Source organism: Hibiscus syriacus, unplaced genomic scaffold (assembly GCF_006381635.1).
Source record: "Hibiscus syriacus cultivar Baekdansim isolate YM2019G1 unplaced genomic scaffold, ASM638163v2 tig00110346_pilon, whole genome shotgun sequence".
NCBI lineage: Eukaryota > Viridiplantae > Streptophyta > Magnoliopsida > Malvales > Malvaceae > Hibiscus > Hibiscus syriacus.
This window is the reverse complement of record NW_024062697.1, coordinates 455,495-527,583: the sequence shown is the minus strand read 5'-3', so window position 1 is coordinate 527,583 and position 72,089 is coordinate 455,495. Positions and strand designations below refer to the sequence as shown.

Here is a 72,089-nt window from a genome sequence, read left to right as displayed (position 1 = left end):
GGGATGACTCTACCTGACTAGCTCAGGGGTGGAAGGTATGATCCCTTTCACCTAGAGTGTGGGATGATAGAGTGATGGGCTGACTCCCCCATAGCAAAATTAATGAAAGAAAAGAAAACAAGGTGGGAGTAAAAATTTGTAAATGTCATGGCAATTTAAGAAGGCTTGCTTAGAAAATTTTTAGGTTTGTTAAGCATGGACTGGATACAAACACGCACGCACCTACACAAATAATCTTGCTCTAGGGGTTACTTGAATTCTCAAACTAGTCAAGCATGTTGAAGCCAAATGCTGAGGGCTAAAATTTTATCCCATACAACTATTCTGTTGTCTGAACTTGTCATGGTATTTTAATTTTGCTTATTACTATCCATTGCTTGAGGACAAGCAATAGCTTAAGTTTGGGGACAAGCAATAGCTTAAGTTTGGGGGTGTGATAACTCTGTAAAAAGTTCACATTTTGGGACATTTTCACTTAAGTTATTGAATGTCTAAGAGCTCATTTAGGACCATGTAGATGCATTTAGAAGCATGTAGTTGCATGTGGTGGAATTTGGTTTGCCGCGTCATTTATTTTTAAAGCGGTGTTGCCTTATGAGAAAGGTGCTTATCTGATGATGTGCAGGAAGTGAGAGCAAGGAAAAGAAGAAAGGAAATGCCGTGATATTAGGAGACTGCTGAGCAAAATGAAAATGCCAAGATGGACTGGCATTTCGAGAGCGAACAAAGTGAAAGAAGATATTTTTGAAGCCAGCTGTCCCCTATTTTCTAAGATCTCTACCCGAGAAATCAGTCTTGAAGATCCGCCAAGAGGGATCGGTGCTTCTATAGCCAATCCTGCTGACCACACCGCCTGCTTTGCAGATCTTGTCTATCCTTGGGTCTCTGCAGCGGGATCATGCCGGGTACTCAGCCAGCAACACGGGCTGGATCATAGCCAGCTCTGCTTGATCCCTAAGTAAATTAACCATGGTTTGGGGATATCCTAGGAAAGTCAACACCAAGTCCTAGGGTTAATTTTCCCCTATAAATAGAGGATGAAGCCACAATGAAGAAGACTTTAGTTTCATGCTGATTTGAGCTTAAAAAGTTAGAGAGAGAAGGTCTCACTTTTCTCCGTCAATCCTACTTGCCGTGGTATTTCTCCATGACAAGCTAGAGGAGTTCTTTGTGGCCAAGGAAAGCTCCGACAGTGCACGTCAAAGGCTTTTTCTCCTCCCCTTAGTTCTTTGTTTTCATAATTTGTTATTGGGTTGTAAGGAATGAATGAAACATGCTTTATGCTTGTTTATTTCGAACCCCACCATGAACTAATCCTATTTGGTGAGAGTTCACTTGGATGTTTAAGTTTTATTTCAATGAATGGTTGCTTTTTATATGATATAATATGTTTTGTTTATGAAACTTAATGCCTTAAGGTTGTAGGAGCTACGAGAGTAGAATTTTGTAGGAGATTCTTAGGGTTCGAGAGAATACCTAGGTAAAATATCTTTAGTATTTGAGAGAAACTAGGGAGAAACCACATAAGCAAGGGGTTCTAGATAGTAAGTAGGCCTAATCCACCTTAGAGATAAGGCTAGGATTTCATTTGACTGAAAGGAGTTGTGCTTAAACGATAGGTTATATGTTAATGATGACGTAAAAAGGTATTGCTGAGATATATCCTGTTATCTGGACCAATAGGATCACTGCAGGGGTTTACGCCAACCGGTTCTGCCAGGGCATCTTCAATCTGTCGAGTCCCTTACTAGAGATAGCATAGGACACTTTAGGAGACTCTGTCGGGCACAAGAGGCATAGAGATTAGACCATTCGGAGAAATAGACTTAGATTATCCTAGTGACTCCTATCACTCATTCCCGTAGCAGCTTGTCGTGTGAGAAAGCTAAGTTCCTATACATTAAATCCAGTATTTATATTTTATTTTACCTTGATATTTCCATTTGTTTGCACTTATCATAATTGAATTTGCCACGACATTTCCATCCACCTTGCCACGACATATTCAATTACGACCACACTACCACTATTTCATTTCCACATCAGTCATTCCATTTTGCCACAGCATTATCATTTGTATATACCATCACTAACTTTACTTAGGTGATAGAGTAAAGTGCCTTGACAAACTTGTTTGATTTCCTCCAATCCCTGTGGAGACAATACTCAACTTATCATTGTATTACTTATTCGATTATGTATACTTGCACATATATCTGTTCCCATTTCTAGTATTCACAAATAGCTGACACTCGACCTCGCCTACAACCAGGTTGATGACCTTGTCAAGTGCTCATCTCGAAGGTTCTAAATGTTCACTACATAAGATGAAACCTAGGTTTAGAATTGACACTTGAAGTCTCGTACATAATAAAACTTGTAAAAGCTTGGTGATATGACCTTCAGAATTTGTTTTGTAAGACATTTCAAAATTAGATTTGTTTCTTGAACTCATCCACAGTCCGAGGGTTAAAAAATCAAAAGCTTTGATACCAACTAAATTGTAACCCTTAGACCCAGCCTATGCGTTATGACCTAATCTAATAGATTTCAATAAATCCAAAAATAATTTACATACTTTAAAAACATGGTTATAATGATAAAACCCAAATTGAGTAATAAATAACCTAAAATATCGCAAATTAATTTAAAATACCAGTAAGTAGTGTCAATATAATCCATACCTCAGAAGTGATATGAATTCGTCACTAACCATATATCATTGGAAAATATGTCATAAAACCAATATATCAAAATATAGGCACATGGCACCAAAAGATTGAAACATTACAGTAAAAGAATATTGTAAGGAATGTGCCAATCCTCCAAGTGTGTGATATGGGTGCCTAACCAAAATATCTGAAAAGGGAAACAAATGGGCAATGAGCTAGGGAGGTTAGTGTGTTCCAATAAGTGCAATATAAAACATATAGAAGAGTTCGAAAAAAAAGTTCAGTAAAGTATTATAAAAGTATCAGTGTGAATTATTTAGAACAAATAACTACCTTCCACCCGCACACTAAAATAAAGTTCCACAAAAAAGAACAAAACGAATTTAACAGCTAGTTGAACCTCAGAGTCGGCAAACACCTACCCATATAGTACCCCAATAAAATAGTTTCAGACAAGGCTGATAAAATTAGGAGATCTAAATCAGATATTTTACAGTAACAATAATCGAGAGAGCATTTACCAGACAATAAAAATTTTAGAACTCAAGAAAATCAGAAAATAGAATCATGCTTTCAAAAATAAATTAAATCATATAAATATAGCACACAAGGAACACATCTCGTGAAACTGATCGATATGTGAGATCTACTGAGAACCGGTCTCACTATGATCAAAAGTAGTCACGATCCTAAATCATATCAAAACATGGTTACTATCGAAGTAATATACTTAACAGAGTATTTAACAGAGTTATAGAATCACACGAGAAATCACGGCTCAAGAGGCCGAAAGAAATTGAGAAGTGCTACGTCGAGCAGTCTTACAGTTGGGAGAATCACAGATACCTATCATAACCAAGGTCATAAATCAATCCTTATCATTCTTTTTTGTTTTCTTAACCAATTTAATTAAAATAATTGTGCAAGCTTGGGTTCAAGTGTCAACTTAGAGGCTTTTGGGTTAGAATTTTGCGAAGCAAACTTCGTATTTGAACTCAAGATATCAAAAAATATATAATAAGACTTTTTCAAAAAAAAAAGTTGATTTTTTTCAAAGTCAACGGTCAACACGGTCAATGTCAAAGTCAACGGGTCTGGTCAAAGGTCAATGTCCAATTCACGAGTTGGATCAGTTCATTCGAAGTTAACTCGGTTGACTAGGTTCGAGTTGACTTAGTTTCTAGAAAACTTGAAGGGAACGAAGCATATGAGTGACAGAGGCGCGTGGCAGCGAGTTCGACAGTGACAAAGACGGGAGACGATGGTGGATCACTCCCAGAGGTCCAATCACTAAAACCAACCCAAAATAGTTTAGATTATAACACAAAACATGATGAAATAACAAGAAAAGAAATTAGAGGCTTACCTCACCAGCGGTCAGAGGAAATAACAGTCGGAGAGGACGCAACGAACGTGTTTTGGTCAAAACAAAGTGGGGAACAAGATAACGGTGGTGGTGAGGCAAGTAGACGTTCGATTCGCTCGAAAAACACTGAAACAACGTCGTGATTTGGAGTTCTATTCTTCCAGGTAATCGATAGGGTCAATCAATACAAGAAAGGTCGAGTTTTGTTATGCATGGGATGGCGCTCCATGGCGACAACAATGCGACTAAAGGACACCTACAGTGACTGGAATCGATGAAGAAACAATAATAGGGTTTTTAGGCTTCGATGAACCTTTACGGGGCTCTCCACGTCGATTGACGATGGTTTATGGTGAATAAACAAATGGGTTTTGATCGAGAGATGGTGGGAAACATTGCGGTGATGGCAGTGTACACCACTGATGTCTGAAGATGGGTGAATGACGGGCGTCGACGAGCTAGGGAAATGGATGGGTTTGAAAAGTATGGAATTTTCTAATTTCCCACGGGTAGTTGTTTTGAAACCAAAACTTTAATTATGAAAGCATTGTTTTAAGTTAGAAACAAAGGAAAATTTTTAATAAATCCCACCAGCTACATAATTATAGCTTATATGGTAAAATCGGGAAGCTTCAAGAAGACTTGGAATTAAAACCCCAAGACTATAAATTTTATTTTATTTCAAAGATAAAGGAAAAGAGAAAATCTCACTTCAAGTCCTCGAACTAACAATAAGCTCACGAAAAAGTTAACAAATTTCAAATTCTTACAAATTAATCCCTCGAAAAGACAATTTAAAATTACTAGAATTATTCCAAAAATTTAGGGGTGTGAAAGGAGTTCTTTATTTCTACCAAAGTCATTATTTCTTCTATGCACGTGTATATGGTTCATAACTGGGACATCTCCAAAAGTAATTAAATAATCTCAAAAAATAAATTGTCAACCATGAATTGAAGTTTTTCGGTTCAATAATCATGAAACAATTAACAATGTAATTGACTTAAATAATCGAACTCAATTAAGGGTGTGTGTTTTTCGTGTAATTAGTTTTTCGAAAAATGTTTTCCTCATTTTCAAGTGTTTGATTGGTGGAAAACAGATGATCAATGTAATTTATTTTTCTGGTCTACTGAATTTCCTTTATATTTTATGGAAAATGACTTATGTTCTGATTTTTCGTAAGTCATTTTACAAACTTTTCACTTCAAAACATAAACACTCAAAATATTATTATTTTATATATTTAATATTAATATATAATTTTAGTATCATTTTAATAAAAAATATGAATTATTAAATTATATTTATTGATACTTTTCATAATATAATATAATATTTTATTTTTATTTTTATAAGTAAACAATATTATTTAATTATTTAATATTTAAAATATACTCTTAAAATTTAATATAATGTTTTTATTTATAAATTTTAATTTTTTAATAATTTTTTATTTTAATAAGTAATTAATATAATTAATAATATATTATACTGATTTTAATAAATAATTAATAAAATTTATAATAATTTAAATATTATAATTGTAATATTTTATTTATAAAATTATAGATACAATATTTTAGTAATAATATTGACATAAATAATATTAAATAAATTATTCTAATATTTTTTAAAAATATTAATAGTTGGTTAATAATATTATTTATTGTATTTGATGTTTATCATAAAGAATTTTTTAAAAATTTACCAATTAGTGGAAAATGAATTACATAACATCATCCAAACACCGTAAAATGATTACCAGAAAATATTTTTCAGGAAATGTAATTCATTTTACAGAATGCATTTTTCAAAATCTGTTTTCCGTAAAACAAACGGACCCTAATTAAATAACTTGAACTTAATTTTGAATAATTTTGAACATAGTAAGGACATGTTGGGGCATGGCCTCCAAAGATTTAAATAATTTAATTTTAGACCTTTAATTATAAAAAATCAATTTGGTCCTCATAAAAATTTTAAAAATTCATTTAAGCTTTAAAATTTTTTATTGGTCTTAATTAAAATTTGGAGTATTTTCCCGGAAATAAAATTCACTTCTATTTCTTAGGTATATAACAATTCTTGTTGGTTTGAATGAAAATATCCGTAAAATTAAAATAATTATTACAAACATATATTTTCCTTTGTTCTTTACATTGTATGTTAATGGCTATCTTACTTTCTCCTTCAATTATTGATTTAGGTTCATATTGAAAGAAAAGTCAATTCTTTGTTTCGATTCTCCTCATGGATAAATTTTCTCCTCGCTTCTTCTTCTTTTATTTTGATTAATAACACTTTGTTTCTAATTTTTTTATTTTTTGTAAAATATTTTTTTTATTTTTCTCTCCACCATTTGATTTCTAATTTAATTTCCTTTTAGAAATAAAATGTTTTCATCCTCAAGAATTACTGAATTTAGTTCTTCGATTGATCTAAACTGGTGAAAACTGTTGGAAATGAATACTGCAAAATCACATTGTTAGCACTGACATGACAAATTAAAAATATAATCAGCAAGTGAACAATTGAAACCATGTTGTGGTTAAAACCACTACTTTAGAAACAAATTCGCCCCGATGTATGCAATCGTAATGATATGTAGATCGTCCCCCAAGGTTAACACGGTCACTCCAAGAATTTGTACACCCGAAAACCGGAGTGAATTGCCAGTGGTACTGAACTTCTGATAGCAGCAGAGAAAAGATGCTTAGAAAGATTTTTATTGAGAGGATTTTGTGGCTATTAAGTGAGTTGAGAAGCTAGCAGTTCTTCTTTAATTATAGGCTATGTTCAGGGATAAAAACATCCAAGTGAAAATCAGATATAAATTTGATTTAATTTTCAAATTTAATCTCTGTTGAAATTGTTGTCATAAACAAATTAACATGGGGCCAAAGCAGTCAAGATTCGCGATTTAATTTACATTCGTTTGTAACTCTTGTAATTACTCTTGTAACTGACACAATAAACATGTCATTAGATGCAGTCAACATTCACAGATAAAATTTTAGAAACTAAATGTTACGTTATTAATTTTAATAAAATCAAATGATAGCTAATTAATCAGTTGTTACCCTATGAAAATTTAAATCAAACATATCAATATGCAGCCTATAAATATCAGGAGTGAAATTCTTTCGCATTCTTTATTTGCTCAGAAAAGTTTTACGAATTTTCTCTGAAAGATAGTATATGTGAGGACGTGTCGTAGGCACGTATTGCCACTAGCCATGATCCTCGACCACGACCACAAGCACGAGATGGAAGGACGGACGACGAAAGTAACGGCATGTGATGGGTCTCTTGTTCTCTATCACTTAACAAGGGATGGAAGAACGAACACTTTAAATAACTATGTCAATGGTATTTTCCACTCATTGTGGGATAGTGTCTAAACATTACCAACTTTCACCACTAACGTGAAAGAATTATTCTGAAACTCGAAATATAACCTTTTCAGAAAAGAAATAACGAAATTAGTTGCTTAAGAACTAGTGAATGTATATAGAACTAGTATCTAGTGATGACGAGCAATCCTTTTCTTATATAAGTGAAACTAGTCTTGAACTTTCAAAGATATGGGTAAACTCATAACACTCTTCATCCACTGAAGTCCTCGATGAGTCAGATATATATACACAAGTGTATATTTGGCCATCTTACCTCATGACTTTAGTAAATGTACTAGAAAAATAGCCCAACGTTTTTCATAGAAGGTGGCTAATCCTTCTCACTTACGTAGGTTATTTTGTCAGGCTTATCTCAACATAGACCACCCTAAAATCGGGCTATGAAACAATTAAAAGCCTTTTACAATAGCTCAACCTCTCAAATGTTATGGTATTTTCTTCAAGTTCATTATAAATGAACCACCCAAACTCTAGGATAAGAAATCATTAAGAATAAATATCCAACCTCATTAATCGATGAATTTGATATGTCCTTCTCACTAGGACCATCCAAACTTTTTGATTTGAATTCATTAAGAGTTCTCATAAAACTTAACCTTTCTAGTGGTAAGTTCATCTTGTCCGTCTCAATTAGGACTACCCACTCAACTCTAGGTTATAAGCTTATTAAGAATATATATTCAACCAAAGTTGGTAAATTCATCAAGTTTTTCTCACTAAGACCACCCAAAGTCTGGACTACGAATTTATTAAGAGCAATCAAGCTCATCTTGTACATGTAATTATTGTCATAGGGATAGGCATATAAAAATGTACACTATGAGTCTTTTCATGGTCTCGTTTGACCATATTGAACTTAGATAACTAAGTTGGGTATCCACCATGAATTCTTCAACCAATGGGCTTTAAACCCATCCCCCTCGATGATTATAGGTTTAGTTTCCTGCTTAACCCTTTGGTAAGTGGATATGCTAAGTTCCTTTTTGACTTACCATTTTTTAAAGAGAGCACTTCATTCCTTATTAAGTATCTAACAGATTCATGTCTTATACAAATGTGTATTTCCTTACCATTGTAAGCTTGGTTATTAGCCACACAAATTGTAGTTTGTGAATCACACAGTAAGGAGATTGGAGGAGTTGGTCTTCTCCATAACAAAATTTCTATTAATAAATTTATGAGCCGCTTAGCTTCTTGCCTAGCTAAATCAAGAGCTATAAACTCAGACTCCATGGTAAAACAAGCAATACATGTTTGCTTCACAGATTTCCACGAGATCGATGCTCCACCTAAAGTAAAAACATACCCACTCATATAGCTTACTTCACATTATAATAAATCCAGTTAATTTCACAATATCCTTTTAAAACCATAGGCTAGCCAACAAACTCAATTTTCCAATCCATCGTACCCTTAAGATACTTGAGCAAGCGTCAAAGAGAAACACAATGTTCACCACTTGGGTTATAAATATATCTATTAAGTCTACTCATAGCGTAGGCAATATCATGTTGAGTATAGTTCATTAAGAACTTTATTCTTCCAATTATTTTAACATATTCAGTTTGGGAAACGCTACTCACTTTATTTTTAAAGAGATTTATGCTAGGGTCATAAAGAGTTAGAACATGGATGACATCCAAACTGCCAAATTTCTTTAACACTTTCTCAATATAATGTGTTTGATTTAAATAAATTCCTTTTCATTTTTGGTAGCTTTGACTCCTAAGATTACATCGATTTATCCAAAAGTAGTCATATCAAATTTAGTAGACAATAAATATTTTGCTTTGTTAATGAGCTCAATGTTCGTACTGAAAATCAACATGTCATCAACATATAAACTTATGATGATGAAATCAGCACTAAACTGTAACAATCCAAATTTCAAGGTAATAGTTTCGTGCTAGTAGTTTCTATGCATAAATTATGGAAAAATAGTTGAGGACCTATAGTGCAAATTTTCCATTTTAAAAAGGTAGAGGCTTTATATTTCTTTTCATCTTCTTATTTTCTTCATTTTCTTCATTTTCTTCTTTTATTCTCATTTTCCTCTCTTCTTATTCTCCAAGTTCCATAAGTCAAAGGTAATTCCATTAAGCCATTTCCTACTTCTTTTAAGCTTCAATTTCGTTCCTAACCCCTCCAACAACATCGTTTTAGTGCTTTAAAGCTTTGGGTTGTTTGGTTGTAAGAGATTTGGGGGGTTTTATCATCCAAAACTTAGAAGAGGGTTTTTACTAGCTAAAGGATCTTTATTTTGAGATTCAAAGTGTATTTCTAATCCCTTGCGGTGTAATGATTTCCATAAACCACAATGCTTGTTGAAGATTTGAGTATTTGGGTATATTAGGGTTTATCTTTGATTATTGCCATATATGATGTTTTTGTTAAAAAAAACCTAGTGTTTTACAGTGCTAGATAACCCTAAATAATATTCATAAGCTATATTAAACATTTGGGGACCTGAGGAGAGTTTTTAGAGTGGTTTAGAGAGCTTTATAGTAAGAAAAAGTGTAATATACAACATAGGTTTCAAAACCCCTTGAGCTGGTTTCAAAATCCCTTATCCACAATAAATAATTGCACTGAGGTTTAAAAACCCCCTAAAGTGGTTTTGAAACCCCTACCTAAAAATGCCTAAAATGTTACCTGAAAGGCCTTAAGCCCATGGTATGATAATAAAGAGGATCGAATATGTATAAAATTATAGAATAAGTGCATAAGAAGGGGTCTAAAGGTGTGTTTCAATGGATGCAACCATATTAAGCGTAATATATTGATGTATCTTCACTCGAGCACGTATATTGATAGTTGAGAACAAGGATCCTTATAAGGGAATATACCGACCAACAATACAATGAGAAAGTTAGAGTCAGTGAGCCTAGGAGGTGTAAATCGTCATTTCAATTCGAGGGATTTTGATAAGAAGATCAATGAGGATGATCTGATTGTCGCTACTCAGTAATGATCCTGAGTCAGATATCGGGCTAGCTAGTGCTACATACAATGAATAGTAAATCCAGAAATCATCGTAGAATCACGAACACATAGAAACTTCTCAGGAGTCAGAGTAACTAATATGCCCCTAAGTTTTGAACGACCAGAATAGAGTCACTTAATAACTAACATCAATAACAAAATAATAAACCCAATATAATGTTCTAGATGAGACAGTGTTAAAGATAGCAGATAATGAGGGGCTGACCTCACTTTAGTGTGTCCAGCCATACTAGGGTATAGCCAGGTTACTTTAGTTGCCCTAGTGGGGCATTGTCAGTGCACGACGTTTTAACACTTGTGAGTAGTGGGTTAGTGGTGTTAGCGTTGTGTGACCATTGGGCCTTAGTTATGCATGTATAGTTGCATCAGTCTAGTACCTCAGTTATCAGAAAAGTTTGGCTTGATACTATGTGTTACCAAGCCAACGCTTTTATTGAGTGAGAATATCTAATGTTGTGTGACACTGGGATTCCTTCTCGATGGTATACCTAATGCTATGTGATACTAGGAGATCATCCAGCAGCTTAGAGGGTCCTTACCGATGTTATGTGATACCAGTACCCCCTCTCAGTAGACTAGTTTATAATGTTGTGTAATACCAGATACTAGCATAGCAGATCCAGTGTTGCATTCAGATAATGCACACTACAGTCAATTTCGCATTTAGTTAATACATAGCAGTTACAGTCTTACGGTTAGAGACCCCTTTAGAGGTGTACTCATGGCGAGGCCCTCAGTAGAGGACTATAGGAAGCGTGAGACTCCTACTTTAGTATTATAACAATAAAGACTTAAGTAGGTAGCATCTAATCTAGATCAGGTATGTACATATCGCTTAGTACCCAGTCTTCTGCATGCTTGTGTTTATGAATTCTTATGTTTCTCTAGATTAACGATTCTACTGTTGGGCTTTGTAAGCTCAGTCATCGGATGTTTTTCGTTGGTAGGTCAATAGCTTTAACAGTTTGTGGAACACCATTGCAGCAGGACTTCCAGTATCTCAAACTGATTATTATACTGTAGCTTTAGTGGGAATGTGTATTCATAGAACCTTATTAATGTATTTAGTTTATTAAACTCGGAGTTTATATTATTTTGATTTTAAATTATATGTCATGGAGCTCCAGTTTGTAAAATATTTTTATAATTATTAATTATGTTTTAATTATGATGTCATTTTTAGTATGTATGAAAAGAAATGATCAGGTTTTAAAAATCAGGGGTTGCCTCAGTATCCAAGTGTGACACTTTTGGCCTAATCAGGTTTAGGGTACTACATTTAGTGGTATAAGAGCTTCAAGTTAAGTTAGTATTAGGACCCAGTGGTCAGTGAAGAGTTCCTGCCTAGGGTAGAGAATGAGGAGGTTCCGTTAGGAACAGGAGTAGCATAGGCGACCTTTTTCAGAGGTTTGACCTCCAATCTCAAGGAGATATTGGAAATCAATACTAGGGTATAGATTGCTAAGCCATCCAACCAAAATGTGTTAGTGCCAACAGATACCCTAGTGGAGAGACAGAGGAGGTATACGACAGTTTACTTCTACGCTTTATGCGCTGATGATTCGATTTCAACTGATCAGTGGTTGAGGGAGACCATGAGGACTTTGAAACAGCTTCTCCTTACCCCATACGATAATTTAAAGTGCATCACTGCTTTGCTCAAGGGTGATGTTATCGATTGGTGGGAGATTGTAGGGATGGCTCTACAGCCAAAGGTGCCTATGTGGGATCAGTTCTTGAGTTAGCTGAAAGGCAAGTTTATTGGTAAAGCACACATATATGTGTTGAGGAGGCAATTCTCTCAACTAGTCCAAGGAGATCATTCAGTGTTCGAGTACAAGAGAGATTTTCTCCGATTGAGCCGTTATACTCTAGAGTTGGTTGCAATTGAATCCTTAATGTACAAGAGATTCCTATAGGGGCTTTATCTCGACATCCTTAAGCAGTTGGCGAAAAACCCACCTAGAGTGTTTGAGTGAATTAGGCAATTCAGTTATGAGGACTTGTGTGTCAGTGGATATGTCTCGGTCGGTGACCAAGAGAGCCAAAGATTCATGTGAGCATATGAGTGTGATGTCAGTTTTGTAACTCTAACTGAGTCAGAGTTTAGATGTAAGGTCTCATAGGATACCATCAGATTCACAGTTCGTACCGAGTGTTGAGAACTTCAATAGAGTTTGGGAGCATTTAGAGTGCGAGCATTATGAAAAGAAACATTGAGGAAGGTGCTTTATATTCTTTAGGAAGTGTTATAGATGCGAATATTTGGAGCATGTGGTGAGAGATTATCCTAGTTCAGATGAGATGCCAGGTATGTTTCCAGCTACCACAATTTTTAATGTTGCTTCTGTAAGTGTAAGAGCATACATTCTTTTACTATGTTAATGGATCTAGTAGGAAGTGTTTTTGGGTGGAGAATTCGTGAGTGAGGATCTAAGTGGCTAGTATGTAGACTATAATAGGTAAACCTTAGATATTCTTCGAAGACATGATGTAGGCTTAGTAGTTGATCAAAAGAAAGTTGTCACCAAAAATGTTTCTTGAGTTTCAGAGTGTGAGCTCAGAGACTATGGTGACCTTATGGGTACGAGTAGTTGTTCCTTGTTGAGTTGAAAGAAAACCCTAAGAAATATATAGCTACAAATTTTCCGCCCTTGCGTGTTCTCTAGGGAAGTATCATTGCTTATGGTCATGTCAGTTACGAGACTATAAGGACGTCTTCGTATTATCAGCAGAGGGTTCTTGTGATTGACCCACAGAGAATTAGTAATCCCAGGTCTATTCATGGATGCAGAGATCCCTATGAGAGTGTTATTAGTACTCACCCTTATCGGTATAGCGATCACCCTATTGTAAAAATCTCAAAATATGTCTCAACAAGTGTCAAGGCATTTCAGTTGCTAACTGGACACAGATGCCCCAAGTACTCATGAGGAGTAAGTTAGCCAGGTGTATATTCTAATGCAACTGTTCCAGAATTTCACCCTAGATTCAAAAGGTACTATAGGTGTTATAGTGAGTTGTGAGTCTTGAGGTATAGTAAACCCTATAATGTCACTAGGATGTCTTCATGTTGATATATGAGCACGAGATATATACAACACATAGTAGTAGTCAATGTTATGCATTATGGGAGAATTTAGTGCTTCAGGCTAAATGAGATCAAGTGCATTAAACTATGCATTACTAGTATTAGTTGTCATCAAATAGCTTAGTGTGGTAAGAGATAGTGAGTGTCAGACGTATAATATCAGGATCCTTAGTCTGAATGCGGTAGTGAGAGATATCCGCTTTAGAAGGCGTGTTATCTGGGAGAGCTAGTTGTTGTTAGTTTTGCTTGGTAAGTGGTCGGTTTCCAGTTGTGAACAACTTAGATTCTCGAACAGATGATTGGAGTGTATGTAAGTCACAAGGTAAATGAGAAACAGTTAGGTATTGTGGGTGAATATTAAATTAGAGTTGCACAACAAAAGTGTAGAGCCTGAAGTGAGTCGAGAACTATCATCATATCTTTAGTAGTCGATATCAAGATAGTATTGGCAAGTGTCATAAGATCTTATTGTAATACCCCAAATAATAGTCCAATGATTAATTTGAAAGGAATTAAAAATTTGGAGGACTAAATTGAGTAATTGGTAAAGTGTGAGAAATTACTTATGTAAGACCAAATTGTAAGAGATAGTTTATTGAATGGATATTTTGGTCTTTTAGGTGAAATGAATTTAAAACCCATTTAATTTAGGGATTTAAGAAAAAGAAGAAAGTGGAAAAACTTATTTTTCTTCTTCTTCTTCTTCTTCCCGTGGGTGAGAGTGTCTCTCCGTAGCTTAAGGTAAGCTTCATTTAGCTCATGTTTTTTTGTTGATTTTGGTTGGTTCTTGTAACCTTAAGTAATAGGTAAGCTTAAGGAAAGGTCATATGAGATTAAAACTATGAAATAGAGGAAATATTGGAGATTTTAGAAAATGGGTTTTGAAATGATATGTTAGTATATTAGTGTTTATTGATGTTTACTGGTAGATTTGACTTGTCAAAGTAGTAAATTAAAGATTAGAAGCATTAGATGAGTTTAAAAACAAGTTAGAAAATGTGGTGTGATTCTTAGAATCAAATGATATTGAAGGATGCTAGATGTTTTAAGCTGTTAAATGGAGGAAAGTTAGTATGCATAAGTAGAGAAGACTTACATAGTATTGTTAAGGGTAAACCTGAGGAAAATTGACCAAATTTAGGTATATCTCGGGTTGAAAATAGAAATTCTAGGCAGAGTATCGGTACTGATAGAACAATACCGATATTCTATGTTAAAATGAGATGAATTTTCTGGGTAGTATCGCTACAGATTCAATCAGTATCGATACTAAAGGTAATGTATCGATACCATTCAGAACAGAATGCAAAAATGGTATTGATACCATAACATAGTATCGGTACCATAGAATGGTAGTATCGATACCATGGTATGGGTATCGATATTAAGGGACCAGAAATTGTAAGATGTCGGATTCTACGAATTCAAGAAGAGTGACTGGTCGAGAGAGTAAAGACGAATCGGGTAGTGAATTCTATGAAGAGAATAGCAAACATCCGTTTCATCTGAGATTGCCAGCGCACCGGTACCTCAGGGTATGCCTGTTCAGGAGTATAGAGCTTTCATGCAAGCTCTCAACGCTATGTTGACAAGTTTCCAACCTCTACTGCCTCTCCATGCTCCTCTAGTACCATGAATGCTAATTCCGAAGGAGTTAAGAAGTTTGGGAGCTCCTGAGTTCAGGGGAGAAGAAGGTTAATATCCTATAGACGCATGATGATAATGTTGGAAAGTCTGCAGTGCTCTGATCATGAAGAACTGGGCGAAGCTGTATCGTTACTCAAAGGATCGGCTCAAGTTTGGTGGATAAACACGACAATGTATACGTCGCCCGAGCAAGTGAACTGGCAGTTCTTCAAAGAGGAGTTCAAGAACAAGTATATTGGGGAGTAGTTCATGAGATCAATGTTGTTGAAGTTTCTTAGCTTGAAACAATGTGATCGAGTGGTGCATGAGTATGAGGCTGAATATAATAAGCTCAGTTGTTATGCTACAGAGGTTGTTCATAATGATAAAGCTCGTCGAGATTGGTTCATTGAGGGTATGAGGCCTAAGCTAAAAGATATGATGTTGGCATTAAATTTGTCTTGTTTGAAAGAAGTTATAAATAGAGCGAAAGCGATTGAAATTGCTCAAGAGGAGACACTAGCTGTGGAGCAGAGTATACAGATGGGAAAAAGGATTGGGATGTCTTCATCTACACATTATGCTAAGAGAGTCAAGGGATCAGGTTCCCGATATACTGATAGAACAGATGTTGATGTAGCTATACAGAAGTCTAAGCAATCTCATTCTTTTGCTATGAGCTCAGGTAGAGCTTTTGGAGAGAAAGGTAACCCACGTCAGACATATGGTAAATTTCACCTGGGAGTATGTAGAGTACTCTTTGGCGCTTGCTTTCTTTGTGGAGAAATGGGTCATTATGCTAGGAGTTGTCCATATAGATCAGGGGATAGATCAGTACAATCTGATAGATCGGTAGCAGCACCTTGTAGGAGCAGAGGAAGAGAAAGATCAGGTAGTCAAACAGAGGCTAACCAAAGACAAGAGACTCAGGGAGTGGCTCGAATTTATAATATAAAGACCATTGAGGATCGGGAGGATCCAGAGATCATAACAGGTACATTTCACCTTTTCGACGAGCCTATTTTTGTTCTAGTTGATCTTGGTTCTATGCACTCGTATATTAGTACAAAGTTGGTTAGAACTAGAGAAATTTCTTTATAACCCATTGTTAGCGAAATGATATCCGTTAACCCTATGGGTGATAGTGCAAGGGTAACTCGGGTATGTAGAAAATTTCCGATTACGATACAATGAGTTATGTTCTCGACAAACTTGATGGAGTTTCCCTTTGAATAATTTGAAATTATCCTGGGTATGGATTGGTTGTCTTCACATTATGGATGGGTCGATTGTCGTAAGAAACAATTGTTTCTAAAGGATGTCGAAGGTTCCAAAATTGTAGTGATCGGTGAAAAAGCAAAATCACCCTTCAACGTGATATCAGCCATGACAACAAAGAAAATGATGTCAAAAGGATGCGTAGCTTTTCTAGCTATTGTGATAGACACTCAAGTTTCAGAAGTGAGACTGAAAGATATTCCAACAGTTAAGGAGTTTCTCGAGTTTTTTCCGGAAGAGTTACCAGGTTTGCCTCTAAATCATGAGGTAGAATTCAAAATTGAGGTTTACCCGGGTACTGAACCTGTTTCGATGGCTCCGTATAGAATCGCTCCAATGAAGTTGCAGGAATTAAAAGTATAGTTGCAAGAGCTGCTTGATAAGGAATTCATTAGACCCAGTGTTTCTCCTTGGGGTGCACATGTACTATTTGTGAAAAACAAAGACGGGTCTATGCGGTTATGTATTGACTATAGTCAGTTGAATAAAGTAATGATAAAGAACAAGTATCCTCTTCCAAGGATAAATGAAATGTTTGATCAATTTAAAGTTGTAGCAATGTTCTCTTAGATAAATCTGAGGTCGGGGTACCATCAACTAAAGATCGAAAAGGAAGATATTTCCAAAATGACTTTTTGGACTCAGTATGGACACTATGAATTTGTGGTAATGCCGTTTGGATTAACAAATACCCCTGTAGTATTTATGGATTTAATGAATAGAGTGTTCCAACCATATTTGGATCAGTTTGTGGTAGTGTTTATAGAAGATGTCTTGGTATATTCCAAGTCAAGGGAGGAACATGATGCTCATCTTCGAGTGGTTCTTCAGACACTATGTGATAAGAAGTTGTATGCAAAATTGTCCAAATATGAATTTTGGTTAGCTGAGATTGCTTTCCTTGGTCATATAATCTCGATAAAAGGCATAAGAGTAGATCCCAAAAAGATTCAAGCTATAGTGGATTGAAAACCCCAAAGAATGTTTCTAAAGTTTAAAGTTTCTTGGGGCTCACTAGTTATTATAGGCGATTTGTGAATAAATTTTCAATGATAGCTCTGCCGCTAACTAGATTGTTACGGAATGACGTGCTTTTTGTTTGGACAGAAAGATGCCAGTAAAGCTTTGAAATGGTAAAGAGAATAGTAACAGAGGCTTCAGATCTTGTGTAACATGATTCAGGTAAGGATTATGTCATTTTCAGTGATGCATCCCATAATAGATTGGAATGTGTGCTGATGCAAGAGGGGAAAGTGGTGGCTTATGCCTCCAGACAGCTGAAGAATCATGAAAGGAATTATCCAACACATGATTTGGAATTGGCAGCCGTGGTGTTTGCTTTAAAATTTTTGTGCCATTATTTGTACGGTGAGCGTTGCCATGTTTACACGGATTACAAAAGTCTAAAATATTTGCTGACTTAGAAAGAGCTAAATTTGAGGCAGAGAAGATGGATTGAACTCTTAAAAGACTATGACTTGGTTATTGACTATCATCCGGAAAGGGATAATGTGGAAGCATATACGCTCATTTGAAAGAATTTTACGGCTTTAAGGGATTTAGATGCATGTATGTCTTTAGAAGAAGATGGGGCTTTGATTGCTGAATTAAGGTTAAATTCAATGTTGTTAGATCGGGTACAAGAGCTGCAAGGTTGAGACAAGAATGTTTGATGAGATTGGCGCAAGTCGAAAAAGAAGAAGCCAAATATTTTGAAATGAGTGATAACGGATGTTTATAATATCGTAAAAGACTTTGCATTCCCGGTGATGATGAATTCAAGAATGATATTCTTTTCGAAACACATTATAGCCCTTTGAGGATGCATCCAGAAGGGAATAAGATGTATCATGACTTGAAGAGTCGTTATTGGTGGCCTGGTATGAAAAGAGTTGTAACAGAGTCTGTTGCAAAAATGTTTAACATGTCAGCAAGTAAAAGCTGAACATCAAGTGCCTTCAGGATTGTTGTAGCCAATATCCATTCATGAATGGAAATGTGAGCGAGTTACAATGGATTTTGTTTCTGGGCTACCTTTGTCATCGGGTAAAAAGGACTCGATATGGGTAATAGTAGACAGATTGACCAAGACGGCTCATTTTATTCCGGTTCGAGTAGATTACTCGATGAATAATTTTACGGAGTTGTATATAAAAGATATAGTTAGACTACATGGAGTACTGATATCGATAGTGACCGATCGAGATCCAAGGTTTACTTCAAGATTCTGGAAGTCTTTACATGAGTCATTGGGTACTCGATTGAACTTTAGTACAACGTTTCATCCGTAAATAGATGGGCAATCAGAGAGAACTATTCAGATTTTATAGGATATGCTAAGGGCATGTGTGATTGAGTTTAAGGGATCATGGAAAAGGTATTTACCTTTAGCGGAAATCGATTATAATAACAGTTATCAATCCAATATTAATATGGCCCTGTATGAAGCTCTATATGGAGGAAAATGCAGGACACCATTAAATTGGTTTGCATTGAAAGATCAGGATTTGGTTGGCCCAGATTTGATGAAAGATATGGAGGATAAAGTGAAGATTATCCAGAGTAATCTAAATATAGCCTCAGATCAACAGAAGTCCTACGCCGATTTGAAAAGAAAATAAATATAATACCAAGAAGGGGATAAAGTATTTTTGAAAGTATCACCTTAGAAGAAGGTATTACGTTTTGGGTGAAAAGGAAAACTGAGTCTGAGGTTCATTGGACCATATGAGATATTAAAAAGGGTTAGACCCGTAGCTTATCAGTTAGCTTTGCCTCCGAATATGGACAAGATTCAAAATGTTTTCCAAGTATCAATGCTTAGAAGGTACAGATCGGATCTATCTCATATTATCACCCCTGAAGAAATAGAGATCTGACTAGATTTAACTTACGATAAGGAACCAGTGCAGATCTTGGCTAAGGAAACCAAAGAATTATGTAACAGAAGGGTTTCGTTGGTTAAATTGCTTTGGCATAATCATAAGGATGGGGAAGCTACATGGGAACGAGAGAAGGATATGAGAAAATAGTTTCCACACCTCTTCGTTTTAGGTACTTCTTTTAAATTCGATGACGAATTTTTTTAAAGGGAGAGAATTGTAATACCCCAAATAATAGGTCAGTGATTAATTTGAAAGGAATTAAAAAATTCAAAGACTAAATCTAGTAATTGGTAAAGTATATGAAATGACTTATGTAAGACCAAATTGTAAGAGATAGTTTATTGAATGGGCATTTTGGTCTTTTAGGTGAAATGAATTTAAAACCCATTTGATTTAGGGATTTAAGAAAAATAAGAAAGTGGAAAAACTTATTTTTCTTCTTCTTCTTCTTCCCGTGGGTGAGAGTGTCTCTCCATAGCTTAAGGTAAGCTTCATTTAGCTCATTTTTTTTTGTTGATTTTGGTTGGTTCTTGTAACCTTAAGTAATAGGTAAGCTTAAGGAAAGGTTATATGAGATTAAAACTATGAAATAGAGGAAATATTGGAGATTTTAGAAAATGAGTTTTGAAATGATATGTTAGTATATTAGTGTTTATTGATGTTTACTGGTAGATTTGACTTGTCAAAGTAGTAAATGAAAAATAAGAAGCATTAGATGAGTTTAAAAGCAAGTTAGAAATTATGGTGTGATTCTTAGAATCAAATGATATTGAATGATGCTAGATGTTTTAAGTAGCTAAATGAAGGAAAGTTAGTATGGATAAGTAGAGAAGAGTTACATAGTATTGTTGGGGGTAAACCTGAGGGAAATTGACCAAATTTAGTTATATCTCGGGTTGAAAAATGGAAATTATGGGCACGAGAATCGGTACTAATAGAATAGTATCAATACTATAGACTAAAATGAGATAAATTTTTTGGATAGTATCATATTGATTCAACCAGTATCGATACCAAAGGGGGAGTATCGATACCATTCAGAACAGAATGCAAAACTGGTATCGATACCATAACATAGTATCGGTACTATAGAACTGTAGTATCGATACCATGGTATGGGTATCGATACTATGGGACCAGAAATTGTAAGATTGGCTGATAATGTTGAAGAAAAGTTAATAATAGGTTCTTTTGAATATTGTTTAAGTATAATTGTTAGGAAATATACTAACAATTGATATTGTACATGTATTGAATGGATGCTTGAATAGATCGAAATCAAACTCCTGAAACAAGCAAAACAAAGGGAAATAGCAAAGTACCGGAGTAAGCAGCTTTGCATTTTGGATACTGTAGCGATGATAGTCAGGTGAGTGCATTTAATTGTGTAACTATAGGTTGTAAAAATCATATATGTATGAATGTTTAATATGTATGTGGGGATTACCAGTTAGGCACTAAGTGTGCATTTCACAGAATTCATCCTATGTGGATGAATAACCATTTTGGCACCAAGTTTACATTTCACAGAATTCATCCTATGTGGATGAATAACCGTTTCAGCACCAAGTGTGCATTTCACGGAATTCATCCTATGTGGATGAATAACCGTTTTGGCGCTAAGTGTGCAAAGCACGAAATTCATCATATGTTGATGAATAACCATTTCGGCTCTATGTGTGTAACCCACGGAATTCATAATAAGTTTATGAATGACCGAATAGGCACTACGGGTGCATCGTAACGAAATGATATTAACTTGGAAATAATTAATTGGTGTTTAATCAATATGAAATAATGAAATGATGATTTCATCATTCTATTAGTCCTTCTTCACTAAGTAAATACTTAATGTGTGTTTATTCAACGCGTAGGTCGTAATAAAATATGAGTAAGAAGATCGTCGCACATCAAAGTAAGGATCACCTCATCAGTAACAGTATGACATACATGTCTACTTTTTGATGTATGTAGTTGACATGTAAAATATTTAGTAAAAATGCTCTAAAAACATTTGATTTATCATTTTGTAAAATGATGAAACATTTGAATGATACTTTTTGTTATGTAATTAAGTTTAATGAATGTTATATTAATCTTAATTAAAATTTTTATAAAAAGAAACAAATTTTTTTGGGTTTTTAAAAGAGTAATTATTTTAAAAGTGACGTGACATCTATATCTCGTGTACGGAAAGGTATACGAGAGATGGGTGATACATTTAGTGGTATTAGAGCTACAGGTTTAGCCGATTCTCGGTCGAATCAATTGTAATTTTAATGTAAATAGGGTTTATATACCACTAAGATGTCAGGGTTACTGATAGAGTATAGAAAGAATATGACATATCTCTCTCCTTACTAACTTAAGTATTTAAGAAAATGGGTATAGAAAATTTGGGTACGAGTATCGGTACTGATAGAATAGTACTTATACTATTGGCTTAAAATGGAAAGAAATAGATAAGCAGTATTGATACTGATGCAAGCAGTATCGATACCGAAAAGGGGTACGATACTGTCAGAAATGTATCGATACCATTGATAAAAGAATGTGAAAATGGTATCGATATTGTATTAGAGTATCGGTACCATAGTATAGTAGTATCGATACTATGGTAAGGGTATCGATACTATTGAGCCATAAATGTTAAAATAGGCTGAGATTGTTATAGAAAGTTAATAATTTGTACTTTTGAGTATTGTTTAAGTATAATTGTTAGAAAATATACTAACAATTGGCATTGTATATGTCTTTAATGGATGCTTGAGTAGATCAAAATCAAGCTCTTCAAGACAAGCAAACCGAAGGGCAAAGGTAAAGTACCTGAATAATCAGCTTTGTATTTTGGATACAGTAGCGAGGAAAGCTAGGTGAGTGCATTTAATTTTGTAACTATATGTTGTGTAATTATATGTTATACTAGTCATATATGTATGATTGTTTAATATGTGTGTGGTGATTACCAAATAGGAACTAAGGGTGCAAAGTATGAAATTCATCATACGTTAATGAATAACCGTTTCGGCACTAAGTGTGCAATTCACGAAAGTCATCATATGTTGATGAATAATTGTTTCGGAACTAAGTGTGCAATTCACGGAATTCATCATATGTTAATGAATAACCATTTCGGAAATAAGTGTGCAAAGTACGAAATTCATCATATGTTGATGAATAACCGATTCAGCACTAAGTGTGCAATTCACGGAATTCATCATATATTGATGAATAATCGATTCGGCACTAAGTGTGCAAAGTATGGAATTCATCATATGTTGATGAATAACCATTTCGACACTAAGTGTGCGCGGAATTCATCATATGTTGATGAATAACTGTTTCGACACTAAGGGTGCAATTCACGGAATTCATCATATGTTGATGAATAATCGTTTTAGCACTAAGTGTGCAAAGCACGGAATTCATCATATGTTGATCATGTTAGAGTATGCCCAAAGACCAATCATATGATGATTGTAATAATACTTTTATTTACCGATTTTATTAAATAAAAGCATAGCCGCTATTATTTTCATTTATATATATGTGTTTAACATAAACTGGAAGATAATAAATTCCATATAATAACATAATTGTTATTATTAAAAGATCCCTAGTCAAGTATTATTATGGGCATGGATAATAATAATACACTTAAGACTAACAAGTTATTGATTGATGACAATGAGTTGTCATTGACATAGAGATGTCATAATTGATTCATGATTATATTGTTAGAGAACAATGTATTGGATTGACCGACCATGAGCATATGTCTTGGATTATTATCTGACAGTCATAACATTGCTCATGGTGATGACTATATGTATGATCCTCAAACTTGAGATCAATATTATCCCAACATATATTGTTGTATGTTTTGATGCAGCTAAACAAGCTCCGTAATTGGTTGCTATATAAAGACTGTTATTGAATATATCTCAATATATGTAGTGGGTGTGTATGATTAAGATAGGATTTTTCCTTCCTACATAATAGGAAATATATCATAGGCCACTTGATTGAGTAAGAATATAAACGCATGGCCATTCTTGAATAAGTTGATATGAGATATCATAAATTATTCGTTAATTAAAGTCTACTCTAGATATCAAGAAACAATAGATGGGCTATACAAGTGTGACTATTCCAAGACTTGTGCCTATTCTAGATATAAAGGACATAAGGATGTAATACATAAAAGAGTAATCACCAAGATGATATGTCGAATCATATTTTCTTGTAACTTAGGTGACAATGATATATTGCTAGATGTCACTCATTGTATGTAATATTAGAATTGTTCTAATAATTACTGCTAACGTTACAAGAACCTACAAGGTCACACCCTAGGATTGAAATGAGCAAAGATGTACAATTTGTTGTACGTTACTATAATATATATCTAGAGTTAATTAAATATATATGTTTTAATAATCCCGAATATTTAATTTCAATTAATTAAATATAGATTTAATTAATTTGAAATAATAAAATCCCTAATATGATTATGGTAACTTGGATATAAGAGGATTATTAAATTCCAATTAATTAAATATAGATTTAATTAATTTGAAATAATAAAACCCTAATATGATTAGGGTAACTTGGCTATAAAAGGGTGTGTTAGGTCTAGCAGCCATTTTTACACAACACACACACTTAAATCCTTCAGTCGTTTTCTCTCAAAAGAGTTTTGGGGAAAACAAAGATTGCTCTCAATCGGGTGAACTGAGTAGAGGCTGAGACGTGATTTCGTGGAGGCTTAAGACTCGAACCGATCTACACAACCAGTATTCACTGTTGTCCTTGTTGTTTTTCAAGGAACCCACTGTAAGTATTTGCATCTCTTCCTCCCGATTTCAGTTTTTCGTACTTGGATCGCTGGTGAGACCGTCGAGTTTTGTTTCTGCTGTGCCAGGGGGTGCGGCGACGATCCTAACAGTGGCATCAGAGCCACTTGTACGATCTGATTTTGGGTTAAATTTTTGGTTGATGCGATATGTATGAGATGCGTGTTCTAGTTTTATCGATTTCGGTAAATATGTTGATATTATTGTTCGAATCGATACCCGCAATGATTAATATGTTAATTTGTTAATATGTTTTTCAATCTATTTGTTGCTGGATGATCTATGGGAGTGCGATAGCAGATCGCGTTTAGCAGTGGAACAATGGTTATTTCGATGCAGAAAACCTTTGGGATTGAAAATCCCCTTGACCCCTTATCAGCAGTACAAATTGAAGGCCCATATTAATATTTTAACAAAGTCGTAACAACGTGTATATATATATGATATGTTTTTTTACACGGTGTTTGATAAGCATGGTTATAGCCCTTGTTCAATTCACAATGGTTTATTTTGAAATACGGTCTACGAGCCGTGCCTTTCTATATCTCTGTTGTATTTCTCTTCTCATCTTACTCCCTCGTATGTAAAACGAGTTTCTGTTAAAATTGTAAATCTATGAGGATTCACAAGGAGCAGAAGAATGGCGAGAAGATGCCTAGAGAGTAGTCTTAGGCTTTAGGGTTCTTGGTTCTCCCATTAGCTTGGGATGAGCCACCTTAGTCATTGGTTTGGGCTATAACCATTGCATCTTATTTATTGCTATATTTGTTATGTATTCAATGCATCAAATGATATAATAAGAATAAATATTGATGAGATCAATAATGGCCTAATATTAAAATGAACAATGATGAGAAAATTACGCAAATCCCTCTTTATTATCTAAGTTAACTTAACCGTCCAATATTTACCCTCGTTAAGGCTTTGATCGATATTGTGTGGGCTTTGCCAAAGCATTGGCACATAAATCTATCTTGGTTAAACGCGAAGAATAAGCAAGTAATATTCACCAGTTGAAATATTGGTAATAACTAAGCTAGGTTATTCTAATAGAATTAGAAACCTAGAGGTTAAATATTTGGATAAGTCATGAGATGACTTGAACAAAAGTTGTTCATCAAAAATGAGGAGTTACATGAGATGTAACTAGTCAAGTGTTACTTACCTAAATAATCACTATCCTAAAAGAAAAGCCAAAGATGATTTAGGAAATTGATGTATTATGGATCCTCACCTACTAGAAAAATTTTCGTTGAATTTTTCCAAAATTAAAACAAAGAGGGTTTTTAATTTTGAATAAAATAGTGGGAGTAATTTGTAAATAAAGTCCTATTTATAAATTTTAATTACTGTGATCACTCCTTGAGAAGGATAAACTTAATGGCATAAACTTCCTTGACTGGTTTCGTAATTTGAGAATTGTTCTCAAACAGGAAAGGAAGGAATATGTCATTGAGGAACCTGTTCCTGATGAATCGGTAGCTAATGCTTCAAAAGCTGACAAATATAAATTCAAGAAACATATGGATGATATGTTAGATGTTGGATGTCTAATGCTTTCCACCATGACTCCTGAGCTTCAGAAGCAACATGAGGACATGGTTGCATATGAGATGATTCAAAATCTCAAAGAAATATATGAAGAGCAAGCACGTCAAGAGAGATATGAGACCTCTAAAGCTCTATTACAATGCAAAATGGCAGAAGGAACTCCTATAGGAGCTCATGTCATCAAGATGATGGGCTACATCCAAACATTGGAAAAGCTGGGATTTCCTCTCAAAGATGAATTGGCTACCGATGTTATCCTGCAATCGTTGCCAGATAGCTTTAGCCAATTTGTCATTAATTTCAACATGAATGAAATTAACTAAACTTTGCCACAGTTACTTGGCATGTTATGAACTGCTGAAAGTAACATGAAAAAGGTTGGACCTAAGCCCATTCTGATGGTCCACAATGACAAAGGAAAGGGAAAGAAAAAGGTAGTGGCAAAGTCTAAGGTAAATGTGAAGACCAAACCAAAAGGGAAAAATGCATTGAAACCCAAAGGGGGAGTTAGCAAAGAAGGAAAATGTTTCCATTGTGATAAGACTTGACACTGGAAGAGAAACTGCCCTGTTTACCTTGAAGAGGTCAAGAAGGCAAAAGCAAACGGAACGTTTGTTTCAGGTATTTATGTTATTGATGTTAATTTGTCAACATCTAATTCTTGGGTATTAGATATCGGTTGTGGCTCTCATATTTGCACTTTTGTACAGGGACTGCAAAAGAGAACGAATTTGGCTAAAGGAGACATGGACCTACGAGTGGGAAATGGAGCAAGAGTTGTTGCATTATCTATAGGGACATATGTTTTATCTTTGTCTAGTGGACTTGATTTAAATTTAGAGGATTGTTATTATGTGCCTAGTTTGACTAAGAACATTATTTCTATTTCTTATTTGGACAAGATTGGCTTTGAGATTATTATTAAGAATAATTGTTGTTCTTTTTATCTTGATAATGTTTTTTATGGTTCGGCACAATTGGTTAATGGTCTCTATATTTTGGATCAAGATAACACCATTTATAGCATAAATACTAAGAGATCAAAAACAAATGACTCAAATCAAACTTATCTTTGGCATTGTCGTTTAGGCCATATAAGTGAGAAACGCATATCAAAACTTCATAAAGATGGATTCTTAGATTCATTTGTTTTCAAACAATATGATGTATGTGAATCTTGCTTGTTGGGAAAAATGACTAAAGCTCCTTTTAATAGTAAAGGTGAGCGAGCAAGTGATTTATTGGGGTTAATACATAGTGATGTATGTGGACCAATGAATACACAAGCCAGAGGTGGATTCCATTACTTCATTACTTTTACCGATGACTTCAGTCGGTATGGGTATATTTATCTTATGCGCCATAAATCTGAAGCCCTTGAAAAGTTTAAGGAATTTAAAAATGAAGTACAAAATCAACTAGGAAAGAGTATTAAAGTACTTCTATCAGATCGAGGTGGAGAATACTTGAGCATAGAGTTTGATGAACTCCTAAAAGAATGTGGGATTGTCTCACAACTTACACCACCTGGTACACCACAGTGGAATGGAGTTTCTAAAAGAAGGAATCGAACACTGTTAGACATGGTTCTATCAATAATGAGTCATAGTGATATTCTGACTTTTTTTTGGGGACATGCACTTGAAACAGCCGCTTTCACACTAAATCGTGTTCCATCTAAATCGGTTCAAAAGACACCATACGAGATATGGACTGGGAAACGTCCCAGTATGTTTTTTATGAAGATTTGGGGTTATGAAGCTTATATAAAACATTAGATGTCTACAAAGATCGAACCTAAATCTCATAAGTGTATATTTATTGGATATCCTAAAGAAACTAAGGGATATTATTTCTTCAACCCTAACGAGAACAAAGTATTTATTGCTCGAACAGGAGTTTTTCTCGAAAGAGAATTTCTCTCAAAGAAAGGGAAGGGTAGAAATATTGAACTTGGAGAAGTTCAAGAAAAACAAATAAATGAACCTGAAATTGAGCATGTTTCACAAGTTGTTGAGGAGCATTCAATAGATTTTGAAACATAATCACTGCGTAGATCCACAAGAGAACATCGTGCACCTGAGATATTTGGATTTCTCGTTACGACACATGGAGATGTTCTTCTTATGGATCAATATGAGCCCAGGACTTATCAAGAGGTAGTGTCTAGCCCAAACTCTGAGAAATGGCTTGAAGCAATGAGATCTGAGATGGATTCCATGTCAGTAAACCAAGTATGGACTTTGGTTGAACCACCTGAAGGGGTCAAACCTATAGGGTGCAAATGGGTTTTCAAGAAGAAAACTTACATAGATGGTAATGTACAAACATACAAGGGGTGATTAGTCGCTAAAGGTTTTCGACAAGTTCATGGTGTAGACTATGACGAAACATTCTCCCCTGTAGCTATGTTTAAGTCCATCCAGATCCTGCTCGCAATAGTTGCATTCCATGATTATGAAATCTGGCAAATGGACGTCAAAACTGCATTCCTTAATGGAAAACTTAAAGAGGATATGTATATGACACAACCAAAAGGTTTTGTCTTTCCAGGAAATACTGGAAAGGTTTATAAGCTACTGAGGTCTATTTATGGACTAAAACAAGCTTCTCGAAGCTGGAATCTTCGTTTCAATGATGCAATCAAAGAGTTTGGTTTTATCAGAGAATGAATATGAGCCTTGTGTTTATAAGAAGGCTAGTGGGAGCATTGTTTCTTTCCTAATCTTGTATGTAGACGACATACTCATCATAGGAAATGATATACCTACTTCACAGTCTGTTAAGACTTGGTTAACTAGTTGTTTTTCTATGAAAGATTTGGGTGAGGCAGTGTATATCTTAGGAGTTAATATCTATAAAGATAGATCAAGACGACTTCTAGGTCTGAGTCAAAGTACATATATAGACAAAGTGCTGAAAAGGTTCAGTATGGAAGAATCCAAGAAAGGATTTTTGCCTATAAGACATGGCATTTCTCTTTCTAAGGAAATTTGTCCTTCAATTCCACTAGAAAGAGAACGAATGAATAAGATTCCATATGCTTCGGCTATTGGTTCTATAATGTATGTCATGATATGTACTCGACCAGATGTATCGTATGCTCTAAGCATGACGAGTCGGTATCAAGCAAACCCTGGTAAAAATCACTGGGCTGCGGTTAAAAATATCCTTAAGTACTTAAGAAGAACTAAGGATAAATTTCTTGTCTATGGAGGGGAGGAAGAGCTTAGTATAAAAGGTTATACTGATGCCAGCTTCCAAACTGACAAGGATGACTCACGATCACAATTGGGTTGTGTTTTGTCTTAATGGAGGTGTTGTGAGCTGGAAAAGTTCGAAGCAAGACACAGTAGCTGATTCTACAACAGAGGCTGAATACATTGTAGCCAGTGAAGTAGCAAAAGAGGTTGTTTGGATCAAGAAGTTTATATCAGAATTAGGGGTTGTTCCCAGCATATCAGATGCTGTAGAACTCCATTGTGACAATAATGGAGCAATTGCACAAGCAAAGAACCAAGATCTCATCAACGATCCAAACATATTCTTAGGCGTTTTCATCTCATTCAAGAGATTATTGATCGAGGAGATGTGGAAATATGTAGAGTACACACGGATGACAACATTGATGATCCCTTGACGAAGCCTCTTACACAGCAGAGGCATGATCGTCACACTAAATCACTCGGTATTAGATATGTGAGTGATTGGTCTTAGTGCTAGTGGGAGATTGTTAGAGTATGCCCAAAAACCAATCATATAATGATTGTAATAATACTTTTATTTACCGATTTTATTGAATAAAGGCATTGCCGTTATTATTTTCATTTATATATATATGCTTAACATAAACTAGAAGATAATAAATTCCATATAATGACATAATTGTTATTATTAAAAGATCCCTAGTCAAGTATTATTATGGGCGTGGATAATAATAATACGCTTAAGACTACATGTTATTGATTGATGACAATGAGTTTTCATTGACATAGAGATGTCAGAATTGATACATGATTATATTGTTAGAGAATAATGTATTGGATTGACCGACCATGAGCATATGTCTTGGATTATTATGTGATAGTCATAACATTGCTCATGGTGATGACTATATGTATGATCCTCAGACTTGAGATCAATACTATCCCAACATATATTGTTGTATGTTTTGATACAGCTAAACAAGCTCCGTAATTGGTTGCTCTATAAAGACTGTTATTGAATATATCTCAATATATGTAGTGGGTGTGTATGATTAAGATAGGATTTGTCATTCCTACATAATAGGAAATATATCATAGGCCACTTTATTGAGTAAGACTATAAACACATGGCCATGCTCGAATAAGTTGATATGAGATATCATAAACTATTCGTTAATTAAAGTCTACTCTAGATATCAAGAAACAATAGATGGGCTATACAAGTGTGACTATTCCAAGACTTGTGCCTATTCTAGATATAAAGGACATAAGGATGTAATACATAAAAGAGTAATCACCAAGATGATATGTCGAATCATATTTTCTTGTAACTTAGGTGACAATGATATATTGCTAGATGTCACTCATTGTATGTAATATTAGAATTGTTCTAATAATTACTGCTAACGTTACAAGAACCTACAAGGTCACACCCTAGGATTGAAATGAGCAAAGATGTACAATTTGTTGTACGTTACTAAAATATATATCTAGAGTTAATTAAATATATGTTTTAATAATCCCGAATATTTAATTTCAATTAATTAAATATATATTTAATTAATTTGAAATAATAAAATCCCTAATATGATTAGGGTAACTTGGATATAAGAGGATTATTAAATTCCAATTAATTAAATATATATTTAATTAATTTGAAATAATAAAACCCTAATATGATTAGGGTAACTTGGCTATAAAAGGGTGGGTTAGGTCTAGCAGCCGTTTTTACACAACACACACTCAAATCCTTCAGTTGTTTTCTCTCAAAAAGAGTTTTGGGGAAAACGAAGTTTGCTCTCAATCGGGTGAAATGAGTAGAGGCTGAGACGTGATTTCGTGGAGGCTTAAGATTCAAATCGATCTACACAACCAGTATTCACTGTTGTCCTTACTGTTTTTCAAGGAACCCACTGTAAGTATTCGCATATCTTCCTCCCGATTTCAATTTTTCGTACTTGGATCGCTGGTGAGACCGTCGAGTTTTGTTTCCGTTGCGTCAAGGGGTGCGCCGATGGTCCCAACATATGAACAATCATTTCGGCACTATGTGTGTAACCCAAGAAATTCATAATGAGTTTATGAATGGCCGAATAGGCACTACGGGTGCATCGTAACAAAATGAGATTAACTTGGAAATAATTAATTGGTATTTGATCAATATAAAATAATGAAATGATCATCTCATAGTACTATTAGTCTTGCCTCACTAAGTAAATACTTAACGTGTGTTTATTCCACACGTAGGTCGTAATACATTAGGAGTAAGGAGATTATCAGACATTGAAACAAGGATCACCTTTTCAGTAATAATATGACATACATGTCTACTTTTTGATGTATTTAGATGGCATGTAAAATATTTAGTAAAAACACTCTGAAAAACATTTGATTTATCATTTTGTAAAATGATGAAACATTTGAATGATACTTTTTGTTATGTAATTAAGTTTAATGAATGTTATATTAATCTTAATTAAAATATTTTATAAAAAGAAACAAATTTTTACGGGTTTTTAAAAAGAATTGTTTTAAAAGTGATGTGACATCTATATCTCGTGTACAGAAAGGTATATGGTAGATGGGTGTTACATGGCAGATTTCCAGCTGTAATCACCTTAGGTGCTCGACCCGACGAGTGGTGTGTATGTAAATTTCAAGGAAAATGAGAAACAATCAAATAGCATGGATGAGTATTAATCATATTTACACAGTAGAATCTTTGAGGTCGATGTTAGGAAACTGAGAATTTCCTTTATATCTTCTATAGTTGGTATCGGGACAGTGTTGACAAGTGCCATGAGATCTCATAGTGTAGCACGATGAACTACATATGTTCAATAGGTAAAAGGGGTTATCAATTTATGAAGTGAATTAACTCAATTAAATCAAGTTAGCCAGAGTAAGACTCAATGTTTTAGCGCTCCTCAAAGGTTGTTGCTTAAAGAGCGATGTTGTTAGCACCCTATAGAGGAAAGGGAGTCATAGATCAGTTGTAAGTTTTCCAGTTGCAAGTCAAGTTGTGAGGATTTCTTCTCCTGGGATCAATTTAATATAAGTTTAAGTACTTTGACATAAGATTTGCCTTTGTATGATGCTCGGAAACAACTAGGACACCCGAGTTACTCTAGCATTATGATGTTTTTCTTCTATGTTATGCTATGATATGATATCCGGATATCTTTTGTTGCGTACGCATCTAATTCATGTAAATTTTGGGTCGTACTGATACAAATTTTGATGCACGTAAATTCTGGAATCGTACCTTATGCTCGAGAGCCTATATCTGTTGGATCGGGATTAGAGCTTCCGATGCACATAAATTTCGGACCTCACCCAGACTTCTCGAGGATCCGTGGTAGCCTAAAGGCTATAAGTTTCGATGCACGTAAATTATGTTTCTTACCCTAAAGTTATCACATTTGAAATAGGCTAGTGTGATGTCCGAGATGCACGTAAATTACTTCGACCACATCGCTAGCCTATCTCATGTTTGTTGATATGTTTCTGTTTAGTCATGAGATACAAATAAGCTAGGGATATTGTCATGAGATGCATGTAAATTCCTCCAGCCACATCACTATACTTACCACAACATGTTTTTTAGTGTATTTGTATGCACATGATTTCATTTGTTAGCATGATCATTTAATGAATGCATGTAGTATAGTAGGAGTATTGTGTTGCGCAGGGCTTGCGAGCTCATCGTTTGAAATGTTTCAAGTTTCGTGGAGTGCAATGGGACATCAATAACATCGGAGGAGTCTCAGCGAAGTACCAGAGTATAGTGATGACAACCTAGTGGGCATGTAGAGGTCATGATTTAAAAAGAGTCAGCTCGTAATATTTTAATTATTTATTTTATTTACTGAGTTTATTAGGGGCCTATTTTTGTAAATTGTTATGATTTTATACCTTGTATAAATATTTTTTAAGTGAGTATGGTTTCAAGAAAAAGATTTTCATTGACCATTTTGGTGGTTTTTGTGTGGCACTCGAATCCATGGGATTTGGGTGTTACACTAGCATTCCTTCTCTATTTATAGGTTGTGTTCAGGGGCAAAAAGGTCCAAGTGAAAATCATATATAAATTGGATTTATTTTCTGAATTTAATCTATGTTGGAATTGTTGTCATAAACCAATGAACCTGACCCTAAAGCACTCCAGATTCATGATTTAATTTCCAATCGTTTCTAACTCTTGTAATTACTCACTCGTTATTTACTTTGAACAGAGTTGTAATATTTTCCAGATACATTCAACGTTCACAGATAAAATTTCATAAACTAATTGTTATGTTTTTAATTTTACTTAAAACAAATGATAGCTAATTAATCAACTGTTACCTTCTAAAAATTTGAATTGAACATATCACTATGCAGCCTACCTATAAATATCATAGTGAAATTCTTTTACATTCTTTATTTGCTCATAAAATTTCTACGAATTTTCTCCAAAAAGATAGTATCTGTGCATACGTGTCGAAGACACATATTGCCACGATCCAAGAGCCAAGATAAACGGACAGTGTCGGTGGCACACAAGATGATCCCTTGCTCTCTATCACTCAACAAGAAGGGGAAGAACGAACACTATAAATACCCATGTCAGTGGTGTTTTCCACTCAATGTGGGATAGTGTCTAAGCATTACCAATAAAAACTTTGATGAGGAATAATCTTGGCAGTTTTTGTTTTGAACCCTGCATATTTCTATTGTTGTTTTTTGGTGATCGTTCTATTTGACTGAATGGAACATGTTGTTTGATATTGGATGATTTAATATTGTTCGTGAGCACTATTTTTATTGATGTAGATTATTCATTTAACAAACCTAGGATATGGTGATAACGCCATAACTTATTCTGAATAAAAAATCAAATGAAATGCATATAGTTTTAAAACTTTAACTACAAAAATAATGAATCGTGTAAGTTTGGGTTTTGTTAATAGAATGATTTATGCAGTTTAAAGTCTTGATGGTTCGGTAATATAGAAAGGAGACATATTTGTTGCTTGAATTTTTCCCTTTTTTGCCTTTGAGTGTATACATTTTATTATTGTACAGGTTGATGTAGGTTTGTAGAGGCATTCTTGTATTGGATTTCTTTCGAATTTTAGTTGAAACATTATCATATACTCATCTAAAAAATAATGAATTTGAAAGAATTATAGATTTTTTATGTTTAATTTGTTTTTATTAATTTAGATGTATAATGATACAAATGATGATTAGGAAAATGTCATTTAAGTGTAAACTTAAATCAATTTATGGTTCATCATCTTTTTTTATTGTTATATATATTATCATATAAATATATATTGTTTGACTAAGCCAAATGTATGATAAATAATTATTCTTGTTTAGAATTATTGTTTCATAATATTAAAATATTTGGTAAATTGTGCCATTAGTCCCTTATGTTTTCGGTCTGATCGACTTTGGTCAATGATTCTCTAATTGAGGGCGCTTGGTCCCTAACGTTATTGGTCAGTCCGGTCCTCGGACGTTAACTTCCATTAACACATTAACGATAGGATTATGTGGCAATTTTAAATAATAAAAAATCTACTCTTATCATATTTAAGTGACATGGCAATTTAAAAATAAAAAAAATCCACCCACATCTTCTTTTTCCTCTCCTCTCACTTCTTCTCCTTCATCCATTCTTTCTTTTTCTTCCTTCTATTCTTCTTCTTCCGTCTCCTCTGCACATGTTGTTTCTTCTTCTTCTTCTTCTTCTTCTTCTTCTTCTTCTCCTCCTCCTCCTCCTTCTTCTTCTTCTTCTTCTTCTTCTTCTTCTTCTCTTCTTCTCTCTTCTTCTCCTTCTTCTCCTTCTTCTCCTTCTTCTCCTTCTTCTCCTTCTTCTCCTTCTTCTCCTTCTTCTCCTTCTTCTCCTTTTCTTCTTCTTCTTCTTCTTCTTCTTTTCTTCTTCTTCTTCTTCTTTTTCTTTCTTCTTCTTCTCTTCTTCTTCTTCTTCTTCTTCTTCTTCTTCTTCTTCTTCTTCTTCTTCTTCTTCTTCTTCTTCTTCTTCTTCTTCTTCTTCTTTTCTTCTTCTTTGAAAGCTTCATAAATGCAATCTATTTTTTTCATTTAAACCAAACATAACTGAATCCTAAATAAACCCCACCAGCACTTTATATCTCTTTTCCATTTCACCCTTCATAAAAGCCGAAGCAAAGCCAACTCAAAACGCTATCATTTTCTCTTTTTTTCTCTCTCTAATCCATGGCTGTTGAAGCTAGGCATCTCACTCTTTTCCCCTCTCAATTCTTAGGAAACATGTTCATTTTAAAACCAACCCAAATGCTCTAAGCGACGAAATATTTTCATTTGCCTTTTGAATCATCTCTGGAAATCATTTTTTGTTTACAGGGACATGATGAATCACATTGAAGCAAAAATCTGTATCCAAAAGAGATGGGATACGAGTTTCCAACGACGGCGGAATGATTTCTTTCTTTGTATAACTCTTTTGTTAATGATCAAAAAGTTGCAGCGGCAGTAGTGGTGACGATGAAATCGGAGAGTAGTTTGACATGTAACAATGTTCCTCCAATACCCAGAAAGCGTCTGAGGGATTTCATTATTCCAATTCCTTTTTTTCCTTCACTGCCTCAACAACAACAACAACCGTATGACGGTAACAATAATAAAGCTTACTCTCCATTCTCGTTTCTGGGTCATAATATTTTGTTTCATATAGAGCAACAACAGTTGGATATTGATCATCTCATCTCCCAACACCTGAGTTTTTTTTTATGATATTGATGGTTTTTTTTCTTTATAATGTTTTGATATTGATGGAGTTTTGGGTAAGGATGAAAATTGACAAAAGGAAGAGGCAAGCGAGGAAGATAATGGAGGCAATCGAATAAACTAAACTGAGCACTCAAAGAAAGAGTGAAATCTATGTGCATAGAGAACCAAATATGGTGCGACTTGGCTCAAACCAACGAGGCAACCACCAACACACTACGAACCAACCTCGAACAAGTCGTCGCAATCGCCCAGCTCAAGACGAACTTATGGCGTGGACAAGGATGCTACCATAGAAGCAGCGGAAGATGACATGGATGATACGCAGTCTTGTTGCGGCTGTAGTTGAGAGGTGGAGAAGCAACGCATGTTAGCAACGACCAGGAAGAAGAAGAAGAAGTGATAATGGGAAGATGAGACTTTGTATTTATAATGAAAAGGAAAGAAGAAGAATGAAAAGAGAAGGATGATAAGAAGAACGTGCAGAGGAAGAAGAAGAAGAAGAAATAATAGAGAAGGAGATGAAGAAGAAGAGGTGGGTGTATATTTTTTATTATTTTAAAATAACCACGTCACTTAAAGTTGATAAATGTAGATTTTTTGTTATTTAAAATTGCCAATTAATCCTCCCGCTAATAGATTAATGGAAGTTAATATTTAAGGGACTTGAACGGGCCGATAGATAACGTTAGAAACCAAACACATTCAATTAGAGAATCGATGACCAAGGTCAATCAGACCGAAAATATAAATGACTAATGGCATAGTTTACCTTAAAATATTTTGTTTATAAAAACAGTTATAACTCGTTTATTAATGAAAAAATGTATATCGTCATAATTTTCATGTTACAACTGCAGATTGTGGAAATTATGAGTGTTAAAACGATTTTTTTTTTTTTTTGAAAAATGTGTCACACAAGGTTTAATTTTTAAAATTTTTAATTAAAGAGTGGTTTTAAAAATTCTCTCGTTTTGAAAAATTTTGGGATTCTTTTTTCTAAAAGTAAAAAAAGTATGGTTCGAGGAGTCGCCACCAATCTTTGATTAGGGTGTGATTGGACACCCAAAAACGTTTTCTCATTTTGATAAGATTTAATTTTTAAAAAAAATATTAAAACAACATTTTAAAGTCTGTGTACCATAAAATTGAGTTTGAGAGTTGGTTTCGCGTGGGGAAATACTAGTACCCCCATATCGCCCTAAATTACCTAGTCGAATAATTAATTATCTATGCAATGAAATCTGCAAGTTTGAATTTAATTTAGTTTAAGATCCCTTCAAACAATATTCTTTGAATTTCAAAATGAAACATAATAATATTTTATTATTTCCCATCGAGAAGAAACCACCTCTCATACCTTGAGGCAATCGATTCATACTTCAATCGAAATAAAGAAATATTAAAATTTCTTTCTAAGACTCCTTATTAGCTTAAATGCATGAAATATGATGGAATAAAGCAGACAAATTAAATTAAAAATTACCAATCCTATTAAAAATAATAAGGATATTTGGTTATTTAAAGACGTCGAGATCATACCTTTTATAAGTTTTAACGATCTTTTCTCGAAGAATTTAAATAGACGAACATTTCTCATTTTTGTGTTCCCAAATTTTAGGTGTGGTCAATTTTTAGGGTTTTCACTTGATAAGACACACTTTCATTTTTAAATTGTCAGAAATGACTTTCTCATACGTTAAGACAATCATTCCACGACAACCTTAAAATGAAGAGCGGTTACCCTTAGTCCAATTATTTGGTCAAATCAAATGATGCTTATGAACATTAAATAAATAAACGATTCAAAACCTAGATCTATATGAACATGCGAGTACATACATAATATTTTGGGACATACTTATAAATATCTTAATATAAAATTAGTGGATATTTTTCATATTAGCAGATTAATTAATTTGTTATGCGAAACTAAATGTAAGGGAGCTAAGGAGTATTTGCAAAATTAACACATACTGCACATCGAAACATCATACAACGATGACCTAATTTGAAGGATCAACATATTTAAAATTATAATAATTGATTTAACCAATAAATATTGAATCATGAAGCACAAAGGTTTATCATTTCAGACACTAGAGTCACAATAATCCTTAAACAGGCGCTAGACCAAAACGAAAATCATGAAAACATTACGGAAAATGCGTAAACAATGATAAATACATACAAGATTAAAATAAAACACGCAAGACTTAGAGATCATATGTATAAAGCAACATAAATTGAAATAAACTGGTGTAGGACTAAATTGAAAGGAGGATGAAACATGGAGACAAAAACAGAAGCATAAAGAGCATAGATATTAGGACCACAATGTAACGCATATAAACTAATAGGATCCCTCATGTTATTTACCCCTCTCACCAGACGCGGGTTACCCTAACCCTTAAACGTTGCCATTTTGGCGGCGGTATATATATATATATGTTATTTTGGGTAAAAAAATTACCCTAGCCCTCATTTGCATCATCCCCTTTTTCTTTCTTAACTCTCTTCTCTTTATCGCTCTCTCCTTTACTCTTTCTTCTCTCACCCTTTCTTTGTTTTCTTTCTCTGAAACCCGAATGGCCACCGCGGCCGCGACCGTCTAGGGCTCCGATGAGGAGCCAAATAGACAGAAATCTCACCCTGAAAACAAACCCCAGATGAACTCCCCCAAAAGAAATTAAACCCTAAATACCCAAGATCTAACCCTCTCAAACCGGATAGCCACCGCGACCACCACTACCTAACAACCCCGATGAGGGGAAAAAGCTCCTTAACCATCCTTCTCTTTTCTCCTTTTCGCAACTCGTACCTCAACCAAACCCAAACCCGATGAGACACCTCTTAAATCCCAAAACAAAATATCGATCTAAGGTCGAGAGGAGTTACCTTGGGTGATTCAAGGTCGTTTTAATTTCGGGTGACGACAGTGAGCTTCTCCCGATAGGGAAGGTAAGGTTTTTTCGTTTGGTCACTCTTCTCCCTATTTTTTGGTTTCTCGGTTCGCTCATAAAATAAAGGGAATACTCTCGTTGTCCTTTTGATTTCGGGTTGCTCTTACGTTGTATCTATGATTTCTCTCTTGGTTTTTTTGTTCGATCCTAGAATGAATCCTCTAGGGCCTCACTTTTTGTTGGTCTTTTGCTTATATTATTGTTCTCCCTGTCCGATTTTACTAATACTTGCCTTGTGTATGGCTCTCTATTTGTTTTTTATATGTTGTTGTTGCATGCGAGGGATTTGGAGCGTTGTGTCGAGGAGGCTCAACCCCTCTGCCACTGTCACAACAGAGGGATGTAGCAGGCAGGACGGGTCGTTGTTGTAGGCGTTCGGGTACGACAAGGGCAGTGGGTACCCGCTGTGAGCGTCGGGGTGCTCGAGGATCGCACGTGCATCAGATGCGACAGATTTGACAAATGATCTTCCTTGGAGCAGCGACGACAACTAGGGTTTGAAGACCCTAAAAGTTGTTCAGGATCTGGACTGTTAGATGGGTCCAGATCTGACGGTTCTCGTGAGAGACGACACTGAAGGGTTACATAAAACCCTAAATTTGCCTGTACATGGACCGTTATATCACAAAGATGGATCTAACAGCTATGATGATTCTTTCTTCTGGTGGCGGCAGCAGTTGGTATTAGGGTAAACAAACACTAGATCGCGCCTAATCAGGACCATTGATCTCACAAGAGATCCAACGGTGTACGTTGGGCAGCGCTGGGAATGACTAGAAACCCTATCTGCATTGGGCTACTGCTTAAGGCTTCCCACTGATTAGGTTGCTATGGTTCGAGCCTCTGTTTGGGTCATGTGATGAGTTGTTTGTAATTACTTTGGGCCTATAACAGAAAAAATAATAAAATTAAGTGCATTTTAAATTAATGTTATCTATATATATATATATATATTCGTCTTAATTACTTATTATATATATTTATACGTATATAATCATAATCGTGTATACCCTAATAATATATATATCCACACGTACGATTAACTATAGTAATTAACCCATGTAATATGAACATGTATAAATAACTAATCATATATAACTTGTATAACTAATCATAATCAGGCTATTGAAAACATAGTTGTTGATTTTGATGGTAATAGATCTTGTATAACTTGTAATTTTTTACCATGTAAAATAACTTTTTGTTTCTATTTTGCACTACTTATAAACTTTGAACTGTGTACTTGATGTTACTAAAATTACTTATATTGAGTTAATATGAATAAATAAATATTTATAAAGTTATTTGTGATATTTTATTATATTCGTTGTTAAAAAAATCATTGTGCATCATAACGTATATTTTACTGTTTATGGAAGAGTATAACATTCAACATATATATTATGATGAACTTTTTTCGACAAGTAGCTCTAAGTGTGTAACTCTCTTTGTGCTTGTTCATGTTGATATATGAAGCTCGTATAAGGTATCTAAACATAATGGTTTTAGATATATTTTTTCATGAAAAAGGTTTGCTCATTGCTCAAAATTGTATCAATTCAATAAGGAGAAAAGTAAACACATATAAATAATTTTGTCAAATAATTTGATATGATATTTCGTTTTACGATTCATACATATAGCATGAACAAAATAAAAAAAAATAGTAATTAATACATACTTACACCGATGTAAGTATGTACATAATTTTGTCAAAGCATGTACATCTCAAAATTATACTGATTCAGTAATGAGAAAAGTTAACACATACTTACACTGGTGTAAGTATGTACATAATTTTGTCCAACAATTTGATATGGTATTTTGTTGTACAACACATACATGTAGCATGAATAAAATAAAATAAAATAAAACTAACAATAACACATACTTACACCAATGTAAGTATGTACATCTCTCAAAATCTCAAACGACTATTATATCTTAGTCAGAAGATTAACGTCTAGTTCAAACTACCATAATTTTTCAACGAAAAAGGATGAGTTTGGAACATATGTATAGACATGTGATCATTTTGTAATTTTTAATAGTTGAGGACTCAACAAAGCAATGTCCTATGGTCGGAGGACCATTTTATAACTTTTAATAGTCGAAGATTCAACAAAACAACACCTTATAGTTGTAAACCATTTTGTTTACTTTCCCCTAATTTTAGTTTCAATAATGGAATAATGATATGTTACTATAGCAACATAATTATATGTATTTTTTGTATTTTTGAAGAAATAAAAATAAAAAAAATAAATATATATATATATATATATATATATAATTATTTGTATAAAATTTTATTAAAAATATATAAATTAAAAATAATAGAAAAGTATATTTTCTATGAACTCTTATATAAATATTTTGATTTTAATATTAAAAATTAAATTTGTTAAAAAATATATTTCAAATATAATTTGGTAAATCGTGCATTTTTATTATTTTATGTTCCTTCGATCAGATATTATAATCTTATGTCAAACAAACCAAATAATATAACACAACATTTTTAATAATGTGTTAAGTAATAAAACATTTTGAAAGTATTATTCTCAATGATAATCTTACATTCTGTGAACCAAATTATTCCTAAAAACTTTTTTTCTCATTAATCATCCGCGACTGAGCAAATCTTTTTTCAAGATATACATGTCTCTATTTCGAAATCCTAAAATTTGAAATTTAATTAGTGCATACTCATAAAAGAAATCTAATTATTAATATGTACGTTCTCACATTAAAAAAATATTTATAGATGTAAATCACACAATATCTTCACCACTGTTCAGCCTTACATCTCTTGGACCACCAATGCCTCCCTTCTTACAAACTAACAATTTTTATTATAAAATGAGTACACAATCATGATTAAAATTATGAGATGGAGAAGCAGATAAACACAAGGGAAACCTTCTCCCGTTTGATACAAACTGATTCATAACCTTGCAAGAAGAGTTTAAGAAAATCCAGGTCTTTTCTTTTAATTACTTTGACAATCACCCCTGTTAAAGGTTGGTTTAATCTTGCTCATAAACAATGGCGGATCCAAAAAGAATTTTAAGAATGGATACATATATATTAATAATATAATTTTTTTCATATATGATAGGAATAAATAAATTTTTAAGTCAGTAAAATAAACCATTAATATAAAGATATTTTGATTTCAAGATGAACACATAACTATCTAAAGCCTACATCCGCCACTCTGCTCACAAAGCCAAGTCAATGAATCCAGGTCGGTAATCTTTTTGGTCTGCATCAAGAAAACAAAAGAGAATGGCCATTAAAGCCGATACCAGAAATTTCCAGACTTTAATACCTTCATTCAATGTTTGAAAAGTAGAATCGTAGCCCTTGATATAGCAGACTATCACATCATTGAGTCACTACTTGGTAATAGAAGCAAGCAGCAAGCTTAACCACTAAGCACAACACTTTTTAATTCAAAGAGTGCTGCAATTTTTAAAGCAAAAGCCAATTCCCTTCTTTAAATGCTTTTCCCAATCTCAATAACAATATACTATGCCACATTGGTCCCTCCATCCACTCATAATATCAAAAGTTTCTTTTGCTTTCCTTAATCAAGTTTTCTTTTCTAACAAATTTCTGTTTCCATGCTATTTTTATATTATAACTAGATTGATTAGTTTTGATTCAAATATAAAGACTCAATTCAATTTATATTAATTTCAATTCTAATGTATTAATAATTTTTTTAATTTAATTATAAAATAATATTTATTTAAAATAATATCAACTGTTTGACAATAAGTATTTAAAATATTCTTACAAACATCACTTTTAAATCTAGAATCTTTAAAAATAATAATCATTTCCTTAACAACTTAAATCGCTTACTATTGGGTTGTCTTTTACCTTTGTCCACTAAATGCTCTATTTATTTAAGGGAAAATAAGACATTCAGACTTTAAAAACTTTGTACGTACTCTCTTTTATTTTCATTAACGAAGTATCCATTAGCATTTGTTGAAACCATGCTTTCCCCTCTACCTCCACCGCCACCGCCACTCTCTCCGCCTCCACCGTCAACAAAGCCGGCCACGCCGGTCTCTCTATCCCAAATCGTAATATCAAAGCCAGTCATAAACCAACTATCACAAAACCCATCATCAGGCAAAACAAATCCCGACACCGACATCAACTCAAGGGAAGTAAGAAAGTCAATCCTCCTACCACCTCACCCTCGACGAACCAATCCATTGATATGGTGTTGCGCCGTCATATGCTTGATATTCAGCGTCGTCCTCATCTTATTCGGCGTGGCAACGTTAATCATCTTCCTCTCGATGAAACCGAAAACCCCATTGTTCGACACTCCCAACGCAAGGCTCAACGGCATATACTTCGACTCGCCGGAGTATTTCAATGGAGATTTCGTTTTCCTGGCAAACTTCTCCAACCCCAACGACAGAATCGACGTGCGGTTCGAGTATCTGGTGGTGGAGCTTTACTTCCATGACAGGCTCATTTCGGCTCAGGCTGTTCAACCGTTCTCGCAGAGGAGAAGGGAAGCTAGAGTGGAAGCGATTCATTTTATATCGAGTTTGGTTTATTTGCCGCAGAATCTCGGTGTGGAGTTGCAGAAACAGGTTTTGAGCAATAGGGTTAAGTACTTCATAAGAGGGGCATTCAAAGTGAGGGCGCATCTGGGTTTGATCCATTTTTCATATTGGTTGCATGCTAGATGTGAGTTGCTCATGTCTAGTCCACCTACTGGTGTTTTGGTTTCACATAGTTGCAAAACTAAAAAATGAAAATTTAACCCTTCTTTATCACCTTAATCCCATTTCCTGGGTTCTTGTCAGTGTAAACAAAATGGGTAAACTACATATTTTATTCATCCAATTATCACTTTGTATTTATTCGATTATTATTTAGTACCGTAGCTTGCAGCCAACGATGTACGTATATTTCACAGTTTTTGCAGCATCATTTTCATTACACATTTCTCAAATGACTTTGTACAAAACTTGTACTCAAGTTCCAATATTATGTAATAATACCCTATGCACCAAGCCCTACACAATAGGTTAAAAGCACCCTATAATTTATAATCTATTGACCGACTAATCCAGATAGAGTACTGCAGAGGGATACTATAGAGGCGAGGACGACCCTTCCAACCCAGTTTGTTCTATTCGTAAACACCAGAGTTTGAACTCCTGAACTTGCTTAAGGAATCTAGTGCCTCATTCCACTAGACCGACTACTTGTTGGTAAGATGTGTGTATGTTATTAATAATTAAAAAAAATCATGAATAATTATTATCTTATAACCACCACATGCTATTAAAAAAACAACAAATATTACCCACAAACTTATTACACCCTAAATTTTTTTCTACTAAACTAATGTCGTTTCGGGCCCAATTTGATGAGTTGGGTTTAGACCCATCAAAATTAGGCTCTCTTTATACAGTGGGTCTTGATTTATGTATTAATATTATAAATATTCTCCTTTTAATAAAACTAGGGGCTATATTTACATAAAAAAAAAAAAGGTAGGTATAATATAAGCGTGAAATATTTTTCTTGAAGGTTTAGTTTAACGGTGACTATAAAGTTGGATAACTTTAACATATTTGGTTCAAGTCCCTATCATATATAAGTTTATTTATATATTTATTTTAATTATGATTTTAATAATTAATTCAAAATTCATTGTAATAATTGATTATAATTGTAATTATTCAAGCATGACATATGGTTACTTATATTAAGAGGTTTCTAAAATTATTATTTGTAAAGATTTAAAAAGTACAAAAAATAAAATCATTCAAACTGAAGAACTCAACCCAAAATGAATGGAATGACCACACCCATAGACAAGTCTGGCTCCCCCAAGAGAGTAGCCAAAATCGGATGGGTGTGACGTACAAGTAAAGTTATATACCCGACATTGAATATGTTCATTTTCTAAAGATTGCCATGCCTCTAAAAGATCATGTCCTCAACAAAAGTCCCAATATGCATTGGAAAATGACAAGCCACGTTGCAGTAGACTAGGGAGAGCAAATCCATGTTCACAAAAGAATGGAAGCTACGAGTATACAAGGCAAAAACAAGGTGCAAAGTGGCCATGTCACCTGCCGAAACAGCTAGTTACTAAAGACGTAAGAGCCGATTGAGAAATTTCAAACCGACAGATCCACCAGGGAAGTAAGAAACAGCATAGTATGCAAGTGCAAGGACCTACGAGTTCCATGGAAACAGAAAGAAAATTGATATCAAAACTGGATGATCATGCAGGCACTTAATATCTCAGCTGATAGTTCAATTAACCTTACAAGTTTAAGATAGAATAATCGAACAAAAATGACAGGTGTAGTATACCTGTAACACAGAAAACATAACAGAAAGGATGTAGCTGTGAAGCACCATGGAAACATAGATGGTACCCACCATACACCCAATGAATATCAGAGTAAAAGGAAGTCTCTGCAGCAATGGTGTGAAAAGAAAAGAAAAGAGAAGAAAAGAAAAGAAAATATTAGATGCACAAAATCAAACTAGATGATCGTTAACTTTTCTAGCACTTGGATTGCAAACAAATACAGTAGGGGAAAAAATAAAAAAATATAGCCAAAATATCTCTTTTGATGACATGTGGGCTAACTGATTCTTTGGGCCTCTTAGAGCAAAGAATGATCCAATGATAAAGCCACATCCAAGAGTAAAGCAGATTGCAAATTTCTGTGGCATGATCACCATGACAGGAAGAAACATGGTAAAAGCGATGAAAATGGAAAAGACCCCAGTCTCCGGAGTGTGGCAGATTGGAAGTTCCCGGGAATCTCTCTCACCCCTTGCGAAACACTGGAGCACCAAGAACCAAACCAAAAATGAATTAACAGGATAAAATTATGATCTTATGACGTTTACCTGTCCCTTTTTATTAAAATTTTAATGACAGAAAAACAACTTTGCATGAGCTTTTGATCAAAGATCCCAAAGCAATTGCTCTTCCACCACTATAGGGTTTAGGGTATTTCAATATGTATTAGTGGTATAATTGGGTAGTTAAAAAGAGGAGACAAAGACGAGTACCAAGTATAGGTAGCTAATTGGAAGGGCAAGAGAACAGATTCTAATAAACCCTGATTCAACTAGGAAACCTGACCAAACATAATTCACCAATGGTTAGATAATTGATCATAGAGAAATTATGGTTGACATGGTCACTTCACTCGCGTATCCTGAATTGAAACATTAGATACCATGGTTCATTAAATTAAGGCATCACATAATTGGAGTTCTCCCCTGAACTAAGACATAGATGTAATGTCTGCAGGCTTACACAAAATGAAGTTAAATCCCAACCTGAAAATGAAGCAAATATTTTCTTCCTTGTTGATTATGCAGTTCAATAAAGACACATAAAGACCACTCCTTAGCCGGTGCATCACGACACGACTCTAAACAGCATGATCCGAATAACCAAGATACCACACTTGGTTTCATGGTTGAACCAAGTTACAAATCCTCTTCCATTGTTAGTCACATCATTTCCGACCAATAAATGGAAAAAATATACTAGCTGTAAAGAAATCAGTTTTTACATCTGTATCAAACCAAGCTTTTACCATAAGAAAGATCTAAAAATACCAAATTATTTCTTCTTAACCGATGTGATTTTAAGTCCTCTACCTCTCTTCAGTCCTTCTATGCCTAAATCAAATTGATTTTTTTTCAGCAGAGCATCTCAGATACCGTAATGTATACTAAATGTGTGTGTGTGTGTGCATATTATAAGATAAAAATTCATTTACACGCATCTATCAAGCAAAGAAGCGACTATTACAAAATCAAAGTCTTAACTCACCCAAATTTTGAATGACACCCATTTAGTAAATCCTAAAATTGACAATAAATCAAAAAATAGCCATTCAACAATAGCAATGCAGGTTTATTACTAAATCAACATGCTTGAAAATCCGAAAATCTAAATGCCCTAATTCCCATTAAACCAAAGACCCAAAACCCATCATCCGAATCGAATTCACCTAGTAATCAAATACTCAACCCTAAAAACACGTTAAAAATCGAAGCTCTATTCAAATTTCCCAGATCAACAAGAAGAGTGAGAAAACGGCTTACACATTGAAGGTACCACTGTCGGTATCATTGGCAGACCTCATAGCAGACTCAAGGTCGAACCCAAACGCATTGCCCTCATCTGATTCTTTTGAAGCTGCATATGAATTCCAATCCGCTAAAAGAGATTATCCTTCTTTTCCCTGCCCCTCACCCACACTACTGCTATGTTGCACTGATACGGATACAGGGACAAAAAACGACAATTTTTGAAATTACAGAGTACGTGAACGACAAGGGTATGTCATATAAAATAATTTTAAAATTATAAATAGATGTAAAAAATTATAAATAAAGTTAAATATCAAGACTCAAATCACAATATTAAGTTTAGAATAAAAAATTCATAAACAAATCACAATATTAAAATATCAAATCTCAAGATTCAAACCACAATATTAGTTCTAGAATAATAAAATTTATAATCAAACATTCATAAATTTCAAGTGGTCCATAACTCTAAAAAGAAAATGATATAAAACATTCATATTCATATAAAATTCTTTTCGGGTCAAGTTTTGGTGTCCATAAATTTCACGTTTAAGAAAACATATTTTTCCTTTTAATTTTATATTCAACCAAGTATCAACCGTCTGATTAAACAAATCATTAAAACAAAAACACTGACGTGGCTAATATGTTAACAATATCTTCATCGATCAACCTACACCAATAACTTTTATATATATAAAAAAAAATTGTCACAATCTGTGCTAATATGTTATTATTTTATTTTAATTTATTAAATATTATTAATTAAAATAAATTCTAGTGCATATATAAAAATATTCTCTCCTATTTGTCCATATATGTAAATTACATATATCTCCACTACACCTGTAATTCCATTACATACATAAATAACATTATCTCTCAAGGAAAGAGCTCCCACCCAAGCCAAGAACAATTCCGACCATGGCAGAAGAATTTCATGCAGGGATTTGTGGAAGTAAAAGCATGGAACCTTGTAGGAAGGTACTAAAGATCCTGGAAGCAAACGCAACCAGTTTTCATGGATACTTCCGGTGTGTATCCTGGAAGCTCGTCTGCATGGGACCTTGTAGGAAGGTACTAAAGATCCTGGAAGCAAACGCAACCAGTTTTCATGGATACTTCCGGTGTGTATCCTGGAAGCTCGTCTGCCCATCAACTTGTCATCTTCTTCCTCTTTATATGCCACTCTCTTTCTTTTCCACTCAATTCATCAATGGCTTCTCACGAAGAAACATACGCCTTGGAACTCATCAGGCAACACCTCCTCGCTGATTTTGCTTCCATGGAACCCCAAAAACTGTCATCTTCTCTGAGCCAACGCCGTCCTTCTATCAACGTCACCATCCCACCACAGCCCAAACAGCTTACCGTCTATGTTGCACGGGGACGGCAGAGGAAGGGGTTTCAAGTACCCGAAACATCCCCAACGAGCACAGAAACGTCCCCTGTATCATTCGGTCGTACCCTGCCACCGTGGCACGTCCTCGGTACGTACCCCGGCCGTCCCCGTGCCAGGGACGTTTCGGGTACTTGAAACGCCCTTCCTCTACCGTCCCCGTGCAACATAGCACTACTGCTCCCTGAGAACCAAACTTGCATCTTTTTCGCTTTTTTTATTTTTATTTTTGGTTTCTTCGAAAGAAGCAGCTCTAAAGATTCACACTGTTTCTTGGGGTTTGTTTCTTTTTCGTTGGATTATTTAAGGCTTGACCACTGGTGAGGTTGCTGTATGAATGAATAACTGTCCAGGAGCGGTTAAATCCACGAGATAATGTGTTGTGATTATTTATTTCACGAGATAATGCTATCTCCATATTATTTGCTGAGATAGGGTGAAATCCACAGTGCTACCGTAGGTCGCCATGCCGTCCCCACGAGCTGTTGAAGGTCGCCGTGCATGCATTGGAGGTCGCCATGCAATCCAACCAAGCAAGGTCGCCATGTGATTGCTGCGACCAAGCTGGTAAGAAAGAAAATAATGAGAGTTGTGTGGGGCTGCAAGATCACGACATGTGTTTCAAAATTTGAAATAAAAATAAAAAAAAAATAAAAATTCAACTTTCACTTGCCAAAAGGAAAAGAAAACAAACGGTAGGTGAAACCAACTTTACAACACTTGGGCCACACAACTCTCATTATTTCTTTCTTACCAGCTTGGTCGCAGCAATCACATCTTGGTTAGATTGCATGGCGACCTCCAACCATGCATGCATGGCGACCTTCAACAGCTCGCGGGGATGGCATGGCGACCTACGGTTGCACTGTGGATTTCTCCCTATCTCAGTAAATAATATGAAACTAGCATTATCTCGTGAAATAAATAATCCCAACACATTATCTCGTGGATTTAGCCGTCCAGGAGCTAAACACAAGACATAAATTTTGTTTAACTACTCTAAAACTATTTATGTTACTCCTAATTTAATTTTTTTTTATTCCTATCAAAAGGTTTTATCAACGCTGGCCGTTTTTTTTAAGTTTATTTTTAGAAATAATATTATTGAAATATTGTATTATCAAATTATTCTTGAAATATATATTTTTTAAAAAAGTTAAATTTTAATATTTAAATTACCCCTATCACAACAAGGCAAATAGAACACTTTTTGCCTTAAGTCCAGGATACGAAAACAATTCCTCTAAAAAAAAAAGAGCGATTGAGAGTGGATTTTAAGTTCAATAGTGTCGAGAAGGTATTCGCCACTGGTGCCCGTACTTTCGTAAAAGCATCATTGGGCGGTGGTTCCTCTTTTTTCTCTTGAACCTCGAATAAAAAATTGATCTCGCCATCAGCTAAATATTTGAATAAAAATTCATAGAAATATTTTAATTGTTATACTATTTAACTTTTGAGAAAACATATATTTAATATATAATTAGTTTATTAAACTTATACTTTTAAAAATTATATTATGATCTCGAGTGGACAATGATATTATTTTTTAATTTTATAAGATCTATTTTTTAATAACTTAAAGTTTGAGATTAATTTAAATAATTATATTTTTACAATCATATTCTTTTTTACCTCATAAAATTATAAATAATTAATATATTGAATATTAAAAATATAAAATAATTTTAAGTACTCAAATTTATTAATATTTTACTAAATTAAACTCTTTGTTTATTATTATTATATTTATAATTTTGAGTAAAGTACAAAAAATAAGAATTAAAAAGGATTATTATAAAAAGAATTCATTAGTCTAGGGGCATTCTTGTCCAAAGTGGTAGAAATTGTCTAATACCTAAGAATTTGGAGGTAATGGCAATCCCGCCATTTTAACCAACAAAATGTTACTATTGGAAAAAAGATGTAATAATTTTTTCCGTGAGCTAAACGTGGGAATACAATTCTAAAAATGATTATTCTCCTTGAAAATGTTATTTTCCACGGACCAAAAGCCCCCTTAGCGCCAATTATTTTCCTTCTAGCATCTAAATGGAGTCGCTCTACCAAGTTCAAGGGTAATATATTTTTTCTTGCGCTGATTTATATTGATTTTAGCTCATAGCTTTAGGGGTGGATTTGCATGTTTGAATTTTTGTATTATGGTTGAATGTTTTGACTGTATATTGGTCCACACTTATTGCGCCAATATTTATGAATATCAAGCGAGGGCGACAATTCACTATGGTACAAATGATAAGGTATAAGAATATTTATGGTTTACCTCCGGCGTCAGCTATAAGGAGTACCCTAAGTACAAGAGAGTACCCTAAGTATGAGAGAGTACCCTTAATTTTTTTTGTATTTATAATTAGGATATTTAATTATATAAATTTATAATTGGGGTCTCTAATTTTTATAATTTCATAAAATTTTTAGTTTTTGTCTCTCTTTTTCTATTTCTCTTATTAATTTATTCAATTTTGGATTAAATTTAACCAATTTTTTATATTTATAACTAGGGACCCTAATTTTTATAATTTCATAAAATATTTAGTTTTTTACCCTTTTTTTTCTTATTTATTCATTCATTCAATTTTAAATTATATTTAATTATATTTCTTTTTTTTCAAATCTTACTCTTTAGTTTATCAAATACTCTTTAATTTTTATTCTTCTTCATTCTCAATCTAACAATAAAATAAAATACAATTCTTTTTATTTATTTATTATTCAAAATCAAGTTATGTATCATGCATGCATTCAATATATATATATATATATATATATATATATATATATATATATATATATATATATATATATATATATATATATATATATATATTCTCTTTTAGTTGTATTTAAGGTGTTTTCTTAATAAAAATAATATATTTTCACAAGATTTAATCATTTTTATGATTTATTTATGTAATACTTAATTAATTGTTCAAAGTAATGAAATATACTTTCATTTTATAAAGACGTATATTTGAGTTTTCGTTCAACTGAAATTATATAGGACGGTTATGTTTACATCTTATGATTTGAATGAAAGATTACTGATAGGAATGAATTTAGAGGAGGGAGAGAAAATGAATATGTGAGAAAGTGAAAATAGGTGTAACACCCTCAGACCGATAGAGGTGATTCGATCCGGGGTGTCACATTAGGGTCACCGGAGCGACCCAGATTGAAAATCCTGAAAAATTTAATTTTTTTTTATTAATTCATTTAAAACTGTAAAATAATTTATAGATAAAATACAAGTTCATAAAATCATTTATATATTAAAAATAGAATTCAACAATATCCATTAATAAAATAAGTTTCAGACTCAAATATAAAAATAGAATACAACCTTTATGCCCCCTAATTACATACATTGTACTTCGCAAGCAACGTCGGTGGAAATCCTTTACTGATGTCGATAAAAGCACAAGATCAAACTCTTTAACCTGAAATGGTAATTAACAGAGTGAGCTTTGGAAAGCTCGGTAATACAGAATTACCAGATGAATGCAATAGGTCATCGAGTATATGGTAAAGCATAACTTTCCTTAGCGGGACAGACATCATCAGATTCTAGCGGAGAATTCAGATTCCATTAGCTAAGTCTTCAGTTACAAACAGGAATTTACGATCTGAAGGAAGTATTCAGAGAGACAAATTCAGAATATTAGATTGGGGAGTCTAGTGTGTTCTAACAAAATCGAGAAATGTGTACAGATCCTTTAAAAACATTTGTAGTTTAAAACATATTTTAAAACTATAGTAATACCCTCCAACCAAACACTGATATGCAGTTTCCCAGAACCACATCCATAATGACTTACCCTAGGCCCATTGGGCATAGGTGCCAACCTAAGGGAATATCTTGGGGCCTGAGAGCCTACCCAAAGAAGTACCTTAGGGCCTAAGAGCCTACCCAAGAAAGTACCTTGGGGCCTTAAAGCCTACCCAATGAAATGCCTTGGGGCCTCAGAGCTTACCCAAGGTCACCTTAGGTCCGTAAGGAATTACCAGCTTGATTAGAGTTGAATCTCCATACTTATAATCCTACCTAGATTGTATCCTAATAATCAGTTCATATAGTAAACAGTATATTCCATGATCCATAAATCAGGAACGATTATATTTTCCAGTGAAAACATATAACCAGAGAGCATATATCATGTAGCCATAGTTCATAAACAATAAATTAATACATTAATAAAACAGAATATCAAACAGTTAAAAGATTCAGTAAATCAGTAACTTCGGTAAATCACACTTCAGAACAAATAAAACAATCATATAACACATATGGGACACACTAGAGGATCCAGTTATTTCCCAGAGGTACTTGATATTTATCAGGTAGGGAACCATGAAACTTTTGTAAATTGATTGGATTTCATAAATGAGATCCCTATTAAAAAGGGTTTTATAGATAACGGATTAATCAGTCATTCATAAAGCGATACATCAAGATCATTTAGTATTCAAATATATCTGAAGGGTATTTAAGAACAGTTGTATCGAAATTTCTTAATATTCAAATATTTCAGGGATGATTTCGTCAATCAGATTCACAAGGGCATTCTAGTCATTTTGGATATATGAGATGTTTTAGTATTTAACTCAATAAAAGTGATTTACAATATTCCATATTTGTAACGAATTATCGGCTTCCGAGTCCAATCAAGCTAAACATTTCTCATCATTGTAATATTTAACAAGACTCTAGTAGGAATACTTCATCGATATTGATTTTTTTCATAGTGACTACACTATATGACTGAAAAAATCCATCTTCACAAATCTTCATTGAACAGATCCCGGTAAAATAAATATATTCATGTAATATTTTTTCTAACTCTCAAACCTTAACAATAGCAAGATGTCCAATTAGCTTGGGTCGTGCTTCAATCTTTAGGAGCGATACAACCTTTAATTTTATCAGTATTCCCAGAATTATCTAAATATATTCCCTTATTCCAAGTCCTAAGGATATTTAAATAATTTAGAATTCCAAGGGTATATTAGTTATTATGGAGCTCAAGGGTACTTCGGTCATATCAGAGCTCAAAGTATTTTGATCCAGTTGAAGTTCATAGGTATTTTGGTCATTTCATTCAATCCACTCTTTCCATTTAATTCACTCAATTCATTTATTTTCGTCATTTCGAAAAAATCAAACATAAAAAGTACTTCAATGATGGTATTCTTTAAGTACTTGCTCAAAAATCGTTAATTCTAGGTTTTGAGCCTTTACGGAGGTTATGAAATGTTTATCAATAATTCTACGAACAAATCATGAAATTAACAGACGAAACAGTAATTTTATCAGGTCAAAAACCAATTCTCAAGTCAAATCCACTAAAAAGAACAATTCCATGTCATTTTTACATCTCACGGGTAATTTTGTAATTTCTTATCCGAGTATTTTGGTATTACAACTTTTATTGGGGATAATCATAATTTAAGGTTTATGTGGTTAATCGATGTACTGATTAATCACTAAACTTGGAATTATTTATTAACAGACTTCTAATTTCTAATAGAACATCCGAGTCTTATAAGTTTACATACTTTTTAGTGTATTCGGATCAAGTTTAGAGATGATTAACTACATACATTTGACAAAATATATCCATCCATGCATTAATAAATACAAACATGTTCCATAAAGCATGCAAAAGGTAGTAATGTATTATCTCAATTTTTGAGCCACATTGGTTAATTGGAACTCCATTTGATCACCTTCTAACTTTAATTCCACATCCCATAATGTCTAGGATACATGAAAAAACCAATTACATTATAAACAAAACCTAAACGTGAAAATTCGTATTGAATAGAGAGATAAATGCTAAAAATAGTTTACCGGGATTAAATTTTATGAAACGGACTTTGGATTCAGACTCAGGATGTCAAAAAACATAAAATATGACTTATAATTTTTTTTGCCTTTTTTGGTCAAAGTCAATGGTCAAACTTGGTTAAATTCAAAGTTAAAGTCAATGGTATGGTCAAAGTTAAATGTTCGGTCAAGGTCAATGGGTCAGATTGTTTCGGGTTGACTCAGGTCGGTTTGAGTTTACTCGATTCATTCCTAGTTCACTTAGACCAGTTTCTAGAAGGTTTCATGACCAGTGAACCATCCCCATGCACGCATGCAACACGTGTGGTGACGAAAATGGTGATTGGCGATGGTCGATCACTCTCAAAGCATCCTCAAAATGAAACAATTTCAAAATAAAACAATATCATGCCACAATCACCACAAAACTATAAAAAAACACTCTCGAATACTTACCCCTAATGGTGGACGAATGAAAAAATGACGGTGGGAAACAACATCGGTCGAGTTTTGCTCGGAATCACGTGAGGTTGATGATAGCGAGGGTAGTGTGGAGAACGGACCGTCGGTTCGACCAAAAAAACTCAAAATCAAATGACGATTTTGTTTCCCGATGAGGCTTCGTAGCTCCCTCCACGACGAATGACTAGGCTTCATGGCAAGAGGGACATCAGGTTTTGATTATGAAAGCTAGACATTTCCAATGGTGGTGGTCATGTTGTTCACCGACAAGCAGTGGTTGAGATGAGCGATGATGTCTCGAACGATTTTTCTCACAATACATGCCAAATGGTGATCGATCTAGGTGGTTCATCGATTGGGGTTGGGTCACGAGTTAAAGTCGAAGGTATTGGTGGCGGTTGTGCACACCATCGCCAACCAGAGTTTAGGTGAATAGAGATGGTAATGGTTAGGTAGAATATTGGTTTTGGCTGTGCAAGTTCATGACGGGGGGTTTGTTAAAAGGGTTAACCCATTTTTAATTTGTTCAAGAGATATTTTTTTCTTGAAATTATGTCATCTATATCAGCCTAGCCTAAATAGCTATGGCTTAGGTTTGGTTCTCCATGCTAGGATTCAAATCCTACAACCTATATTTTTTAAGGTTAAACTGTGTTGGGCTATTTCAGGTTCAAGGGCTTGGATTGGTTATAAAAATACGAATTAACCCTTAAAGTTCAAATCTATACAGTTTGGTCCCCTAATTAAAGTTTAATAAATAAATTTTATTTTAATTTTAAAAAAATCGATGTGTGACAACTTTTCTCTTCTTTAAAAGAAATTTCGTCCTCGAAATTTAGTTGAGTCAAGGAAATGTAGGAACTGAGCTTCCATCCATTCTTTATTCTCTTAGGTATCATATATAGGAATTTGATTCTTGTATTAGACCTTAACCAGCTGAATAAATGTTCTAGACAAAAATCTTCCTTATCAAAATTCCAAAATCTAAACAGAATTCTCCTTATATAACCAAACATACATTAATTACCAATCCTTAATCAAAATAATAGTTGTTTAACTTCAATGCAACATGTATACATAACTGATTTCTTTCAGACGTAACGAAATCACCTCGAGATTTATATTTTTACCTTGAGCACAAACCCCTTTCTTTTAATCTAATAAAATTGGAACAAGAATAATTCCAATAATTCTTCAATTCAATTCATCAACGCAAAACTTTAGGGGGGAAATACCTTCTCAAAGCTTAGACCAAATAGCTTTCTCTTCAATCCACTTGTGTAACAGTTCTTAATCTCGAAACTTCACTTATAAAGTTTGGTTGCAAGCTTATCATCACATAACATTTAAGGGAGTAGTAAAACTTATTTTTAGGTCGGGAGTCGGGTTAAAATTTTTGAACAAGTAACTTTTCCTTCAAATATAGAACCATAACGATAAGAATACTTAGATATTTTAGAATATGAATTGCCATCAGATTCTGGCTTAGAAGAGTACGGTCATAATCTAGGGGCATGTACATACCAGACATCTTATGACAGTCAAACGTCCAATCTACCCAGAAGACTCGAGTTAACCTAAGCTATGATACCACTAAATGTAACACCCTCATACCGATACAGGTGATCTGATCCGATCTGGGGTGTCACATTAGGGTCACCAGAGTGATCCAGACTGAAAATCTTGAAAACTTTAAAATTTTTGTTAATCCATTTAAAACCATAAATTAATTTATAGATGAAATACAAGTTTAGAAAATTATTTATATATTAAAAATAGAATTCAACAATATCCAGTAATAAAACAAGTTTCAGACTCGAATATAAAAATAGAATACAACCTTTATGCCCCCTAATTACATGCACTATACTCCGCAAGCAATGTCGGTGGAACTCCTTTACTGATGTCGGTACAAGCACAATATCACTCTTTAACATGAAATGGAAATTAACAGAGTGAGCTTTGAAAAACTTAGTAATACAGAACTACCATATAACACCCCCAACTCGTATCCGACCCATATACTAATCCAATGTGTCACATTGACTTTTTAAATCATTTGCTTTTTCATGATAGTTGAAAATTTAAACTTTTATTGAAAATAAAACTTAAAAATTTACATAAATACAGTAAAGTTTGTTTACAAAAATGAACAGAGCATATACGATTTAACATTTAATTACATGTCAACCAAATTTAAAACAACAAAACACATACTGTTAAATCTTTTCTGATATGATCTTCGGAAGAATTATGTTGTCTTGACTCCTAGCTCTGTTCTTCCTGCTTCTTTGTACCTATGTGTGAACCACTCACAGCTAAGTCGTTGACTTAGTGAGGTATATAAAGGGCGTAATGAAATCTTAAAACATTGAAACATATTATAAGCATTTCATAAAAGAGAAAATAACTTCAGTGACCGAAAATGCCTTATAATATACGATTTTAACCAACTTTTTTTGGATTTACGAAAATAACCAACAAATTCGCAACGCGAACTCTAATTTCGTAACACAGGTTCCAAAATCGCAACGCGAAAGTCAAATTTGTAACGCGAATAGTTAAATTGCAACGATAATATATAATTCGCAACGCGAATAAGTAAATCGCAACAATAATATGTACAATTCCATGCCAAATGAGTGACGAGGGCGTCACCGGAACGAGTGGGGGAGAATGTCACAGACCAAGAGCCCACAACCGAGGTTAGCCCATTAAGAGCAACCCAAATAGTGGTTTGGACCTTCTAGAAGCCACAAAGACTTTAGTGGCATTTAAAATTGTATAGATAATGCCCACTTGTTTTTGGTAGATAGGAATCAATCTAGATCGTCGATGTAATTAGATCTTAGCCGTTCATTGAGGGGAGCTTTAGCTATAAATAGAGGCCTCCCCTCCTCATTTGTACTCACTCCTTCACTTTGAGAAATCATAAGAGCATTCTTCTCTCAAAGATTTTTTATCTTCCTTCTTGTGCTAGTTCTCTTGTCTAGCTTCCGTCGAGGTTCTAAGCATCCTTGCTTGGGATATTTTCAGGCTTACTTAGCCGCAATCACTAGGAAGACGACTAAGGCCGAACGTTCTGAGGCGTCGAAGTTCTAAGGGCGTGACAAGTGGTAAACAACGCGAATTCTCCAAATTCGCAACTCGAATTTCTCAACCTCAATTACCGATATAGGTAATTAGCGTTGCTAAAACAAAATACGCGTTGCGAAAACAAAATTCGCGTTGCGATTTTCCAAATTCGCAACGATAATATGTAAATCGCAACGCGAATACTCCAAATTCGCAACTCAAATTTCGTAACACCAATTACCGATATAGGTAATTAGCGTTGCGAAAATGAAATTCGCGTTGCGAAAGTCAAATTCGCAATGTGAATAGTTAAATCGCAACGATAATATGTAATTGACAACACGAATAGGTAAATCGCAACGATAATATGTAAATCACAACGCGAATTCTCCAAATTCGCAACTCGAATTTCGTAACTCGAATTTCGCAACCTGAATTACAGATATAGGTAATTAGCGTTGCGAAAAAGAAATACACGTTGCAAAAACAAAATTCGCATTGCGATTTTCCAAATTCACAACGCGAATAGGTAAATCGCAATGATAATATGTAAATCGCAACGCGAATTCTCCAAATTCGTAACTCGAATTTCATAACACCAATTACCGATATAGGTAATTAGCGTTGTGAAAATGAAATTCGCGTTGCGGTTTTGGAGAATCGCGTTGCGAAAGTCAAAATCACAACGCGAAAGTCAAATTCGCAATGCGAATAGTTAAATCGCATCGATAATATGTAATTCACAATGTTAATAGGTAAATCGCAATGATAATATGTAAATCACAACACAAATTCTCCAAATTCGCAACTCTAATTTCGCAACCTTAATTACCGATATAGGTAATTAGCGTTGCGAAAACGAAATATGCATTGCGATTTTGAAACAAAATTCGCGTTGCGAGTTTCCAAATTTGCAACGCGAATAGGTAAATCACTACGATAATATGTAAATCGCATCGAATTTCGCAACGCTAATTACCGATATAGGTAATTAGCGTTGCGAAAATGAAATTCGCGTTGCGATTTTGGAGAATCGCGTTATTAAAACGAAAATCGCGTTGCGATATTACTGTTTACCTATATCGGTAATTAGTGTTTCGAATTTGACTTCTGTGTTGCAATTTACATATTCGTGTTGCGATTTACATATTATCGTTGCGATTTACCTATTTGCGTTGCGAATTTGGAAAATCGCGTTGCGCTTTTGGAACCTGTGTTGCGAAATTGGAGTTCCCGTTACGAATTTGAGATCGCTTTGCGAATTTGTTGGTCATTTTCGCAAATCCAAAAAAAGTTGGTTAAAATCGTATATTATAAGGCATTTTCGGTCACTGAAGTTATTTTCTCTTCATAAAATCATATGAAGAAGTTATGGAACACATCATATAACAAAAGCATATATGCGTACATATACATATCATCATCATCAACATCATTATCATTATCATTATCATTCACTTTTCATTTATATCTTTCTTTTAATATCCCACGGTACATCATTGAGAACTTAAGGTATGTGACTGCATTGAGGTTGTGCACTAATGCTGTCACCACGTAGAATTATCCCGAAAGACCACGTAGAACCCTCGACTCTTGGCATGCCAATTATACCTTTAGCTCTCATATCATATTCTTTTAGGCTTTTTCATTTATACCAATTCACATAGGTTATTACATAGACATGTATTCACATAGATCATTGTCACATAGCTTATATTTTATTCTCATATATCCACATAGATCATGTAACAAATAGGATGACATGTAACATATAGCTCATGTATAACAGTGCATCTAACATATAGACATATGCTTGTACTTATGTACACATAGACACCATATCAATAATATACTTATATTCATGAAAGCATGCAATCAAACATTGAAAATAGACTCATCGCAAGTCTTCTTTCCATATAATCATATTTCATAGTAATATGCACTCACCTTAGCCTCACTTAGTCAAAGCACAATCCTTATCGCTCTTAGCGGATCTTATAAATTCGAATCTTCCAGTACTTGCTTTCGCTCGATATCTACACAAATATACGATTGGTATGAATGTCGGAGTTCGAATCACTATGAATCAATCATCATTAACTTAGACTAAAAAAACACTTAATTTGAAATTTCCATCTGAACAGTATCGGTACCCTAGTCCCAGTACCGATACTTCCTCATTATGGTATCGATACTATACTTTAGTATTGATACCCTTTCTAGATTCTGGAATTTTGTTTCTAAAAATGGTACCAATACAAGTACATTAGTATCGATACCCTTAGTATTGATACTACTCCCTTGGTATCGATACTCTTTTAAGGATTCATACGATTTTATCTTATGGTATCATATTGTAAGAGATATCACTTATTTTTGCTTTGAAGTATCATTATTGTTCATCCAGTACTGATACCCCTTGCCCAGAACTTACTTATTTTAAACCCGAAAATTTACCAAACTCACTTATATCTTCCACTTTAGCCTCCTTTCAACTCTTTAAACTTAACTACACTTATTAAAAGTAACTTACCTCACTTTCATACACCTTAACATCCAAAACACCATTAAAACATTTGAAACTAAAAATCCTACCATTTAATCAACACATTCCAAGTTCTCTTCTAACACTTTAGATTTCTTATTCTAGCTTATGACAAGTCAAACATGACTTCAAATTCCCTTTATTAACCCTTTCTCATTAATTCACTCAAAAACCTATTTTATTCAATCACCCACAACTTGTAAATCTTTTAGTTTCTACTTCTCTTTAAACTTTCTTAAGCTTTCATAACACCCAAAGAACAAAAACTATCTTAAAAACTAAAGAAATAGCCAAGTCAGAGATCTCTTACCTTAGATATGAAGATACGGTAGAGAGGAGAAAGAAATTATGAAGAAAAATGGTGAAAATTCTGGATTCCTCTAACTCTTATCCACGTGGATATATAATACCCCCTTAAGGAATTTTAAATTCATTATTTGCCAAAAGACCAATATGCCCCTTCCTCTTTCAATCTTTTCTAAACAATCCTATAAAAATATTCCAATTAAATCCTTGAACTTTTCAATTTATCTAAATTGTCCACAAAATTTTAAAATCTTATACTTTGGTCACTAGCCCGGTTTTTGGGATATTACATACCAGATGAATGCAATAGGTCATCGTGTATATGGTATAACATAACTTTCCTTAGAGGGACAGACACCATCAGATTCTAGTGGTAAATTCATATTCCATTAGTTAAGTATTCAATTACAAATAGGAATTTCTGGTGTAAAGGAAGTATTAAGAGAGACAGATTTAGAAGATTGAATTGGGGAGTCTAGTGTGTTTTAAAAAAATTGATACATATATACAGATCCTTTAAAAATATTTGTAGATTAAAACATATTTTAAAACCATAGTAATACCCTCCAACCAAACACTGATATGTAATTCTCCAGAACTGCATCCATAAAGACTTACCCTAGCCCATTGGGCGTAGGTGCCAACCTAAATGAATATCTTGGGGCCTAAGAGCCTACCCAAGGAAGTACCTTGGGCCTTAGAGCCTACTCAAGGAAATACCTTGGGGCCTGAGTGCCTACCCAAAGTCACCTTAGGTCCGTAAGGAATTACTAGCTTGATCATAGCTGAACCTCCATACTCTAGAATCCTACCCAGACTATAATACCCCCAACCTGTACCTGACCCGAATACGAGTCCGAGGTATCACATTGACTTTACAAACTTTGACTCTCAAAGAAAATCAAGGAAATTTTGAACTTTCATTAAGATAAAAGTTTGTAAAGTCAATGTGACACCTCAGACTCGTATTTGGGTCGGGTACGAGTTGGGGGTATTAGATTTAATGGTATCAGATTTACAGTTTGGTTGATTCTTGGCATAAACCGGAGTCTAGAGTGTCTTATAATGTATACATTCCAACAAAATAGTGAAACTTCTGATCTGATAGAATACTAAGTATATTGTTTTGCTAATAGAATTATATGGTTATATTTTTATAGATGTATGGACATGATAGTTCTAGAAGTGAAGAGGGAGACGATAGGCCCACTAAAAGCAGTAATTCACCTGCCTGGCCAGGCAAGGTAAAGAACAGGCACATTCTGGAGTACCTGTAACTGATCAAGATATGTTATTTAGGACGTTGGACGCGGTATTGGCGCGTTTCCAACCTTCTACTACTTCAACTCTGAGAATGAATATTGCAAATGAGTTGAAGGGTTTAGGAGCTCCAGAGTTTAGAGGAGAACCCGAATAAGGTCCTGTTGTTGCGGACCTCTGGCTCAATGACATGAAAATCATGCTTGAGGGACTTCATTGTTCTGATGGGGAGAAGCTATGTAGAGTGGTTTCCTTACTTAGAGGGCAGGCAAGGATTTGGTATACCAATGTTACACTGAGAATGACTAGTGATCAGGTAACTTGGTCCTTGTTTTTAGAAGAATTCAAGCATAAATATATAGGAGATCAATTCATCCGACAGATGAAGCAAGAATTCATGAATTTGAAGCAATGAAACCGTACAGTGTTATTACGAGTGTGAGTTCAATAAGTTGAGCCGATTTACTGCTAAGCTTATTCCTACAGATAATGATGCTTGTGAGTGGTTTATAGAGGGATTGCATCATCGGTTGAAAGAGATATTAGTTGTGTTAAATCTATCTTCGCTTCAAGAAGTGGTGAACCATGCCAAAGCTCTGGAAAGGGCTCAGAATGAGAGATTTGGAGATTCAAGAGCTCAAACATCGAAAAGGATGGGTGCATCATCGAGTTCTGCACCATTAAAAAGGGGCAGAGATGTTGGCCCTCGACCATAAGCTAGATCAGGGTCAGTGGCATCCTCTGCTAGAGGATCAAATTTGATGAGGGGCATACAAACTCAGTCGGTGGGATCTGGAGATGGGAGATCTAACCCGAGCCAAGTCAGACAATTTCTATATTGTGGAAGGAATCTCAGGGATATACAGAATGATTTCTGGATCCTGCTTCAAATGTGGGGACACCAGACATTTTGTTCAAGATTGTCCTATGATAGCCGGTGAATCTGTGCAGCCAAAGAGGTCTGCTTCTACTACTCAGAGGGGAAAAGGTAGAGGCAGAGGAAGAAGTCAGCCAGAGTCCTCTGCTCAATAGGAGATACGCTCCAATTCTCTAGTGTATAACCTCAAGACCAATGAGGATCGAGATGACTCGAAGATAATAGCAGATATTTTTCAATTATATGGCAAAAGTGTTTTAGTGTTGATTGATTCGGGATCTACTTATTCTTATATTAGCAGTAAGTTAGTAAAAGAATTAAACATTCATTTGGAAGCTATTAGCAGTGATGTGATAGTGACAAATCCATTAGGACACAGTGCTCGGGTAAATATGGTGTGTCGAGGGTGTCCCATACAGGTTCAGGGAATTAAATTCCCTGCTAGTCTGATTGAATTACCTTTTGACAAATTCGAAGTGATACTGGGAATGGATTGGTTATATCATTATTACGCTAATGTCGATTGTAGACTAAAAAGAGTAACATTGAGAAGTCTAGAAGGTATAAAAGTCGTTGTATTTAGTGAAGGATGGAATCTATTGGCAAATGTAATCTCAGTGATGTCGACAAAGAAGTTGCTGCTACAGGAATGTCAGGGGTTCATTGCTAATGAGATGGATGTTAGAGTCAAAGATAAGGGGATTGAACAAATTCCCATAGTTAGAGAGTTTATCATTGTATTTCCTGTAGAATTTCCAGGGTTACCTCCATATAGAGAGGTAGAATTCCAGATTGAAAAAATGTCTGAAATTGCGCTTATTGCAATGGCACCATACAGAATGGCTCTAAAAGAGTTGCAAGAGTTAAAGATGTAGTTGTAGGAGTTGTTAGACAAAGGATTCATAAGACCGAGTGTCTCGCCATGAGGAGCTCCAGTGTTGTTCGTCAAAAAGAATGATGGATCAATGCATCTTTGTATCGACTAAAGATAACTCAATAAAGTGACCATTAATAATAAATATCCTCTTCCTAGAATCGATGACTTATTTGATCAGTTAAAAGGATCTTCGGTGTTTTCTAAGATTGACTTGCGATCTGGATATCATCAATTGAAAGTTCAGGAGAAATATATTCCAAAGACCGTATTTAGAAAGAGGTATGGCCACCACAAGTTTATTGTGATGCCTTTTAGAGTTACAAATGCACCAGTTGCTTTCATGGATCTAATGAACCAAATATTTTAACCCTATTTGGATCAATTCATAGTAGTGTTCATCGATGACATATTGGTGTATTAAAAAATGAATGAAGATTATAGTGCACACTTGAGAATAGTCTTGCAAACTCTTCGAGACAAGAAGTTGTATGCTAAATTATTGAAATGTGAATTTTGGTTGAACGAAGTGACATTCCTTGGACATGTAATTTCTACAGAAGGAATTCGATTGGATCCCCAAAAGATTAAAGTTATTCTGGAGTTGGAGGTTTCAAAGAAAGTGTCAGAAGTTCGTAGTTTTCTAGTGTTAGCTGGTTATTATCGGAGGTTCGTTAAAAACTTTTCGATGAAAGCTTTACCCCTAACCAAGCTATTGAGGAAATAGGTAAAATTTGCTTGGACTCCTGAATGCCAAGAAAGTTTTGAAAAGTTAAAGAAGATTTTGACAGAAGCTCCAGTATTAGTCCAACCTGAGTCTGGCAAGAACTTTGTAGTGTATAGTGATGCTTTCCATAATGGCTTGGGATGTGTGTTAATGCAAGAAGGTAAGGTGGTGGCCTATGCTTTGAGACAATTAAAACAACATGAGAAGAATTATCCAACACACGATCTTGAAATGACTGCAGTAGTGTTCGCTCTTAAGATTTGTCGTCACTATATGGTGAACGGTGTTACTTGTATACCGATCACAAGAGTTTAAAGTACTTGATGACTCAGAAAGAGTTGAATTTAAGATAGGGAATATGGGTAAAATTTCCCAAGGATTATGATTTTGTAATTGATTTCCATCAAGGAAAGCCAAATGTGGTAGCGGATGCCTTAAGTCGAAATACGTTTGCAGTATTACGAGCTTTGGATGCCATACTATCTTTAACGGAAGATAGTGCAATCTGTGCAGAATTAACTCTCAAGCCATCATGGCTGGATCGAATCAAGGAATTAAAAAGTAAAGATGAAATGTGTTTGAAGAAATTGCAACAGTTAGAGAATAAAGAGCTAAAAGATTATGAGATCAAGTCGGATAGGAAATTGTGTTATCGAGGGTGATTGGTAATTCTGGATAATGATGAATTGAAGAAATAATTATTATCAGAAGCTCATTATAGTCCATTGATAAAGCATCCCGGAGGGAACAAAATGTATATGGACCTCAAGAGTAGATATTGGTTGCCTGAAATGAAGAGGAGCATTACGGAATTCGTATCCAAGTGTTTGACTTGTTAGCAAGTCATAGATGAGCATCAGGTTTCATCAGGACTATTGCAACCTATGTCTATTCCTTAGTAGAAGTGGGAGAATGTAACGATGGATTTTGTAACGGGGTTACCTTTAACTCCTAACAAAAGATATTTCATTTGGGTGATTGTGGATAGATTGACTAAGACATCTCATTTCATCCCTGTGTGAACTGATTTCTCCATGGATAAATATGTTGAGTTATATATTACATATATTATTAGATTGCATGGAGTGCCTGTTTCCATTGTTTCTGATCGGGATCCTAGATTCACATCGCGGTTTTGTAAGTCATTACATGTAGCGTTGGGAACTCGGTTGAACTTCAGTACATCGTTCCATCCTCAGACCGATGGAAAATCTGAGCAAACTATCCAAATCCTGGAGGATATGTTGAGAGCTTGTGTTATTGAGTTTAAAGAATCGTGGGAAAGATATTTACCACTTGCCGAGTTCGCTTACAACAATAGTTACCAATCCAATATAAAAATAGTACCTTATGAAGGTCTTTATAGAAGGAGATGTTGTACGCCCTTAAATTGGGTTGAGCTTAAAGATAAAGAAGTTCTCGGTCCTGAGTTGATTGAGAAAGTAGAACAAATGGTCCAAGTGATTCAGAGTAACCTCAAAGTAGCAGCTGATAGATAGAAATCATATGCGGATCTAAAGAGGAGGGAGATATAATATCAAATTGAAGACAGAGTATTTCTCAAAGTATCTCATTGGAAGAAGGTTTTGAGGTTTAGACATAAGGGAAAGCTTAGTCCCAGGTTTATTGGACCTTATGAGATCATTAAGAGAGTTGGACCAGTGGCATATCAATTAGCTTTGCCACCTGAAATGGAAAAGATACACAATGTCTTTCATGTCTCGATGCTTCAGAAGTATCGATCTGATCCCTCTCATATCGTGTCATCAGAAGAGATTGAGGTTCAACCTGATTTGACTTATAAGGAAGAACCGGTCCAAATCCTAGCTCACGAGGTTAAGCAACTAAGGAACAAAACTATTTCATTGGTTAAAGTCTTGTGGAAGAATCACAAGGTAGAGGAAGCAACATGGGAGCGTGAAGAAGACATGAGGAATCAGTACCCCCATCTCTTTACGTAATGAAAATTAGAGGACAAATTTTCTTAAGGGGGAGATTTGTAACATCCTCAATACCGGGTTAGTGACTAAATTGTAAAGTTTTAGAATTTGGTGATTAAAGTAGAATAATTAAATAGTTCAAGGACTTATATGAGAAATGTTATGTAGGATTAAATTATAAAGAATGGGGAATTAAAGGATAAAATGGTCGTTTGCAAGTAATTAATTAAGTTTGGTTATATATTAACCACGTGGAAGTGAAGGAAGTAAAAACAAGCTTCCTGAGTTCTCTTCCTCTTCTTCTTCCTTCATGCGTGAGAGACAAAGCCAAAGGTGAGTTTTCTGGTTAGTTAGTTTCTTGTTGAATTTAAGGTTGGTTTATGATCACTAGATGATAACTAAGCTTAAGGAAAGCTTAAATTGTCTTATAATCAAAAGATAAAGAAGTTACGAGAGATTAAAGAGAAGAGGCTTTTAAATGAATTTCTGATAAAGAGTTAGTAAATAAAGTTTGAGTTCGGAATTAACTTGTCATCAACTTAATTAAGAGATATGAAGTGATAGAATTGGATTTAGAACATATTGAAAAATTGGTATGATTATTGATTTCTATATGGAGAAAGGAATTTCGAGGTTTAAAATGTGATAGATGAGTATAAATTGGTTTAAGCATATGTATGTGAGTTAAGAACATGAAAGGAGAGGAAACATGAAGTGTTAAAGCTGAAAAGAGTGAATTTTCGTGCTGAAAATGTGATTTCTGGGCAAAATGTATCGGTACACATTCAATATACACTCTCAAATGAAAAAAACATCGAATGCAATTATGTGGAGCATATATGTGGTACTTCGGTACACTTATTTGGTCCATTGCATTATGTATATGGTTCTTAAGGAGTGGTCCTTCGAGACATAGTGGTCCTTTGGGACATAGTAGTCCTTCGGGACAAATATTCAGTTCCCATAGTGGGAATTTATTTGAGCTGTGGTGACAACATTGTGCACAACCTCAGTGTACTCACGTACCTCTTGTTCTCAATAATGTACATGGGCATCCAAAGATAAATTAAATGAATACTCTTATAAGTCGTTAATATTCATTTGTGCAGATCACATTTATATATATGTCATAGTATAGTATATACATGTACATTTCAATGTCATAATGGATTTATAGTATTACAAGTTCATGATTTTATTATTATTGTGTTCATTTTATGCCTCACTAAGTCTGTGACTTAGCGTGTAAGTGATTTACATGTAGGTACCAAGAAACAAGAAGAGCAGAAATAGGAGTGGCAAGGACAACATCACTACTAAAAGATCAGATCAGAAATAATTGGCAAAGTATGTGTTTTGTTGTATTTAGTGTGTTGGCATGTAAACAATGTGTTAATTATGAATGCTCTGATCGATTTTGTATTGTTTTGGTCAAACTTTTGTAAATTAACAACTTTTATCTTAATGAAAGTTCAAAATTTCCTCGATTTTCTTTAAGAGTCAAAGTTTGTAAAGTCAATGTGACACCTCGGACTTGTATTCGGGTAGGGTACAGGTTGGGGGTGTTACACAGACATTGTCCCAATAATCAATATCCCAATAATCAGTATCCCAATAAATAATAGATTTCATGATCCATAAATCAGGAACGACTATATTTTCCAGTGAAAACATGTAACTAGAGAGCACATATCATGTAGCCATAGTTTATAAACAGTAAATCAGAATATCTAATAGTTAAAAGATTCAGTAAATCGTAACTTTGATAAATCACATTTCAGAATAGATAGAACAATCATATAACATATATGGAACACACTAGAGGATCCAATTATTTTCTGGAGGTACTTGGTATTTATTAGGTATGGAACCATGAAACTTTTGTAAATTGATAGGATTTCATAAGCGAGATCCCTATTAAAAAGGTTTCGATAACTAACAGATTAATCAGTAATTCATAAAGTGATACATCATGATCATTTAGTATTTGGATATATCTGAAGGGTATTTAAGAACTGTTGTAATAGAATTTCTTAAGATTCATATATTCTAGAGGTGATTCCGTCAATTAGATTCACAAGGGCATTTTAGTCATTTTAGATCTATGAGATGTTTTAGTATTTAACTCAATAAAAGTAAAACGATGATTTACGATATTCCATATTTGTAACGAATTATCGACTTCCGAGTCCAATCAAGCTAAACATTTCTCATCATTGTAATACTTAACAAGACCCTGATAGGAACACTTTATGGATATTGACTTTTTTTCATACTGACTGCACTATATGACCGAAAAAAATCCACCTTCACAAATCTTCATTGAACAGATCCCAATGAGGCATAAATATATTCATGCGATAATTATTCTAACTCTTGAATCTTAATAGTAGCTAGCATGGCTGATAGGCTAGGGTTGTGCTTCAACCTTTAGGAGCGATACAACCTTTAATTTTATCACTGTTCCTAGAATTATCTAAATATATTCCCTTATTCCAAGTAGTGAGGGTATTTAAATAAATTAGAATCTCAAGGGTATATTAGTTATTATGGAGCTCAAGGGTACTTCAGTCATATCAGAGCTCAGAGTATTTTGATCCAGTTGAAGTTCATGGGTATTCTGGTAATTTCATTTGATCCAGTCTTTCCATTTAATTTACTCAATTCATTTACTTCCATCATTTCGAACAATTCAGACATAAAAAGTACTTCTATGGTGTTAGTGTTTAATTATTTGCATAGAAATCGATAATTCTATGTTTTGAGCCTTGACGGAGGTTATGAAATGTTTATCAATGATTCTCCGAACAAATCATGAAATTAACAGGCGAATCAGTAATTTTATCAGGCCGAAAACCAATTCTCAAGTCAAATCCACTAACAAGAGAAATTTCATGTCATTTTTACATCTCAGGGGTAATTTCATAATTTCTTATTCGGGTATTTTTGGTATTACAACTTTTAACGAGGATAATCAGAATTTAAGGTTTATGCGGTTAATCACTACACTGATTAATCACTGAACTTGGAATTATTTATTACCAGAGTTCTAATTTCTTATAGAGTCATCCGAGTCTTATTAGTTTACATACTTTTTACTGTATTCAGATCGAGTTTAGAGATGATTAACTACATACATGTGACAAAATATACTCATCAATGCATTAACCAATACCAACATGTTCCATAAAGTATGCAAAAACTAGTAATGTATTACCTCGATTTTTGAGCCACATCGGTTAACCAATTAAACTCCATTTGATCACCCTCGAACTCAAATTCCACGTCCCATAATGTCTTGGATACATGGCAAAACCAATTACATTATAAACGAAACTTAAACGTGAAAATTCGTATTGAATCTGAAGATAAAATGCCAAAACAATAGCTTACCGGGATTGAATTTGGCGAAACGAACTTCGGATTCATACTCAGAACGTCGAAAAATATAAAATATGACTTTTAAAAAATGTTGACATTTTTGTCAAAGTCAACAGTCAAAATTGGTCAAAGTCAATAGTATGGTTAAAGTCAACGGTTCGGTCAAGGTTAACGAATCAGATCGGTTTAGTTGACTTAGGCCAGTTTGAGTTGACTTGGTTCGATCCGAGTTAACTCGGATTGGTTTCTAAAAGGTTTCATGATCGGTGAACCATCCCCACGTGCGCAGGTGGCGCGTGGCAGAGAAAATGACGATTGGTGACGGCTGATCACTCCCGAAGTATCCTCAAAACGAAAAAAATTCAAAACAAATTAATATCAGGCCAAGATCACCACGAAACTACCGAAAAAACTCTCGAATACTTACCCTAACGGTGGAAGAACGAAAACGATGACGGTGGGGAGCAACACCGGTTGGGTTTTGCTCGAAATCACTTGAGGATGATGATGGTGAGGGCAGTGTGGATAACGGGTCGTCGGCTCGACCGAAAAAACTCAAAAGTTGAACGATAATTTTGTTTCTTGAAGAGGCTTCGTAGCTCCCTCCACGACAAACGGCTAGGCTTCACGGCAAGTGGGACACTAGGTTTTGATCATGACGGCCAGGCGCTTCCGATGGTGGTGGTCATGCTGCTCACCGATGAGTAGTGGTAGTGATGAACGATGATGGCTCGAACGCTTTTTCTCACAATCCATGCCAAAAGATGACTGATCTGGGTGGTTCGTCGGTCAGGGTTTGGTCGCGGGTTAACGTCGAAGCTGCTAGTGACGATGATGCACACCACCGCTGGCCGGAGTTGAGGTGAATGAAGATGGCAGTGGTTAGGTAAAATATTGGTTTTAGCTGTGCAAGTTCATAACTGGGGGTTCTGTTAAAAGGGTTAACCCTTATTTAATTTGTTCAAGAGATATTGATATTTTTTTCTTGAAATTATGTCATCTATAGCAACTTAGCGTAAATGGCTAAGGCTTAGGTTTGGTTCCCCTGCTTGGTTTCCTATGCTGAAAATTGTGGATTTGAATCCTACAACTCACATTTTTTAAGGTTAAACTGGGTTGAGTTATTTCAGGTTCAAAGGCATGGATTAGTTAGAAAATTATGAATTAACCCTTAAAGTTTAAATCTATGCAGTTTGGTCCCCAATTAAAGTTTAATAAATAAATTTTATTTTAATTTTAAAAAAAAATCGGGGTGTGACATAGTGAGAGACATGAAAATCCTAAGGTGTAACATTATAATCACGTGTTAATTCATCCATTAGAGGAAATATAACACTTATAAGGTTGGACCATGTCATCACAGCCCTATTATGTTTATATGTTACTCTCTGTGTGGTTTATTTAACCATCTGTATTATTAGATATTAGGTTATGAGAAGTGGCTTGGTGTTTCTTGCGAGTTGTAATCTTGAAATTGCACGTCGTTAGATAATTTTGACTTTTGAGACAAAATTAATCTGAAATGACGGAGTGTATAACAAAATCAAAAGATAATTTAACTGATAATTCAGCAAGTGTTGGTGTAGTTTGCTACAATTATAGGTAAGTTATAATATTTTAAAGGGTTAACTACTTGATTGATCACTTATGTTTATGTTTTGTCTACTTTTCTTCATTAATTTCAAAAAATATAATATATGGTCACTTTCGCTTTTATTTAATTAAGATGTGTTAACCACGAGGTAACTGTCGTTAATAGTTAATAGTTAATAGATTAAGTGACGTGACAATTAAATATTTTGCTATAATCACATATTTGGTCCTTATTATTTACATATTCTCTCAATTTATATTTATTTTAATAAATTAAAATAAATTTAATCCTTTAATTGAATGATGCCATGTGTCATGGGTGCCACATGTCACCGTTCAATAGGAGGAATATATTTAATTTAATTTATTTTAATTTAATTTAATATATTTATTTTCAACTAATCACAAGATGACACATGTCACTCTTGGGTTGAAAGAAAACAAAGCAAAACCAATTGAGGTAAAAGGGATTTGAACCTAGATCACTTAGGAAACTAAGCATTGGTCTTGATCTAAAATAGATAACATGGTGTATATATATATTATATCTTAGTATATAAATAATTAACTTATATTCATAATATTTTATATATGTTATCTTTAAGAAATATTTTTTATAGTAACTTATTAAATATATTTTATTATTAAAAATATTTTATTTTAAAAAATACATATTTTATTCTCATCTAAACTTAGAAAATTATATTTTATTATTATTTTAACTTTTCAACGCATATATTTTATCTTAATTTAATAAATATATTATATTATTACTTTAAATTATTAAAAGTATGATTAAATTGAGAGAATATGTAAATAACAAGGATTAAATATGTGATTATCCTAAAATATTTAACTGTCATGTCACCTAATATGTTAACATCAGTTAACCTGTAGTGATCACATCTTAATTAAATAAAAACAAAAGTGATTAATATTATATTTTTTAAAATCAATGAGAAAAAATGGATAAAACAGAAGCATAAGAGATCAATAACGTAGTTAACCCTAT

General features: G+C 34.2%; 1 protein-coding gene and 1 pseudogene across 1 annotated transcript; both read left to right on the top strand.

Moving 5' to 3' along the window:
* The first annotated feature begins 35,109 nt into the window (after positions 1 to 35,109).
* On the top strand, positions 35,110 to 36,115 carry LOC120120728 (annotated as a pseudogene).
* Positions 36,116 to 42,642: 6,527 nt separating this feature from the next.
* Positions 42,643 to 43,505, top strand: LOC120120707. Its single transcript, XM_039140261.1, has one exon. It carries the CDS (start codon positions 42,686 to 42,688, stop codon positions 43,463 to 43,465), a length of 780 nt encoding a protein of 259 aa, XP_038996192.1. The 5' UTR covers positions 42,643 to 42,685; the 3' UTR covers positions 43,466 to 43,505.
* Positions 43,506 to 72,089: the final 28,584 nt, after the last annotated feature.

What these genes read in the sequence shown, in the direction of transcription:
- LOC120120707 (XM_039140261.1), top strand. Translation starts at nt 42,686, where the DNA reads ATGCTTTCCCCTCTACCTCCACCGCCACCGCCACTCTCTCCGCCTCCA.